At 36.4% G+C, this 70,219-nt stretch overlaps 1 protein-coding gene across 2 annotated transcripts; it reads right to left on the bottom strand.

Moving 5' to 3' along the window:
- Positions 1-12,513: 12,513 nt before the first annotated feature.
- On the bottom strand, positions 12,514-57,736 carry EIF3E (eukaryotic translation initiation factor 3, subunit E). Of its 2 annotated transcripts, none has more exons than XM_011976553.1 (13): positions 57,553-57,736; positions 52,543-52,657; positions 50,616-50,733; positions 46,842-46,884; positions 45,684-45,788; positions 39,761-39,886; positions 38,972-39,096; positions 28,139-28,265; positions 27,230-27,331; positions 25,424-25,533; positions 14,203-14,305; positions 13,784-13,918; positions 12,514-12,698 (listed from the first exon to the last, which is right to left on the bottom strand). In XM_011976553.1, exons 1-13 carry the CDS (start codon positions 57,724-57,726, stop codon positions 12,660-12,662), a joined length of 1,422 nt encoding a protein of 473 aa, XP_011831943.1. In that variant the 5' UTR covers positions 57,727-57,736; the 3' UTR covers positions 12,514-12,659. The 2 variants fall into 2 exon arrangements, with proteins under 2 accessions (XP_011831943.1, XP_011831944.1); XM_011976554.1 differs by lacking the exon at positions 57,553-57,736 and adding an exon at positions 52,856-53,593.
- Positions 57,737-70,219: the final 12,483 nt, after the last annotated feature.

The raw sequence follows: 70,219 nt of genomic DNA, 5'->3' as shown, positions 1-70,219 counted from the left end.
ATAAGTGTTCTATATTAGTTTTTTAATCATAAGAAATAGATGCTATTAATATACCAAATATTTGTCACTGGATTAGAGGCAGGTTTCTGGTTTTATGGAATCCCAATTTTTTTTTTATTTATTAAGTTTATAATCTTACTTTTTATAAAAATTGTACTTTTCACATTATATCCTCATCTCAGACAAAGTGAATACACTTAAAAATCTCCAACATTCTCACAAAAAAAATGAGCTAGCTACCTTTCCTTTCCCTGAAAATGTGAGATCTCTGAGCTGGAAGATCAGTAGAAATAGTTTCAACCCTGATGAGTAAGGTCTTGCCATTATTTATCAGAACAGGATCTTCCATGGTGTTATAGTCCCAATTGTTAGAAAGTTCTCATCTAATTGCCTCTAACAAATGGTTCTAATGCTGTCCTTTTGGGCCACATAGAGCATACTTAATCCTTCTTTCACATCTAAATGCTTTAACTATTTGGAAAGTTTTTATTTCCCCGAAGGTGTCTCAAGGCTACATATCTCCCGATTTTTCAACTATTTCTCATAGGTCATGATTTTGAGTCTCAACTCAGATGCCATCTTTCAGATACACTCTGTTTTCAGAGAATCAGTGAATGACAAAACCTTATTGATTATCCAAAAAAAAGAAGAAAAGCCAATGATAACATTTATTCTCAGACTCAGTACTATTTGTTAGAAAAGAGTTGGGTGTGGTTTTTTTTCATATTGAAAGGTGAATTAAAAAAATAATTTTTAGTTTTTGTGGGTACATAGTACGTGTATATATTTATGGGATACATGAGATGTTTTGTTACAGGCATACAATGAGTAATAATCACATCATGGAGAATGGGGTATGCATCCTCTCAAGCATTTATCCTTTCTGTTATAAACAATCCAATTACACTCTTTCAGTTATTTTAAATTGTACAATTAAGTTATTATTGACTATAGTCATCCTGTTGTGCTATCAAATAGTAGGTCTTACTCATTCTGAAAAGTGAAGCTCTAAGAACTGTTCTTCCAATATCCAGAAAATTCTAGTTTAGGGATAAACTTTACTAAATTATTTTATTCCTCGAAGTGTGGGGACAATATAGATTAGTATTAAAGGGCATGGGCTCTGGAATGAGACTATTTGGATTCAGATCCTTTTCTACTGTTCACTAGCTTTATGACGTTGAGCTGATTCACTGTGCCTGCTTCCTTCTCAATAAACTGGGTAGTGATAACAGTAACTATCTCAGACATTATTGAGAATTAAATAGGATAATGTATGGAAAGCATTTAAGTCACAGTGCCTGACACATAGTAAAGTCTTGATACTCTTAAGTGAAAACATTTATATACATTCTCAAAGTTATTTACAAATCTCTTTCAAAATACATCTGTTTATGACTGCACCTAGATATAGCAGATGATAGCAACTACATCTGCAAGTAAAAGGATAATAGTTACTAACAGTAGTTTTTTGCAATATTTCGTTTCCCAATCCTAAATGCATGAGTTGATATACAAACTGTACTTTTACTAATTCAAGTCAGTGGATACAGATCTTTACTGTGAAGGACATAGGGCATGTGACACAATTAGCTAACTTGAATATTCTAGGGGAGAAATTACAAGGACTTGATTAGTGGAGAGAAGGTGGTAGTTTTATAACAACAATAAAAATTACCACTTTATTGAGTGCTTACCCTGTGTCAAGCATTCACTCTAAAAGGAGGAGGAAGGCAGGCACTGTGTTAATGCTTTACGTGAATTTTTTCGTTTAATCCCACAGCCCTGCAAAGTAGGTACTGGAAACATTCTTTAAGAAGGTTAAGTAACTTCTCCAAAGCCAATTTCTAAGTGGCAAAGAAGGATACGAGCCTAGTCCTTAATCACCAAGTTACTGCTGGGTGGAAAAAATCCCAAGACAGTGCTTATGACTGTTTAGATAGGGGGAGCAAAAGAACAGGGAAGAAAAGATCAAGGCCAGGCATCTTTATAGAGGACAGAATCAGCAGTGATAAGAAATAGGGATCGAATTGGGGTGGGAGGTGGAGTAAAAAGAGTAAAGGAATAATTCTTTGATGTTTGTACTTCTTAAGACGATATCTGGGGTTAAAAAAAAAAAGACAATATTCAGAACATTCAATGTAAAATAAAATTGGAACATTTAGGTTACACTAAACCAATTTCTCATTACAAAGGAATTGAATGCCACAGGTCAATAACAACCATTTAACAGACTAGGTAACATTCTCAAACCTTGCTTTCACCTAATTCTGATTTCTGGGAAAGTGAAGTGAAAAACAAAAGATAACAAAAATACATGCCTTTTTTTTTTTCTTCTTTTTTTCACCATGGAGATATTTTATATTTAGTAACTTTAGAAAGGTCCACGTTTGTCTCAATTTGATAAAATAAAATTTAGAAGTGGGAAATTAAGCATCATTTCCTTAAATTCATCCACCAGAGGAGACCTTTCAGGACCCAGCAGCATGTTTCAGTCATGCCATGTTCACTTTCAGAGGGACTCCAAGTCTGGCTGGCGATACCGCCATGCCAATGCTTTTTCAGATACACACCTGATGAAAGGCTACAGGATCAAAGAGCAAACCACTTATGGCAAAGTGCTGCAGAGTCCAAAGCTCATCTGTGGATGGAATCACTTAAAACTATTTTAAAGGGTCATCACTAAGAGGGTGCTTATTTTTAGAAATGAGTTTTCTTTTGATACAAAGAAAAATGTTGGCCATTTCCTTTATGTTTATAACAACATTCCAATTTAATCTTCAGTTTAAAAATTCCTTAATTATTGCACAACAGTGCTTTGTTGATTGCACAACACCCACATCTCTGTTTGATACTAAAATCTAGACTTTTTAACAAATGTTGGGGGGGGGGGTACGTACTCATGAACACCCATTCCTATCCTTTATAGTAGTGATATATTTGAAAACCATGTTTTATCATTTTAATTCTGCTCTCAGGAGAGAGCTATAAACATGAATGATGGGGAAAAAAGTCTGCTATAAAGAAGTTATACTTTTAATCAGTATATAATTACTTACCCAAATCTTTTTCAAGCAACAGCAGCAGGGCTAGAAAGCACAGTATCGTGCAGGTATTATTTGATTGTGTTCCAAAAGTTTATTCTTCTGAATTTCACATCCCTATTCTCCACCACTAAAAGTCATCAACATTTTACACATAAAGTCTTCAAGCAAAAGTAGCCAACAGGTGCTGAAATTTTTCTTAGAGCAATGATTAGAATCTGGTATAGAAAAAGGCCTTATAATCTAAATTTCCCTTGTTGGTTATCATGAGCATCACTGAAAAATCTGGAAGAACACATGCCAAAACACACAACCACATGTTTTTTTGTCCAGTCATACTTAAGAACCCAGCATAATTATTCTTGAATTAAAATCAAAAGCAAGTTTATAAGAAGAAATCTGTTCTTTAAAATACTGAGATCTTATCTGCTATTCAGCTAATAACAATCATTGTATTTACTTGACTTTTATAAGAAAATTAAAAGTTGAAAGATAAAAATAGTCTTACCAATTTAAATCAGTTATGTAGGACACAAAGGCACTGCATACCACTTTGTACCTTTATATGTCTTTGGTATTTCTATTTTGAACAAATACATATAATAAAAAAAATTGTAAGTTTTAATAAAGTGTAACTTTAAAATTTTCTTGTTTTATAAAATTTAAGAGTGAACATTTAACAACAAGCAAACAAAAAAAAAAAACAACAAAAGGAGTTTGTTCACTCCTATAAGACAGAACCAAAAAAACATTGGGTAAATTTTAAAACAACAACACACACATTAGTTTTGCTTCTCTACAATTTAGTCTAATTATAGTAGAATATAAGTTTCAAACACACAAAACCTCGAGTCTCCTGGTGTATCTTGTGTTACCATCTCTTGTTCCATGGCATTCCTATGTTGGAGCAGAGTGTTCTTAGGATAATTTAGCTGAAAAAAAAAAAAAAAAAAAAAAAGACTACAGTTCTTCCTTGTCTATTCAACTGTCTAGAGATCCCAAAGAGAGTTCTTTTACTTTTTTTCCTCAGATACTCTAAAAGGGGAAAAAAAGTTTTATAACTTAAAAAAAAAAACCAAAAAAAAACCTGTGATGAACAATGTCTAACCTTTCACATTGTTTTCTAGTAAGAGAATGTAGTGTCTTAGAATTAATTTTGTTAGTATAGGTCTATGCTTTTTTTTTTTCCACTTTATTGTCAATTATTCTTCTCAGAGTTGTTTAAGTCACTAATGGTCAGATAAAAAAAGGCTGCCAAATGACCAACCAGGTAAACTTCAAGAGTAATACCTGATTTACATTACAAGGTTGTTCTCAAACTCACTTAAAATCACTTAAACTCACTTAAAATGATTATAGATGGATGTTTACTAAAAGTGAAAATATAAAGAAAATAAAAAAGGATTATTGATTGTTAAGAGAAATCTGAGTCCTACAAATGCTCAAAGAACTAGGCACAAATCCCAGGGCAAGGGAGCTAGACAACTAAGAACATTCTCTAATTATGTCTTCTATTAAAACAGGAGGCATACTGGTTTTGTAGAGCTCTTGACAATTTCTGAATCAATGAGATCATCCTCATTCCAACAACTGTTTTCTAGGACTGGCTACACTAACTTGCCACCAAAAATTTAATTTTTTTAGATAAAAATGATAACAAAAGTTTCAATATTCAAGTTGGTCACAGCTTCTTTTGTTCCTATCATATAGCATTTACTGTGACAGCAGCACATGTGGTACAAATGTTTTGACCTTTGAATACACAAAGATAAAACTTCTGATCTGCCATTAAGGGCTTCAAGCTTTATGCTTTGTTTTGTTTGAAAATGTTGTGATGATTTTAAGCTGATCTATCTGCACTCATTTCAGGTCTCCCTCACATCCAATGGCATGCACTTGGGAAACAGCTGGCAAAGGTTCAAGTGCAAATCTGTGGTTAGGAGTAGAGAAACACTAACCGGCTTATGCAGAGATGGACCCACAGCTCTGGCCTCGTTAGCCAAATGAACAAAGACATAGCTACCCATGTGCTTCCTTCCTGTGCAGACCATTTGTCTCTAAAATAAAATGAAAAGCTGCATACTCCCTCAGTAGAGGAAAGCAGAGGGAATCAGTCATGTTCTTTCTGCAAGACTGCAGCTGTAATACCTCACAAACATTATCTGTCTACCTGCATGCATGAATGGACAGTGAACAAGTGGGTGTCTACCAAGTATCTATGATTATGCCTTTTGTTTAGGGAGTTACAGTGCCTAAGGGGCAATGTAGAGGCAAGATAAAAAAATGTCCACAAATAAAAGCAATCCAGTAGTATTTTATTCTCCTAGGAGAGCTGCCAGATTTCAAACTCTGATTAAATAACACTGTCTTTCTGTGATCCAATTATTTTTTTCCATATCATTTTGCATATAAGCCATGCCTCTGGTCCTCAAACAGCTGCCTTCTAGCATCAATCAATTTGGAATCTTAGAGGTATACCTTTAAGCAATTAGACTTACATATACATACACACATAAGTATTCGTAGCTTATTTACCTGGAATTGTGCCTACATTTCCAAGCTGTTTCCCAGTTCAAAATGTCAAATTCAAACAACATTCTCCTCCCCTCTCAATGGTCTTTACAACAATTAAAAACAAAATGAATCAATCTGGCATTGTTCTCCCAATCTCATCAGACTAAATGGAAGTCAGCACAAGAGTCACAGTTTTAGAACCAAAATAGGAGATGCCTTAGATTACTGTTATTTCTTGCAGATTCTAACAGTCAAACTGTTTATTAAATACATGAGATGAAAAATTAACAAAACATAACAGTGTTTGTGCTACCTCTCCAGGAAGTTAGCGCTTTTCCAGAGGATGTTTGATCACCGAGAATTAAAATGCATGGAAGTAAATTATGCACGGGAAACACAAAACAGTTTAACAGTGGGATGTTTTTTTGAGTCTAATTAAAGCCTCGTTGGAAGCTTTAAACATTTCACTCCAGCAGATAGTTTGCCCCTGACCTTGACTACTTTTCTTACTGCGGGTTTTTATGGCTGAGTTTTTACTACTGGCCTCTATTGCTGAGGCAAACCCAGTTTAGGCTCTCAATTGACTCCTGTGTTAGTGGCACGGGAACCAAAAAGGTTTACTACCCAAGTGACCTCTTCAAGGTACGTGAGGGTATTTGAGGATATCTGTACCGCTATGCTTTGTTCACAAAGCCACCAGCTAGAAAGCAAAACAGTGGTCATATGTGGTGATCAATCATAGACTGGCAAACAACACGAGGTCAGAGTATTGTGAGTTTATAAGTCCAATAGTTTTGTATGCTGTCCAGCTTTTTGTTTGACAACTGGGGAAGTTGAGAGGAAGAAAAACATCTGAGATAGTGTATCTGCCTCTCTCCATTTTTACTTCCACCATTACCAAGACGGAGTCAAGACCAAGAAAAAGATAGCTTTTATAAAACTTTTCATACATTGCCAATATCTTGATGATTTTAACAGGTCTTCAACTGACTTTAACCATTTTAAAAAATGTATCTTACAGAAGCACTTCATAAGTCTAAGTGTTTTCACACACAGTAGTACTTCTCATTTTATCTTATGTTCATGTGTCTGTCCCAGACGTAAACTGTGAACTCATAGAGAGAAGGGCTCTGACGTTTTTGGGTTTTGTGGTTTTTAAAATTTATTTATTGGTACTTAATCCCAAATAGCCAGGCACATAAAGCAGTCAATATTACCATTTGACAGATTATGAAATTGGAGAATAAGAAATACATGATTTTGGTCATGATCACCTGATAATAAAGGAAAATTAAAGTTTTCTGAAAGATACATTTTTTAACCTTTTACCTTCAAGTTCAATTTTTTTTCCATTATGCCATTCTGAACATTCATTGATGCATTCATTCAATAATTTATTGAGGGCCTAATAAGAGCCAGACATTAGGGATTCAGTAGTGAACCAGATAGATATCATACATAAATAAATGAACATGATAGTCTAGGACAGGCATTGACTAACTACAATTGACCCATGAACACATCAATTTGAAAAAACTCACAGACAACAATATAGTTGAGAAATACTGACAAAATTAAGAAAAAGTTGTCATGAATGTATAAAAATATGTAGCTACTAGTCGATTTTATCACTTACTACCATAAAATACACACAAATCTATTATAAAAAGTTAAAAATTTTCAAAACTTACACAAACACTTACAGACATGGTCCCATTCCCAGTCAAGAGAAATGTAAACAAATGTAAAGATGCAGTATTAAACCACTCAGGCATAAAATTAACTGTAGTTCATACCGTATCACTGTAATAATTTCATAGCCATCTCTTAGTGCTATTGCAATGAGTTCTGGTGAGTATCCACTTAAAATGCCATGTGATGCTAACCATCTCTGTGTGAGCAGTTCATCTCTCCAGTAAATTGCATATTGCAGTAAAAAGTGATCTTTCATGGTTCTCATGTATTTTTCATTCAGTACAATACTGTAACACCATGGAGCCCATACAAAATGCCACTAGTGGTCCTGGAAGTGGTCCCAAGAAGCAGAGAGAAGTCATGACATTACAAGAAAAAGCTGAATTGCTTGATAGGTGCTGTAAATTGAGATGTTCATCTGGATTGCCTGCCATTTCAAGATAAATGAATCCAGCCTAGGAACTACTGTAAAAAAAAGAAAAGGAAATACGTAAAGCTGTTGCTGCAGCTATGTCAGCAGGTACAGAAACCTTGTACTTTTTGTGAAATGTTTTTATCTCATATTGAAAATGCAGTTTTTATGTGGGTGCAGGATTGTTATAAGGCAAAGCTACAGACTCTAATATGGTTCAAGACATAGTGGTCATTGTATGACAACTAAAAGCCAAAGAAAGGTGAAGGTCTAAAGCTGGAGAATTTAATGCCAGCAAAGGACGGTTTGATAATTTTAAAGAGGATGGGCTTAAAAAGTGTCAAGATAGGAGAAGCAGCTTCTGCTGCAAGAGGTAGCAGATGAGTTCCCAGACACTAAGAAAATCACTGAAGAGAACGGATATCTGCATGAACAAGTTTTTAATTGCAGACAAAACTGCCCTATTCTGGGAAAAAGTACACTGAAGAAAGAGAAGTGAGCACTAGGATTTAAGGCAGTAAGAAATAGGCTAACTCTACTGCCTTATGCACAAGCAGTCATGATCAGGACCGCCCTTTTCAATATACCTGCTAACCCCTGAGCTTGAAGGGAAAAGATAAACAACAGTTGCCAGTCTTTTGGTTGTACAAGAAAGACTGGACAACTTTAACCCTTTTTCTGGATTGGTTCCATTAGTGCTTTTTCCCTGAATTCAGGAAGTACCTTGCCAGTAAGAGACTGACTTTTAGGTTTTTTTGATATTGGACAATCCCCTGGCCAACCAGAAGTCTGTAAGTTCAACACTAAAGGTGTTCAAGTGGTCTACTTACCCCCAAACACATTATATCTATTTGAGCCTCTCAAACAGGGGGTAATAAGGACCTTTAAGCCTCAATGCACATGGTACTCTATGGAAAGAATTGTCAATGCTGTGGAAGCCAACCCAGATGGAGAGAACATGACGAAAGTCTGGAAGGATTACACCACTGAAGATACATTGTTCTAACAACAACAACAACAACAACAACAACAACAAAAGCCGTGAAAGCCATCATGCCCAAAACAATAACAACAACAACAACAACAACAAAAGCCGTGAAAGCCATCATGCCCAAAACAATAACAACAACAACAACAAAAGCCGTGAAAGCCATCATGCCCAAAACAATAAATCAATGAATTCCTGCTGCAGAAAACTGTGTCCAGATGTAGGGCAAAACTTCACAGGATTTACAACAGAACCAATAAAGGAAATCATGAAAGAGGTTATGCATATGGCAAAAAAAGTGGGGGATGGAGGGTTTCAAGATACAGATCTTGGAGAAATTCAAGAGCTAACAGACACCATACTACAGGAATTAACAAAACACGACTCGATGGAGATGTGTTTCTGAACCAGTGCCAGATAAGACAACGCAGAAGCAACAGTGCCAGAACACAAATCGACGTTAGAAATCTGACAGAAGGGTTCTGATTATTCAAGATTGCTTTTGATTTCTTTCATGGCATAGACCCTTCTGATACAGGCACTAAAAACTACACAAATGGTGAAAAAAGGATGAGTATCATATACAAATATTTTGAGAAAAATGAAAAAGCAAAAACGTTGAATTAGTGTTTCCTTAAATTTGCAGGTGTGCCTGCCTCATGCCTCCACTTCCACCTCCTCCACTTCCTGCTCTGCTACCCATGAGACTGCAAGACCAACCCCCTCCTCAGCCTACTCAATGTGAAGACAAGGATGAAGACCTTTATAATGATGACCCATTTTTACCTAATCAATGTTGAGTATATTTTCTCTTCCTTATATCCTCATAACACTCTTTTCTACAGATTACTTTATTGTAAAAATACAGTATATAATATACTAAATATTTGTTAATCAATCAACTGTTTATCACTAAGCTATTAGTTTTGGGGAAGTTGTAAGTTATACATGGACTTTTGACTCTATGTGTCTCCATGTAATAATTTTTGACTTTTGGGTTATTGGTGAATAGGTGTCCTCAACCCATGTTGTTCAAGGGTCAACTGTGTGTATATATGGTCTGTATGTGTGTATGCTATGTAATAAAACAATAAAAACAAGGAAATTAACACAAAAGTTATGGTAGTGTTCACTTTTTAGGGACAAAGAAAAAAATACAATTATTGAGGGGCCCACAGGACCAATTACTAGGACCATTCTATTTCTTAAGCTCAGTAGCAGGTACGAAGCATTGGTACTGGATAAATGCATGGTTTTTTTTTTTTTTTTTTTTTTTTCCTGTAAACTGGACATTTACAAATACTCCTGTATAGTTCATATTAAAGCACAAATACGTATGTTTATGAATGCATAGAAAAAATTTTAAAGGACTCAAAGCAACATTTTAACATAGGTTTCATGAATGGTGTTCTTTGATGTGTTTATAAAAGCTGCTAACACATAGGAGGATGTACTATCTACTGAATGGCAAGAAAAGGAAAAAAAAAGAGCACAAGAAAATGAGTACTTACTTGGTGCTCAATACTTTACTGGAATAGCCTGTTATCAAAACTTAAGGTTAAGCCCCAAATCAAGTAACTTTTATTATGCAAACTTCAAAAATGGGTTTTCAAGATGAGCAAGTATTGGTAATGTGCAAAAATGGCCATTAGTTGTATATAGTTTTTTTCTAATTGATAATAGTAATCCATAGTGGCATCATCTTTCAAGTTGATGGCAACATGTGAAAAGAAAACAAGTGGTAGAAGTGAGCATTAATTATTCATATAATAATCTTGAGGGAGCAGAGTATAAATAGAAAAAAGAAAAATCAAAGAGATGTTCTTCAGAGCTATGTTCCAATAGGTTTTGCGTGTAAGGGGCCACTAGTATCCAATGATTATACCTGTAGAAAAAGAGTACCCTTTGCTCTTATTGGAAGATAATGGTGCTGAGACAGCTAGAGTTTGGTGGATCAAGACCTGTTCACACAACCTACTAAATATGTATCCTTTAACTCTTTGCAATTTCTAATTACAAAGCAACAACGAATCATGTAAGGAAGGTTAGTGTGACATAACTGGAGAGTCTTTTCCTTACTTTAACTGGCACTAGGTATTACCTTAAGCCAAGAGTCCCCAACCATTTTGGCACCAGGCAACGGTTTCGTGGAAGACAATTTTTCCACAAATCGGGGGTAGGCCACATTAGTATCTCATAAGGAATGCGCAACCTAGATCCCTCTCATGTTCTCAGTTCACACTAGGGTTCATGCTCCTGAGAATCGAATGCTGCCACAGACTGGTAGCAGTCCACAGCCCAGGGGCTGGGGACTCCAGCTTTAGGCAGCCATCTGAGTATGCTTCCTCATCAATAACATATAAATAATACCACCTAAATTTTAGTATTTCCAGGCTTAAGCAAGGCATTCAGATGTTAAGATTCCTTTCCTTCTCCTTAGGTTAGTTTATTTAGAGAAACAGAGGACATGAAAATGCCTGACACATGGTAAATACTTACTACTGGCTTCCTATGACACACGGTAAATACTTATTATTGGCTTCCTATTTTTCCTACCTGGGGCTTTTACTAGTCCACGGGCATATTTAATAATTGTTTTTAGCTGCTGAACTATGTAAGCATCCAGAAATCTTTGTTAGCTATTAATGTGGCTTGGTTGAGCTACAGTCTTAAACAGTGATTAATGATGTCTCCATGTAGGAACTTTTGGCCCTTTGGTTACTGGTGAAGGAGGAAACATGGAAGTCTTGTTTCCTTCCTTCTCAACTGAGAACATTTTTCTCAATTCTACATAGCCTGAGTAATATATGCCATTTCATATAGTTCTGTATAATAACTATGGATCTATTTGATAAAGAACTTTTAATTCATGGAATTAGCTGCTACATATATAAAGGGTCTATCTTGTTACTGTTCTACCTTGTCACTGATGCAACACTTTGGTATTTTCTCCATGATCCTTGACCATTTTGTACTACCAAGAATTCTTTATATTTCTATATGTATTTTTTCCTGCCCTATACTTGGCATCTTCACAATACTGGTTACAGATGAATAAAAAAAATAGCACTTGGTTTATTCTAACCAATAATCTTCCTAGTTTCAGCACCCTTAGACTAAAGCTTAGAAGTACCAATACCCCAAGCCAAGGGTTGGAAACCACAGCAGGTGAAACAAATCTGGCCCTTGGCCTGTTTTTGTAAATAGTTTTACTGGAACACAGCCATAAGCATTCATTTACATACAAAGGCTGCTTTTGTGCTACATGACAGAGTTGAATAGCTAAAACAGAGAACATATGGTCTGCAAAGCCTAAGATTTAATATCTGGCCTTTCACAAAAAAAGTTTGTAGACCCCCATGCTAAGTTCAGTATTGGGAGGTCTCCATGCTCTTTGAATGGCTCTCAAGAGCATTGTGATGAATGAAAAAAAGCTTATCTCAAAGGTTGTGTATTATGTAATTCCATTTATATAACATTCTCATAATGACAAAATACAGTGATGAGGAACAGATTAGTGGTTCCTAGGGTTAGAGCTGGTTGGGAATAGGTATGGCTTACAAAAACGTAGCATGAGGGAGATTATGATGATAGTTCTCTATCTTGGTTGCAGTGATGGTTACACAAATCTACACATGATAAAATGATAGGGAGCTATTCACGCACATACTGTACCAATGTCAACATCCTGGTTTTGATACTGTACCACAGTAACATAAAGTGAAAAAATTGATGGAAATAGGGTTCAGCCTACATGGACTTCTCTGTACTAATTTTGCAACTTCCTCCGAATGTAATTATTCCAAAAAAGAAAGTTAAAAAAACACAAACTTGCACATGCAAGAAAACTGACAGCAAGATAAAATGAATCAGTCAATTTTATTCCAATTCTTCAAAATGTACACTCAATATGTTGTTTCCAAAATGTAAGTCACCCTTTATATAATAGTTTTATTATTTCATCTTTCTTTTCTCTTTTTTTTTTTCATCTTTTCTTTATGGTTCTTCAGTAGAAGCCAGAATCTTGAGTTGCCCAATTAGGAGCCTAAAATATGCAAAAAGAAATCAACAGAGTGAAAAGAAAATACTTTCGGAAAAAAACTAACATACAAGAAAGTGACACAGCATTTACTTTAGCACTACTCTTGCCAAACCATTCTAAGATCTTAACTCCTGCAATTACTAGATGTCAGATGTCCCACTTAGGACAAAACAAACATCAAAATTATTATCTGGTATAGTATATGGCCAATTAAAATGTATAGCAATAACGGTATCATTAATACTGGAACAATAAACAACACAAATTAATCCTGAAGCATACAGAAAAAAACATCATATGAAAGTTATTTTCTAGGCTCAGTTATTCTAAACTTGGTTAAAATATGCAATTCAAATTCTAATGCATCCTTCCCTTTTGAACTAAAGGACTATTCCACGGACACAAATTTGTTCCTAAAACTTCAATCAAATAGGGTTTCTGCATATCCCACAACTGTTTCCTAATGACTTCCGACCCTCCAGTTACACATAATCATAATGTGTAAACAACATAGTTTAGGATTCCAAAATTATAAGGCCATTCAAGTTTCTTCAATTGCTAACATGCAGAATTAATCTCCCAAAATGGGAGATTAATTTTTGATGTGAATATCAGATGAAAGATAATGACATTTGTATAAGATCAGCACTAATACATATAATAAGATCAACATTTTTACAGAACTATTTCTTTAGATTTAGAAGGAATACATATTTCGAACACTTGAAAGAGGGCTACACATGTAAGTTATCATCTGCCAGTATCAAAATGATGTGTTGAAAACCCTGAGGAAATGAGTTAATGAAGTCACACAGGAAGAGTCAAAGCAAAAGAAAAATAGTTATAATAAACTAGGAACACAATTTCTTTTTGAAGAGTCAAAGCAAAAGAAAAATACTTATAATAAACTAGGAACACAATAATGCATCTAAGAAAAAATTCATTTGTTTAGTAATTTCTTAAAATGTTCATATCTTTAAAGAGAAAAACAAAATCAGCTACAACTCATATCAATACACTTCCAAACTTCATGTAACAATTACACGGTTGCTAAATCCCAGACAGAATAGAAAATGTGTGGTTCTTACCTCTGACCTGCTATTCTGATTAAGTTTCTTCTCAATATTCATGGCCAACATCTGGCTTCTAAAAGAAAGGCTTTTGGTCTTTTCAATCACTTGCTGATAGGGTGAGACTGCATTGTTACCCATAACCACATGACCCTAAAAGGAAACACAGGGAAATTGATCCTATAATGTAAATGACAGCGTTTCTCAGGTGAGTAATAAGCATGACATAACCTTTGCATATATTTTAATGCACTATACAGAGATGACAATATTTACCAAGTAAGAAAAAAAATAGGAGGCTTTTGTTGCCTTCAAAGAAATGTTTTACATTAAAACAAAATAAATTATTAAAGGAGGTAATAAAATGTCCTAGTTAAGAATTCCCAAAAGTATAATCAAGAACTGATAGTATGTAGCATAGCTAACATAATACTCACTAATTTAGAATCAATCTTGGCATCCAGTCTTGCATTTCTAATCAAATTTACAATCCACCTTTCAGCTTCTTCTGGAGTCATGTTCAATTTATCTGCCAACATGCTAATGAAAAAGTAAAAACAGCAATGTTAATTAACTGGGCCTAAAAACTTAGTTTTATGTACACAGTGTTGACTCATACTCTGCACAGAGACTTTTCGGTATTTCTGGATCACCTTTCTCTTATATACCATGACCCCTACTGTCTGATTTGTTCATGTGTTTGTGCCTATTGACTTGTACTATGCACGACCTATTCCATTCACCAACTGGACTGTAAAATCCTTGAGGGTAGGGTAACATTCTGCATTTATGGAAATCCTTCAGCTTCTAGAACAGTACTTTATATCTACCAGCTGCTCAACAAGTAATGATCTAAGCGAGAAAGAGGTTTTATGATGTTCCCTCTGTATCAGGGTATATTAAAAGTCAGCCCTCCATATCCACAGGTCCCACATCCTCAGATTCAGCAAACCATGGATAGAAAATATTTGGGAAAAAACAAACAATAAAAAAGAATACAAAAATAATACAAATGAAAAACCAACACAGTATAACACCTATTTACATAGCATTTACATTTTTAACAGTAACCCAGAGATGACTGAAAGTATATGGGATAATACGCGTAGGTTATATGAAAATATCACCCCATTTCATTTAAGACACTTGAGAATCTGAATTTTGGCATCCAGGAAGGTCCTAAAACCAGTCTCCCAATGATACCAAGGGACAACTATATAATGGTTATACAAAGGAAACCTTTGTATAAAGCTTTCTTTGTATAAAGAAGACATATGAAAAAGACACTTGCACAGATATATTTATAGCAGCACAATTCACAATTCACTTAGGAACCAACCTAAGTGCCCGTCAACTAATGAGTGGATAAAGTAAATCTGGTATATATAAACCATGGAATACTACTCAGCCACTAAAAGGAAGAAAATGTCTTTTGCAGCAACTTGGATGAAACTGGAGGCCATTATTCTAAGTGAAATAATGCAGGAGTCGAAAACCAAAAATCTTATGTTCTCATTTATAAGTCGGAGCTAAGCTATGAGCTAAAATCTCAGAATTCACCACTATATTATTCATCCATGCAACAAAAAAAACCCACATGTACCCCAAAAGCTATTGAAATAAAATTTTTAAAAAAGTAAACCTACTATAAGGAGCATCAGTAATAAGTATAATCTCAGGAAAAACATAAATAAAACTGAGGGGCATTGTGTATGTTTGTGCTATAAACTGTGGGGGCACTCTCTGGAGCTATATACTATATATAGTGTGTGTGTGTATATGTCTATATATATAGACACTGAATTTCAGATAAAAGAGATGGAGGGAGTGCACCAGACCATGAAGATCTTGATCTAAAATACTATTTGATATCAATCAATCTGCATTTTGTATTTTTCCAATTTTATGATCAGGTTGAAGAGGGCCATTGCAGTGCTTAATTTATCAGAATTAAAAACACACCAGTCTTAGTAAGTAGGTTAAGTCAGTTCAGCTGATGGAAGAGTACCTACATATGCATGTAAAATATTTGAGTACCTACATATGCATGTAAAATATTTAAGAGTATGTAGTATACATGCATGTATATACGTGTGTTTATACACTGTCTTTTATCCTCATGGAAGCTATCAGGTCTCAGCTAAAATAAGATCCTCATAAGCCTTCTAAGACACCTCTCCCAACTGTGATACATCAGTTGGGTGCTTTCATAAGCACCTATTTTTGCTACAGTTGTTTTACCGAATATCTGTCTCCAAGGTAGACTGTGTACATGTAACCAAAGTGCAAGCACCGTATCCTCCTCGTTCATTGCCGTTATGTCTACCAATTAGCAGCACAATGCCTCATATACAGGACACAATAAATATCTACTGTCTGATTGATTCCCATTCTAGTCACTACCCTAGTTCAGGCTCCATTACTATTTCTTAGTTTTCTAACTACTTTACCTCTTGAGTCTCTTCCATCTATCTTACATAGCTGGCAGGTTAGTTCTACAACCCAACTACAGTAGTTCCCACTTATCTGTAGTTCCACTTTCCGTGTTTTCTGTTATCAGCAGTCAATTCCAGTCTGAAAATATTAAATAGAAAACTCCAGAAACAAGCAATTGATAAGCTTTAAATTGTACACTGTTCGGGCTAGCATGATGATATCCTGTATTGTCCTAATGCCTCACCCAGGACTTGAATCATCCCTTTGTCCTGCATATCAACACTGTATACGCTACCCGCCCATCAGTTACATAGTAGCTATCCCAGCTATCAGATCAAGCACCCTGATATCACAGTGCTTATGTTCAAGGAACCATTATTTTACCTAGTAATGGCCCCAAAGTACAAGAGTAGTGATGCTAGCATATTGTTACAAATTCATTATTATTGTTGTTAATCTTTTACTGTGCTCAACTTATAAATTAAACTTTATCATAGTTACATGTGCACAGGGAAAAACCTAGTATGTATTGGGTTTGGTACTACCTGCAGTTTCAAGCATCCTCTGGGGGTCTTGGAACATATCCCCTTGGATAAAGGGAGACTACTATACCCAGTTTATTTCCATATTCCTTTCAACACTTTTAACTTTCCAAGTTCCCATTATTCTCCTTCATAAATATAACATTCCAGCCAAACCAAACCAATCCTTTTCCTTCACTGACATTCACTCAACAAAATATAAACCGTGTTAGATGCTGTTGGCAAAACATCCTCTGTTGCCAGCCTTTACAGAGTTTAAGTCAAGGGGGTCTTGACTTGAACATCGCTTGATCTTGGGAGGCAGAGGTTACAGTGAGCTGAGATGGCATCACTGCACTCCAGCATGGGCAACAAAGTGAGACCTCCGTGTCAAAAAAAAAAAAAAAAGAAAAAAGAAAAAGTGGAAGGAGCTATGTATGTGAAATCCAAAAAGGTCTACCAGTTCTAATCTGGAGATTTGGGGAACAGCTTACCTAAGGAAATGCTATTTAATCTTAGATTTTTAAGACCATAGAACGAAAATTTCACTGTAGGCTGGATGTGGTGGCTCATACCTATAATCCCAACACTTTGGGAGGCTGAGGCCAGAAGTTTGAGATCAGTCTGAAAATCGAAGCGAGATTCTGTGCACACGTGTGCACACACACACATAGTGGGACACACACACACGCATAGTGGGACACACACACACACACACAGGCACGGTAGCCTGCACCTATAGTCCCAGATACTTGAGAGGCTAAGGTCTGAGTAACATTTGAGCCCAGTAGTTTGAGACTGCAGTAAGCTACGATTACACCACTGTACTTCAGCTTTGGTGACAGAACAAGATTCTGTGCTTCTATAAAATAAAATTCCATCTTATGTAATAACTAACTAGAATTCTCTATCCCTCTCTCTTTCTTTACATCCATATTCTAAGTCTCATTCCAACATAGCTGGTGTTAATTTTGCATCAGGCATCAAGATCCATAAATGCCTGCATGCTCTAAGCCATATCTTACTTTGTGGACCTTTGTTTGCACTGTGCTTGTTGATCTTTTATTTGTTGATCTTTACTTTTCGAAGTGAATCAAGTCAAAGAAAAACCTAAAATAAGGCCCAAGGAATACTAGTAAATTATTGATGGCATCTCAGTTTATCTAAGCTACCGATGACCACTGTGACTGAATTAAAGAATGTGGAAATAATCTAGTTTGTTTTAAGTAACATGAAAATGCACACAGTAAAAGAAACCAAATGATTAACAAGACTGTAATCCCAGCACTTTGGGAGGCCGAGGAAGGAGGACTGCTTGAGCCCAGGAATTTGAGACCAGCTTGGGCAACATAGCAAGACCCTGTCTCTACAAAAAGCAAAGAAAAAAAAAAAAGGAAAAAAAGGACTAATAGAAATCATCAAGGTCTACAATTCTTTTCCAATCTAGCAATTTTATGCAGAATAGTACAGATTTTAAAATAAAAGTGTAATATCCTATCAAAGCTCAGAAGACAAAAAGCTGTCCCTGGTGGTCTAGTGGCTACGGAGAAATAAAACCATTTTTAAAAAGACAAAAAGTTGGCTTAACCTATCCCAGAATATGCTACCTCATGTTATTGAAAATAATTCAATTTGTCAATAAACTAAAAGACAAAATCCATCAAAATGCAGAATTTCTGAGAAAAATATCTAGTCCAATCCAGATTTTAAACACTCACATTTCTAGATTATTTAGATTACACTAAAAATCTCAATCTTGTCTGCAGGCAGCTTAAGGTAGATATTTAAATATGTTCTGTAAATCCCTTATAAATATCTTTAACCTAACTAGCTCTGCTGTTCCACCGACACACACACAAAACACAATATCGAATATGTTAAATAAGATATGCACAGAATTCTTAAGTGCTATTTCAAAAGACAAAGCAAAAAAAAATCTTTCATTCTCAGTTCAATTTAATTAAACATGTTCATGCTTCTAGCACAAAATGAAATATCTTGTTTCCAGGAAGTAAAAAAATACCAGGGATCCCACTTAAGGACACAAGATATATAAGTCTTAATTTAGGGAACCGATTAGGGTTGTATCAACTCTAGATTTTCTGTCAGGTTTTCAGTGCCTAATCATTTAAATGGTCTTCCTTTTCTGAACCCTCCCACAGTCACCATTTTCCGCCACCCTCTCATCTTAACAAAGACTTGGAAAAGTAAGGACCTGGAGGTCCTATATTTCACCTGTCTTATTAATTACCTCTTTGAATAACCTGGCTTTCCAAATTTTATCTGATAGGCACAATTTATTTCAAAATACTGTTGATTTAACCATTCGAATATAGAAACCTCTGGTCTAGTTTTCACTGAAGTCTGTTGGCCAACTAGTCAGCATATCCAAAGAAAAGTACTCCAAGTCTTCTCTAATTAGTTTAAGACAACTAATTAAAGAATCAGTGTTAAGTGTAAACTATGTTTAACTGTATGATTGGGAGGAAATAGGACAAAGAAAACAGGAGAAAACTGAGAAATGCTAAATCCTTACGTGAAAACTGAAAATCCTCACTGAACTTTCCAATATCTCTTTATAATCTTATAAATAACTGAACCTTATTGATAATGCAGAAATGCAATGATAATGGCCTTTGAAACTATCTCCATACATTTACATTCTAAATGTAAATTATTATGTGGTTATAAGAACTTTAAGAAAAATATTAAGACCTAAAATATAACTTAATAAAATAAGCAAAGTAGAATAACTTCAAAACTTAAAGTAACCCCCAATGGGAAATTATATTAATGTATGCTCCAACATGTTTATCATACATATTCAAAATATTACTTCCATACTTTGTTTTTATCTACAATTGAAAACTGGTCCAAGAATTATTTTACAACAGCTTTTAAATTTCAGACACATACCGTAGCTGATAAAACAATTCAGCTATACTAAATTAAACCCCAACACAGTAATGTTTTTTGACAGATGTTGCATACTTTATGGTAAACAGATTTGTAGCTTATCCTACAGATCAATAAGGTTGTATAGAAACATATAAAACATTTTTAATATACATTTTTATAAAGCTATCACATGTGCTTACAGGCATTTAGTCAGGAAATCTATTAACGAGAATGTTCCAAATTACAAATGGAAAGAGTTATTTAATAAACAATTATGGGTTTTACACTACTATTTTCAGCATTTGAAATGTGTCCTTTGGTGGAAGAAAAAGAAGATATCCTTTCCCCTCCCTCAAAAGACAGAACATCAAATAACTTTAAACTAATTAGAGGCAAAAACAAGCCAGCATAAACTAGTGAATGGAATAATTTGCCATAGTTAGTATTCAGTGGAAAAAAGTCTAGTTTGGGCCTTAAAGAAATTCCATGTAGAGACTTATCAGGATTCACTGACCCTATCTAATTTTCTTCCCATTGTTCTCCAATGCAGAGTGACTAGAGAGACTGATATGGACATATTTTTAATAATGTGTAATTTCACGTATGAAATTTTGAAATTTCCCAAAATTACAAATATTTTCAATAATTCGTAATTTTATATTTGTCCACTTATTTAATATCTGCTTCTTCCTCTGGTTTTAAGCTCTTTGAAAGAGTACTCACTACTTTCTACCCTGTGTTTGGCCAAGAGGCACTCATTAACATCTGTAATGTTTTCTTTGGAGACTTGTACTACTAGGTAGGTCGCTATTAATTAATTATACCTTAATCATGATACATAGCATATTTGCTGTTTAGGAAGCTGAACACTAACGTTTAGAAAAGTTTTGCTTATTCTTGAAGTAATAAAAATACAGGAATGGAGAACAAATGAGTAGTTGCCAGAAATTAAGGAGAGGGTGGCAGGGAAGGGGGTACCACTATAAAAGAGCGGCTTGAAGGATCCTTGTGATAGAAATATTCTATATTTTGAATGTATCAACATCAATATCTTGGCTGCTATATTTTACTGTGGTTTTGCAAGATGTTACTAATGGGAGAAACTGAGTAAAGGACACACGGGGTCTTTTTATCATTTCATACAACTGATACATAATCATCTCGAAATAAACAGTTTAATCTTTTTTTTTTAAGCCAGATCTTGCATCAAAGTCACTTAGAGGACCTTTTCCAAAACACAGTCTCTGGGGTCTGCCTCCAGAAAATGATTTTAATGGTTAGGCTCAGTCATCTAGTATTTCTGTTTATTACTTTTTACAGTTTCCCATTTGATTCTAATATGCTGTCAGTACTATTAAATCACTCATTTACAGCAATGATTCCCCCAAGGCTGACTGCAAAATAATCACCTGAAAAGTTTTAATCCCAGATTCTCAATGCCTACATCGCAGAGATTTCGATTCAGAAGGTCTGGGATAAAAGCAGGAAATCTATTATTTTTAAGCTTAAATTATTGTTGTTTTACTTCTCCAGATGATTTCAATGTACAACTAGGTTTAAAACCTCTAGATTAAAAGTATTTTTTTTCCTGTATATTGTTTAAAGGTAGTTTTTAGCTCTGTTGGTCATTATCATGGATTACAAATCCTTGAAGTCCAAATTAAAATGTTTGCTGTATTTATAAAATCCCAACATAAATACTTATTATTTCCAGCCACTGTCTTTCTTCTCTTTTTTTTTTTTTAATTATACTTTAAGTTCTAAGGTACATGTGTACAACGTGCAGGTCTGTTATATATGTATACATGTGCCATGTTGGTGTGCTGCACCTGTTAACTTGTCGTTTACATTAGGTGTATCTCCTAATGCTATCCCTCCCTCCTCCCCCAACCTCACGACAGGCCCCGGTGTGTGATGTTCCTCACCCTGTGTCCAAGTGTTCTCATTGTTCAATTCCCACCTGTGAGTGAGAACATGTGGTGTTTCGTTTTCTGTCCTTGTGACAGTTTGCTCAGAACGATGGTTTCTAGATTAATCCACGTCCCTACAAAGGACATGAAATCATCCTTTTTTTATGGCTGCATAGTATTCCACGGTGTATATGTGCCATATTTTCTTAATCCAGTCTATCATTGATGGACATTTGGGTTGATTCCAAGTCTTTGCTATTGTAAACAGTGCCACAATAAGCATACGTGTGCATGTGTCTTTATAGCAGCACGATTTATAATCCTTGGGGATATGCCCAGTAATGGGATGGCTGGGTCAAATGGTATTTCTGGTATCACCACACTGTCCTCCATAATGGTTGAACTAGTTTACAGTTCCACCAACAGTGTAAAAGTGTTCCTATTTCTCCACATCCTCTCTAGCACCTGTTGTTTCCTGACTTTTTAATGATCACCATTCTAACTGGTATGACATGATATCTCATTGTGGTTTTGATTTGCATTTCTCTGATGGCCAGTGATGATGAGCATTTTTTCATGTGTCTGTTGGCTGCATAAATGTCTTCTTTTGAGAAGTGTCTGTTCATATCCTTTTCCCACTTTTTGATGGGGTTGTTTGATTTTTTCTTGTAAATCTGTTTAAGTTCTTTGCAGATTCTGGATATTAGCCCTTCATCAGATGGGTAGATTGTACAAATTTTCTCCCATTCTGTAGGCTGCCTGTTCACTCTGACGGTATTTTCTTTTGTCCAGCCACTGTCTTTCTAACCCATTAAAGCATCCTTAAAAACACGAAGAAGCTTATCTTCTTAATTCATTATACAAAAAAGGTATTGAATTATTGATGTTTTTACTCCATTACTTTAGCAGGCTGTAATCACATGCCTAAAAAATTGGTGACCTAATGCAGTGGTTTTGGATTCTGGCTGTGCTTCGGAATAACCACCCTCAAGATACAGCACAGCAGCCCTGCTGCAAATCATAGCACAGCCTACTCAATAAATCTGATTCAAAGGTTTAGGGTGGCTACAAGGAGTTTATAAAACAAACTCTACAAAGATTCTGAAACACAGAGTTAAACTGACTTAGGGTTTTCAACTTTATCCTCTGGCTCAACTGATACACTAAATGACAAATTAATCTAAACCTGACATTTCTAAAAATATAAGTTGTTCACAATATAAAAGAATTTACAGAGGTACAGTACAATGAATGTCAGACACCTTTAGTGTAGGCTCTATCAAGACCTAGTTTAATGTCCTTGAGCCTTAAATTTCCTGGCTACAAAACAATGCAGTTGTTCTGAGTCAGTGTTTTGTAAAATTGTGTTCCAAAGAGGTGTCTTAGTAGTCAGGAGAGAAGCTGAACAGAGCTGTAAGATAGGCAAGGTGAATGGGTTCTGCTTTAATCTGCTTATATACATATATAAATATATATATTCCAGAGCGACACTCCATCTCAAAAATAAAATAAAATAAATACATAAATACATATATTCATATATATGATACTGCATTTGAAAATAAGTCCCACTGTCACACACATAGAGATTTGAAAGCCATGCTTCAAGATCTTGAAATGTGAGCCACCTTTGAAGTATACCATACTGAACACATACAAAGACATTTTCAGATATAAAACATTTCCATCACCACAGAAAATTCTACTGAAAAGTCCTTCACCTGAAAAGTAACTGTTGTGGATTATAAGATCCCTAAGATTGCTTTCAGACTGAAAATTCTACCATAGTATTTGAAAAACCACTGGGTGCAAGTGGCTCACGCCTGTAATCCCAGCACTCTGGGAGGCCAAGGCAGGCAGATCACTTGAGGCCAGGAGTTCAACACAAGCCTGGCCAACAAGGTGAAACCCCATCTCTACTAAAAGTACAAAAATTAGCTGGGCATGGTGGCACATGCCTGTAATCTCAGCTACTTGGGAGGCTGAGGCACGAGAATCTCTTGAACCCAGGAGGCAGGTGTTGCAGTGAGCAGAAATCGTACCACTGTACTCAACAGTGCAGGACTGTGTCTCCAAAAAAAAAAAAAAAGAAAAGAAAAACACACATTATTGATCCATGTGCTCTTAATCATCTTAGTAAAACATTGAAAAAAAAAAACCTGAAGAACTGAAGTGAAAGAAAATGCTACTACTAGAAAAAAAAAATATTTTTGGACTCTGGAAAACCACTAGGATTTTAGTTTGAAAATGCTTTGTAGATTTTTGTCTAGCATAAAACTACAGAGATTAAGAAAATAATAAAAATCTATATGAAGAAAAGTTTGAAAAATTCTTAGGTAATGTCACATAAAGGTATATAGAAACATGCCCACTCTATTAACTTCTTTGAGCTGCACATCTCTCTTCAGTAAGGAGGACACATACTTAATCTATGTTCCTGTTAAAATATAACAAACCAAATCCCAAGAAAGAAAATAATGAATCTATGGTTGCAGAGTTAAAGGAAAAGAGCTAGAACAAATCTTATTGATAGTACCTTGGAAGCAAACATCAAAGCAGACAAGCATTATCACTGACAAAAATGACAAGTTCACTAATACAAAGAACAGAAGAAATTTACTTAACAAATACTTATATTGTATACTCACACTATACTGTACAAAGCATATTAGGTGCTACAAAGTTAGTATGCTAGGTGCTAAAGATGCAAAAAAAAGGGTCAGCTTTCAAAAGGCCCACAACAGGGGTAGTAGTTACATCAGTCCTGGACCAAAAAACACCCAAATGACCATATTCTAACAAGAAATGGAGAAAATTCTATAAAAGAAACCAAAATACTAACATCCCTCTTTCACAAGCCCTACTTACAAACCTTAAAAACAAAGAACAATGCAAGAATTCGGTTACTACTGTCTACCGGAGCCCCACATATGATATACCTACCTCTTTATTTCACAACCAATTACATTATTAGGAATTTTCATGTAATTTGTAAGAGAATCAGGTTTAAAAAATCCTGTCTGCAAGCTATAGTAAAGTGCTAATAAAACTGTGAAGGCAAGGATTCAATTCCCATAGGAAAAAATTCCATGACTGTACTATACTTCTAACTCTGGACAACCACTTCAATGGACAGCCCACTAAAATTAAGCAAAAAAAGTTCGGCTAAGCAAAAACAAATGGCATTAAAGAAAAAGAATTTGTTTTATGGACAATTCCTCAGAAGCAAACACTAAAGTAGTAGGTTTTTAAACATTTATGTTTGACTTCCTCTGTGCCCAAAGGGTACTAGTCATTTTTCAAACTCTCATGTGTACAACTTATTTCTAATAGGTTATGTACATTTCACAATTTTTACCCAAAAATTTTCTCACAAAAGAGGAAATTACAACTAAAATTCACCATAACTTTTTCCATCTTTCAACATTTTAAGATGTCATAGGAGTTTACTATAGGAGAAGTCAAATATGTAATTAAATCATACAAACTAAACAGAAAGGATTACCAAATGTAGTGGTCTTTCAACAGAATTTCCAATTCAGTGGGTATCTCCTTCTTTGTACTGCTGCTGAAAACCATTTTAGAAATGTTTACTTCACTTTTCTCCTTATGTAAAGGGACAACAGTATTTACTCTTCAATAAGGTAACTGACAATCATATATTGTCTTCAACTTAGTATTTTGAAAAATTACGCCACTCAAGCTAAAACTATTTGAGCCTGTAGCAAAAGTTAGGCTTTTAAGTAATTTCATCAAATTGTTTCATTGTTCTTCCGGAAGCAAAGGGAAACAAAAATCCAATTAACTGGAATTCTATTAAGTGTAAATTCACAGTAAATGGAAATTTTCAGGAATTTTAAAGTAGAAAATCCAAATCAAATCAGTGTTCTTACTTAATGCTGATACACTGGTGAATGCGACAGAAAGTCTCAAATATGAAGAGACGGGCATTTTCAATGAAATCCTCAAGACAAGCCACCAAGAAGAAGTCATTCACAAGCACCTATATGTACAAATACAACAAAAATTAATGATGAAATGTGAATCAAATACTTTGTCTGCTTTATTTTTCCATTCTAATATCATGAGTTTTATACCACAGCACTTTCTAGAATACTGTGTTCAAATCTTTAATGATTTAAATAAGTAGTAAAAGACTACTACAAGATAAAGACCTAAAAACTGCAATGTTTCTAATAACTTTAAGTAATAAAGTAGCCTTCAGACAACAAAGTTTGGTACTATCCATTATTCTACATAAATGCTCTGCAGATAATATATCTCTTCCAACTATTTAAAATAGTTATAAATGGACTAAAGCCCTGAGTATTTCTGTAATATTAAGTAGACTTAGAAATTAGAAAGGAAAAGAATGCAAAAGGTGGCTACTATTCCACAGATGGTGTAATTAAAAATATTTTAATTTCAAAAACAGCAACCAAGTGCCCTCTAGGTCTCTTAACAGCAAAACCTAAACACTTAGCATAATAAATATACGCCAATATTTACCTTAATAATGCAACATATGACTACAAAAAAACACTAATTAACATATATGGATAATAACATATTAACATATTGGATTCTAATTTTCTATTCCATCTAATGTTTGAAAATCATCAGGGAGGCCGGGCATGGTGGCTGACGCCTGTAATCCCAGCACTTTGGGAGGCCCAGGCGGGAGAATCACGAGATCAGGAGATCGAGACGATCCTGGCTAACATGGTGAAACCCCGTCTCTATTAAAAATGCAAAAAATTAGCCAGGCGAGGTGGCGGGCGCCTGTAGTCCCAGCTACTTGGGAGGCTGAGGCAGGAGAATGTCGTGAACCTGGGAGGCGGAGCTTGCAGTGAGCCGAGATCGCGCCACTGCACTCCAGCCTGGGTGACAGAGCGAGACTCCATCTCAAAAAAAATAAAAAAGAAAGAAAATCATCAGTGAATGGATATTTGCATGATCATTTTTTTCCTTAGAGAAATAAGATCTTTGTCAACAAATTGCCCATTTTGTGCCAAAATTCTAGTTCCAAGGATGAAACTGATGACTAGTAACTTGTGAATCTGGTAAATGCGACTACATTTAGCAGTTAGAATTCTTAGTTTGGTTTCTTAAAACTTGTAACTAATTATCAAAACAACTATAATCTAACTCTTCCACAGTTGTTCTAAAGGTACTTTAATTTCTACTAAACAACAAGAGGCACTGCCGTTATAAAATTCATAAGTACAATGAATTGCCTGGTTTATCACAAATGTTAAATACAACCATAGGAAATATTCTAAAGATAAGCCCACCTATGAATCAAAATTAAAAACACAGTTGTTACCTGCAATTCAAAGTGACCTTGCCTGTACATATGAAATATTAAAAATATTTATTCATTCGAGATAAGACATGAAATTATGGATATATCTGTGAATTTACCCCCAATGTTTTAACAAACACCCCTCACAAAAGAGATAAACACATGGCAACAACATTTAAAAAGTCATCACTTTAGCACATTCCCATTTTAAGATTAATAAACATAAGCCATTTAAGTCATTTTAAGGTTAATAAACATGAGCCATTTAGGCCTTTTTAAGATTAATAAACATATTTGTTATAATTACTTCATTATTTTAAGGAAGACAGTGCAAGATTACAATATCCAAAAATTTAAGAACAGTGTTAGTTTATAAGTAAAAATTCATACTTACTGATTCACATTCCCTCAGCTTTTTCTGAGCCCCATCGAAGTCAAAGTTAACATATAAACATTCAACAAATTCTGTAATTGGGTCTTTATATGTGTAAGACTCCTGTAAAAATAAGTCAATGGTCAAGGTAAGTCTGATTCAACAGCGTTTAGCAGATTGCCCCAAAATATCCCAATCTTCTTGTTTTCTCCTTCCTTACCATTAATTTCTAGCCAAATTACCTAGCATCTTCTCGAAGCAATTGTTCCTATCTTGATTCCAGACCACACCTTAAGCTTATAATGTCTTTCAAATCAAGTTCTCTAAAGTCTCATCCTAGAAACATTCTGAAAGCTTTCAAATTCCCCTACTACCAAGTCTCCCTTAGTCAATAAACAGTAATAAACTTCCCAAGCATAAGGATATTCATTCCCTACTGAATGACAATAACTTCTTTGTATTTAATTCACTCTTAAATAAATATTTAAGTTATTTTTCTAATCTATGGGTTTTGCTGACAAGCTCACTAAATATCAATCAGCATGGCTGCCTGAACCTTTTCCCCAATTTGGGGTCTACTGAAACTGTATTGTATATAAAGTTCACCCATCTAGAATTATACAGGTAATGACCCTCCAATTCCAGGTTCCAGATTTTCTTCACTCTTTGCAATAAGAGAAACACATATACATAATGTATATTAAGTGTTCATCTAGCAGACAGTAATAATCATTCCTACCACATCCAACTTGTGTATCTTGGACTTAAGGAAAACAAAAGCGCGTTTGAGGCTCTTCTCTTTTCTAAACTTCATGTATTCCTTACCTATTTTTAAAAGCATTTTTACCTTAAGAACTAAGTCTTTAGAAAAAGAGGTTAAACCTAAAGCTTAAGTACTTTAAAAAAAAACAACATATATTTCAGTTTTACCTGCTGAATAACTTTAACTAGGTCTTTTAGAACCTGCCGACGTTTCCGAACATCCTTGTTTGTTATGACTGCTGTAGTCAAATAGCGAAGAATGTGTGGACACATTGTCTGAATTGCATTAAGATATCTAAGAAAAAAACATAAAAGTTATTTAATAACTTACCCAGGATGAGTTAAAACTCTCAAAGCAGGTCATTAGATTGTACTATTACACTAGCCTAAGACTGCAAACACATAATGAGTATTATAAGAAAATCTCCTCCAAGGAAATTTAAAAACAGAATCCAGTTTCAGGAATCCAAATGAGGAGAATGCCAGCCACTATTTCTTTAATATGGGGTGCGATGGAAGACTCAATCAAGAGGCTAATTATCCTATTACTATTTTTGAGTAACAGGATTTTGGAAGGCTCATTGACATGCTATCAGTCTGTTGCAAAAGGCACTAAGTGACGACTTTCATTCACCTATTAGAAAAAAATGTGTGAAAACCTATGTGCAAAGCACTCACACTAATCAGAAAATCAGGCATTTCAATAATTCAGAGGATGAAAGACTGGAAGTAATAGGGAGAAGGAATATTACAATATTACAAGGCACTGGTTGAAGTGGTAGCAGTAGGAATTAGGAAGGAATAGATGTCAGGTAAACATTAATAGGGTCTTGGCTAATATTTAGCAAATCTTGCTGTTGTGATGATCAACATGGGACAATGCCCTGTAATTAGGTGTTTACCCTTGTTTCTTCTGCTTAATTTCCTCAAAAAGCTCCCTATTTATTTACCCAATAAATATTAGTTTAGCACCTCTGAGTGTCAGACACTATACCTATCTCAGAATTATCTGTCAATAAAGTCCATTTCTCTTAGGTGAATATTCAAGCCCCAAATCACCCATCCAGCTCCATCTCCCATCACACTACCATTGACAGCTTCCTCTTTCTTCAAGTTCACTCCACACAGATTGGTCTCCCAAACGCATACCCCGAAAACCTAAATCTTAGCCATCCTTCAAGGTCCAGCTTCAATACCTTATCTTCTAAGTTCCCCCAGGCAATGATGAATACATCTGCATTTTATTTTATTACAAATTCCCACAAAATGTTGTTTAAACTCTTTAGAGGACCCTAGAATCGAACACTTAATACTATCTAGTCCCACTCAGCCACCCTGAATGCCCTCTAAATGAGGCAAAGTATAAAAAGAATATCCACTCAAGAATAAATAACTTCTAGGGAAAGACACCAAAAACAAACTGGTTGAATGACATCATCTGAAAAATTAAGCTCCAGTTTCAAATGAAAATTTTTTAATTGCAATGCTCATTTATAACAAGTACTTCCCTTGCCAGAGAGCTCATGTACAAACACAGGAAAGCATGATTGTTTTTTCTTACTATCAGTTTTAAAGTAAGTAATTTTATTTTTTTATTTTATTTATTTATTTTTTTGAGACGAAGTCTCACTCTGTCTCCCAGGCTGGAGTGCAGTGGCACCATCTCAGTTCACTGAAACCTCCGCTTCCCAGATTCAAGAGATTCTCCTGCCTCAGCCTCCCGAGCAGCTGGAAATACAGACGCACACCACCACACCTGGCTAACTTTTCGCCATGTTGGCCAGGCTGGTCTCGAACTGCTGAGTCATAAGTGCTGGGATTACAGGTGTGAGCCATTGCGCCAAGACGAAGTAGGTCATTTTAGTGTGCATTTAGACTAATCATAAATTTATCTAAAATCAATTTATACACAAATCGTTCTATAAGTCTGTTGTATAGCGTGTTATTTTTACTTATCCTAAGTTTATACTATTGCACCATATACATCTTAATTATTTTTACTGGAGGATTCCTTATTTGGGAAATCTATTCTTTATGTGAGTGTATTTCAGAAGCCAGCAAAATTTTTGTAAAGAACTAGATAGTAAACACTTTTGGCTTTGTGGGCAAGAGGCAAAATTCAGAATAGTATGCTAGATACTTCTATAAAAAGAGAGGAAACAAATTTCCAAAATATACGTCTACTAATGAGACCAATGGAATTCTTTCACTGGGAATAATTTTGCTCAATTAATTTCAAATTTAGAGGTTCATATCATTAAAAAGTATTGCAAATGTTTTTCTGATAATGTAATCTGTAATGAGATTTTCCATATTTAGTCCTTGAAAATGTAAAAACAGCCAGGTGCCATGACTCATGCCTATAATCCCAACACTTTGGGAGGCCAAGGTGAGAGGATTGCTTGAGCCCAGGAGTTCAAGACCAGCCTGGGCAACATAGTGAAACCCTGTCTCTACAAAAAAAAAAAAAAATTGAGGTGGAGGATCACCTGAGCTCAGGAGGTCGAGATTGCAGTAAGCTATTAACTGCACCACTGCACTTCCAACCTGGGTGACACAGCAAGTCCCCGCCTCAAAAAAAAAAAAAAAAAAAAGAAAGAAAGAAAGAGAGAAAAGAAAAAAGAAAATGTAGGCGGGGCCTGTAATCCCAGTGCTTTGGGAAGCCAAGGTGGGTGGATCACTTGAGGTCAGTCACTTGAGGTCAGGAGTTTGACTTCAGCCTGGCCAACAAGGTGAAACCCCGTCACTACTAAAAATACAAAAATTACCCACGTGCGGAGGCAGGCACCTGAATGTAATCCCTGCTACTTGGGAGGCTGAGGCAAGATAATTACTTGAACCTGGGAAGCAGAGGTTGCAATGAGCTGAGATGGCGCCACTGCACTCCAGCCTGGATGACAGAGCAATACTCCATCTCCAAAAAAAAAAAGAAAATGTAAAAACATGCACAGGCACTAGTAAATGCTGACATCAAACACTAACTGACAAGTATATTATTTCAATTGAGCACATTTAGAAAGACATGTGCAATTCCATTATATTGGTGTTATCTTTTAGTGTGTCATTACATTGCAAATTAATCACTTTCAGTTCAAATTTTGAAATACAGAAATTTCCTTTGTGCTTGCAATGAGGTCTAAAACTTTCTGCAACTCTAATTTGAGCTTGGAAATGTATCTGCTACAATCCTATTTAGGAATGAAGGTCTCCCTTTGTGTTTTAATTTCTGACAGAACACAAAATGTGTAAAGCAGTTGGCTTTTTATTACTTATAATTCATACGATGTTGTCACTGAAATGACTTTACTGCAATATAAATTCTACATATAAACATTTTTGTAATTTTAGGTGGAACAGACTAAGAAACATTGTCAAGTCTGCTGCAAAAGTTAACCTCCAGAGTCATTCAGTGTGTGTTAGCAGGTTGGGGGCAGTTTCAATCTCTCCCTGGAGCAACATACTCTCAATATCCTCAACTCAGAGCAACTGTTCTCGCTGAAAGGTTAATAGTTTTAAACAAGTTTATTTCACTGGACAGATTTCTCTGGCTGCTAAAATCAAAACATGTTTTAACTGGATCACCACTGGTAAATGACTTTCCTTACTTGGTTAATAAAAGTACTACTCATGCCTGGGCATAGTGGTGTGAGCCTATAGTCCCAGCTACTCAGGAGGCTGAGTTGGGAGGAAGGATCATCTGAGCCCAGGGAGTGAGTGAGCTGAGGCTGCAGTAAACCAAGATTCCACCACTGTACTCCAGACTGGGCGACAGAGCAAGACATGGACAGACAGGACAGGACAGGACAGGACAGGATGAAAAGAAAAAGAAAAAGAATAGGAAAAGAAAAGGGAAAGGAAAAGAAAGGAAAGGAAAGAAAGAAAAGAACCCCTCAGAAACTTAACTTTAAAAAAAAATTATTAGCGCAGGGTCTCATTCTGTCACCCAGCCTGACGCGCAGTGACATGATCATCACTCAGTCTCCCAGGCTGAAGTGATCCTCCTGCCTTAGCCTAAGTGATGGGGCTATGGGCATGAAGCACTGCTCTGGGCTAGAAACTTACCTTTGAAGCCTCACTTTCACTCAGTTTTTTGAAAAAATTCTGCTAGGATCTAATATTCCATTTTTAAAACTTATAATTTTTCTGACAGTTGCTTTCCTGTCAGTTTGAGAACATGTGACAGTTGTGATAAGCGATTATAGTCCAGTGAGGTGGATGTATATTATTAGCTTACCTACAATGTTTAGTACTTTGCTTTGTAATTCCTACAATAAAAATCTCCACTCCACTGTGCTTTATAATCACATTTGAAGTTCACTTCTCTGTTTTGACAGGGTAAATATACACTGGTAATAAGATAACATATAAATAAAATGTTGCAGTGTGACAATATGGGGCATGAGAAACACTGTCCAGGTATAACTGGCATCACTTGGATTTGTAGTAAACTGAGAAGAGTATGAAGTGGCAAAAGTGCAACATATCATCTCTGTCTCAACTACTCAAGTCTACCATTAGAGTTCAAAAGCAGCCAGACTATACACACACACACACACACACACACACACACACACACACAGAAAGAGCGAGAAAGTGGCTGTTTTCCAATAAAAAGTTATAAACACTAAAATTGAAATTTCATGTCATTTTCACATAACAAGATATTATTATTCTTTTCACATTTTTTTAGCCAATTAAAATATAAAAGCCATTCTAGACTGCCAGACATATAAAAACAGGTTACGGGCCAGATTTTAGCCCATGGTCTATAGTTTGCAGATCCTTGGTATACAGTATCAGGCTCCAGGTGTTTTTACTTTTTAGAGATGGAATCTGACTCTGTCTCCTAGGCTACCGTGCAGTGTTACAGTCATAGTTCACTACAGCCTTTAACTCCTGGACTCAAACCATCCTCCTGCCCCAACCTCCCAAGTAGCTGGGACCGCAGGAGTGAACCACAATGCCCAATTAATTTCTAAAAAAATGTTCTAGAGATAGGTCTCACTATGTTACCCAGGCAGGCTTCAAACTCCTGGCTTCAAGTGACCTTCCTGTCCCAGCTTTCCAAGTAGCTGGGATTATAGGGAGGAGCTACCATGACCAGCCAGACTTTGAAACATGGCAGACTCCCTACCTTACAGGGCAAAAGTGATCCATCCTGTGTATATACATCTAGGTGTGTATGCATCTATATATAGATAAGGAGAGGAAGGAATAGGAGTGGAGATTAGAGATGATCATTTTGTTATCTCAATTCACATTCTTGAAGGATCAGCAATTATAAATTTGTTTCAAACATGAGCAAAACCACAGGTATATATGTTAACAGTTAGTCTACCAATGACCAACGTGCTCTTTTGTTTTACTTCCCTGGCTTATCTCTCCTCTCTGTCCAACCAAATTTAAGACAGATCAATTTTTATCTTCAAGGACTGGATGCTTCTAACTTCTCCAGTATTTGGCATGTACAATACCACTGTATGTACTTATTAGACACGCTCTTGTACTGCTTATTATGTTACTAGTTTGAATTCTAAGCTGTGTAACAGCAGGCTATACTTCTCATAGTTTTGAAATCAAATTTTATTAGATTTTTTTTTTCTTTTAAATAACAGACTCAGTATTTGTGTTGTGAAGTGGTATTTCAAGCTAAGTAAGTAAGATGTTTTAGTTTATTTTTTCATTCTAGCACAATTCTTCCCCAACTGTACAGCTTTATGGGAGTTTTCCTACAGTGTTTCATAATTGGAAGTCAGAAAATTTAATAATCAAAACATAAAATATACCGCCAAATTTTAATACTTAAGTATCTACTGTATGTTACAAGAATATGAAAAATGACAACTCTGTAAGTATGCTTACAAGTTGGGGAGATGAAGTTATTACAAGTTTTGTTTATTTTAACAGCTTTAAGTAATTAAACATCAAGTACAAGCTAAACAAAAAACAATGAAATGACTTCACGAAGGAAGTAAATCTGAGCTGGACCTCAAAAACAGATAGGCTTTGGACAAGAAAGAACAAAAAGGGAAGTGCATTTCATGAAGGCGAGGCTTTAAAAAGAGAAAAACAAAAACACAGGTAGGACACTAAGTAGACCTTCAGAAGATTTCCAGATGAGGACCTTGGAGGTCATCTTGAGTGAGCTAAAGCAGGTAAAATATCTGCATGAAAAAGAGTTTTCTTACCAGGAACTAATTAGAAAATATAAGGAAAATAACAGCAGGAAAAGTCTGACAGTACAAATTCTACACATCATATAGTGGATTGGTTAATAGTAAAAATTGAAATTTCTTAGAAAATTTGTATTATTTTTATTTAGAAAACAAAATACTGCATCTTTCTTTCTACAAGTGGAGAGTAACAGGGCATTGTATTACAAATGGATTCTTTTTCCTAACAGCATCTACATTTAGTTGCAAAGCCTCATCTCCGATAGCCTGTGAACACTGCTCTATCTTACACCTGCTACTTTATCTTATATATTATGTTACATTTAAAAGTTCAACATTTTTCAAATGTGTAAATCATCTCCATTTTAGATTCAGAATAAATTATGGCAGAAATGGTAATACACGTGACGTAAGAGACTTTAACCTGCACTGGTATCTAAACTTTAATTTTAAGGACAAACATATACATGATCTCTAAAGTACTTTTATATTAAAAATAAAAAGTATGGCTGAGTGCTGTGGCTCACACCTGCAATCCCAGCACTTTGGGAGGCCGAGGCGGGTGGATCATGAGGTCAGGAGATTGAGACCATCCTGGCTAACACAGTGAAACTCTGTCTCTACTAAAAATACGAAAATTAGCCGGTCGTGGTGGCGGGCGCCTGTAGTCCCAGCAACTCGGGAGGCTGAGGCAGGAGTATGGCGTGAACCTGGGAGGAAGAGCTTACAGTGAGTAGAGATCGTACCACTGCACTTCAGCCTGGGCGACAGTGAGACTCTGTCTCAAAAATAAAATTAAATTAAATTTTAAAAAAAGGTATGCAATTTACAATCTATGTATAATATCCATCGAACATGCAATCAACCAACCACCTACTGTGCTGTAAAAAATTAAAACTACATTTTTCATAAATCTTTAACAGAGACAACTGAAAAACACATACTGATTATAGACATACAAATGCAAATTACACACAATCTCAACAGTAAGTAGCTCTCCCATTTCAAGAATATGAAGTCCAGGAAATGGATGACACAATGATTTGTCAAGTCAACTGGGTATACTTCCATTATGGAAAAAGTCAGAATCAAGCAAAAATCAAAATCAGACAAGACGACTTAACAAGACAGAAAGTAAGACAGCAATCTGACCCTATAGCAAGTGAAACAGTAAACACAGTACTTTTGTAAACAACTAAAAGTCATCATACTACTGAGTAGTTTTCTTTTCCACAGGCTGTTTCTGTTCAAAGAAAATAGTTCCACAGGCATGATGGTTCTTACTGGGGCAATAAAAATGTTCTAAAACTGGCTTGTGATGGTTGTATCACTCAGTTAAGTTACTAAAAATTACTAAAGTATAAACAAACTCTTCTTGGACTTTAGAGTAAATCAAAGCAGTGGCATCCAACTATACTAGTAATCCCTATATTTTTCACCACCACATTTTTGCAGTTTTAAAAAACACACAATAAGTTTCAACTACGTCCTTGAATCAGGTAGCACAAATTAATTTTTAAAAATTTCAACCCTTAAGTACTAATCTTTCCAGTCTTCTATATGACTAAATGGCAAGTATTCATAAAGTGCTTCTGCTGTGTATGCACTTCACTGTCTTGGTTGTCCTTAAGGAAAAGCACTTGTGCAACTGAGAAACAAGATAAACCAGCTGCTTTTCTAATAGAACGCTATTTTTACTTGAAAGAATGGCAGACAAACCAAAGTTATTCAGACATTCAGACTTGGGAATTTGGCAGACATTTTCTAGAAAATGAAGTGAGCCTGTCCTTCAAGAAAAACAAATGATAAAAATTAGAGCTTTCAAGAAAAACTAGAATTTTGGAAAATCTGTATCAGCCACTGGGAGCTTGAAAGTTTTCCAATACTTAACCATTTCTATGGGTTTGATAGTGATGTTAATAAATGTGGTTTTTCTGGTGTTGTATAATGTCAACACACTGGAATACCTGCATAACTCACTGGACCAGTAAGTATTTTCCAAACCACCAATGAATGATACTATAAAATCATGCATGGGTGAAAGATCCATTCCAAGGGCAAGATAGCTCAATACAGTCTAGAATACCAGTATAGCTTAGGATCCCAAAAAGTTTAATGACATGGTTTCAGATTCTACATTACAAACAACCTTTTAAAAACTACTTTTTGTTGAGTTTTATTGTATCTGCACTTCTTATTGAGTTTTACTGTATCTTCAAAAAAGAATATTCACAATTATCGGAAAAGGATATTATTAATAAAACACACCTTTCTTTTCCAATTACATGTGTGAAGCTAGGTTTTTCATCTTACAGTTAAAACACATCACAACAGACTGCAAGAAAGCAGGCATGAAAACTCAGTTTTCAATTAACCCAGCAACTGAAGGTCTGCAAAAATGTAAAGCAATGTCACTCTTCTCAATAATTCTGTTTTTAAAGTTACTTTCGTTAAAATTCTATTATGTGTTAAATCTAATCAATTTACCATTCATTAATGAGAAAATTTTTTATTTGTTTTGATTTTTAATACAGTTAAGTCCTTACTTAACATAATCGGTATGTTCTTGGAAGCTGTAACTTTAAAACCAAATAACACTCTTTGATTATGAAGCTGATGAGAAAAAAAAATGGTTTCATTATTCATTGTTTTGCTTACAGTTGCATTTTCCAAGAACTTAGAGACAATATTGAGGACTTACTGTATATACCAAGAGATAAAACCAATGCAAAGAAAATTACATTCAATAATTCTTTTTTTTTTGAGACAGAGCTTTGCTCTTGTTGCCCAGGCTGGGGTGCAATGGCGTGATCTAGGCTCACTGCAACATTTGCCTCCCAGGCTCAAGCAATTCTGTTTCGGCCTCCTGAGTAGTTGGAATTACAGGTGCCCGCCACCACGTGGGGCTAATTTTTGTATTTTCAGTAGAGATGGGATTTCACCATGTTGACCATGACTAGTCTCGAACTCCTGACTTCAGGTGATCCACCTGCCTCGGCTTTCCAAAGTGCTGAAATTACAGGCATGAGCCACTGCGCCTGGACTACATTCAATAATTCTTAATAGTGTAAATGAGTTCCAAGGGCAAAATGTTTAAGAACCATTGGCTGGTAAAAATACTCCAAATATAATTTTAATGTCATTTTTCTCTTTTTTCCAAATATCCAGTGGTTTTTCAGTGTATATCTAATCAGAATGTTTAAGGAGGAGGGCTTTACTGGATGTTCAAATAGGGGTTTTTTTGCCCCACAGAGTGAGGATATATTCCCCTATGCACACACTTTTTAAATACTGACCAATACATTCATCAGGACCCAGAATCCTTTTAATGGAATCATTTAAAAACAAAGCAAAACCCCTTAGGATGCCTCCCTCAGTTAACCGATCTGATAATGCCACATACGGTATTTCAGATTTTGGAAGATATCAGCCAAGTGTATAGCATTTCGTTATGATTTAGAATTTTTATTATTTCATTTGTTATATGAAGCCATTTTCATTTCTACAAGATAAAACGTAATGAAACTATAAAATCCTCATTTAGATGAACAAATAACAACAATATGAACTAAGAGTGTTAATGTAGGGCTGGGCCCAGTGGCTTATGCCTATAATCTCAGCACTTTGGGAGGCTGAGGCAGGTGAACTGCTTGAGCTCAGGAGTTTGAGATCAGCCTGGGCAACACAGCGAAACCCTGTCTTTACAAAATATAGAAAGATTAGCCAGGCATGGTGGCATGTGCCTGTAGTCCCAGCTATTTGGGAGGCTGACGCAGGAGAATGGCTTGAGCCCAGGAGGCAGAGGTTGCAGTCAGCAGCTGAGATAGCGGCACTACACTCCAGTCTGGGCAACAGAGCCAGACATTATCTCAGAGAAAAAAAAAAAGTATTGCAAAATTTGCCCAATACAGTCAATACAATATAACTCATACCATGAAGCGATTGCTAAAATTGCTATTATAATCTTAGGCTATATTAGTAAAAGCATATGTACAAGTAATAGGAGCTAATATTGCCACTGTAATCTATAAAGTTTAGATGACAATCCTGGAATAAAATTTCAATTATGAAGATCTAGATTGTAAGAATATGAATAGAAATTATCTAAAAGGGCAATCAAATACTAAAGGGTCTGAAAAACTATGTTACTTAATAAAACTAGAGATATTTAGCCTGAAGGAAGCAGAGAGGAGTAAAAAATTATCTTAAAACATCTAAAGAGTTTCCATGAAGCAGTCTTGTTTTCTGTCATTCCAAACAAACAAGAAATAATGGGCAGAAGTTTCAGCGGTATTTGAGTTCCACTGGAAGAGTAAAGTTTACAAACAATTTCTAGCTAACAAAAGAATGGCCTAGTTCATAAGCAGTGAATTTCTCATCACCAAAAGATTAAACAAAAGCTGGTTGACAGAGCAAAGATGATATAAAAAGATTTGCAGGATGCACATATTCCTTTCAAGTAGTATGGCCTAGAGCCTTATTTCTAAAACTTGGATGTTTACATGAGTTACCTGGGATCTTATTAAAATGCAAATTCTAATTTAGTTCTAGGGTGAGTCTTGAGATTCTACATGATGCCTATGCTGCTGGCCCAGTGACCACACTTTAAATAGCACTTTAAAAGGCTTAGGGTGCACTTTGTCAAACAATTTACTTAAGAGTCGCATGCTTTTCAATAACAAGCACATCTAGTACATGAAGGAAAAAAAACAAAAAACAAAACAACAGGTGACAAATTCAAATGACAGAGAAACATATATTTTAATTTTAAACAATTCCATATAATTTTATCTAAACAGAGCCAAAATTACACAGTGAAATAACTTACTGTGGCTGATAAAGGAAGAGATCAATAATATTATCGCGACCTTTGGGGTGATTGAAGAAAACAAACAGAGACCAGTGAATGAGCCATGTTCTCTGTTGAAGAGACTGAAGTGGAGAACTCACAGACTAAAGGATTTAAAAATGTACACACAAAAAATATTAATATATAAGAAAGAGGCAGGACAAACATCACTAACTTCAAAACTGTAATTAAAAATGAGCCCTTCTAAGGCATGCACGAGGGTCATTATGATCAATGTCTGATCCCCTATGCCTTCTCTCTGCATGATCCTCGACATTCCAAATTATTACCCTGTTTGTAGAGACAGATTCAGTAACGTCCAGTGAAGACGTTCTAATTTATAAACTCTAACAGAAGTTATAAATTATAATCATTTCAGAAAACATTTTAAAAGCAAGAATTAAGCTGAACATTTCATAGTAAGTGGTTTAATTAGATAATTGTAGATGAAAACTGTCTTCTGCATAGGACTTTCAATAATAGCTGGCACTAACAGCATAGTGTTATTTTGACTGGCATAGAAAAAAAGGACACAGTAACTGTGTAACAGAAATGAAGGCTACGTTTTTTTCTCTAAGAGCCAAAAGAAGTTTGACAATTTCGTTCAAGGAGAGTCAAACTAGTTAAGCCACTATGATTTTTGTAAGGTCAACAAAAGCTAATTTGAAATTTTTTTTTATTCCCAAAATGCATAGTGTTTTTCCTCATCAGAAAGGGTGAAGGATACACAGATATCTCAGACAATAACTGTGAAAAAGTCAAACTCACATTATTATCTATGGTCTCTTTTAACCGTGTAAGGTCTTCCATGGCTGCATCCCAATTCTGCATTAAGATTTCAGAGGCCAGCTTTCCCCAGAGTGAACTTAAAGCATTTCTATCTGTTGCTGGAACCTGTTTAAGAAACCATAATTAATTATATTGTGAATATTCTTGAAGAATAAACTCAATGTATGTTCTATACCCATGTATCCCTCTAGCCTACTAAAAGACCTATAGCTCTCTACACAAAACTGTAGTTATCCAAGTGTTTATTGGATCACAATGGTTTGTTTCAAAAAACCTTTGCTAAAAATACTCAGGTCTTCAATATTCAGTCTAGATAAGAAAATAAAAAATAACTTTTATAACTAGGAAACCGCAGCATCATCTTACTATAACCCACTTTAGATAATTTATACACAACTAATCAAATTTCAGGCACCTAAAACTTTAGAAACCAAGTTAGATTCATATGTAATTTGTCGCTAGAATGAAGATGTGGAAAATCAAGACTCGTGAGTCTCATTTACAATGTAATGAGAAATTATGTACAGAACCAAAAAATATTTCCAAATTATGACACAAATGAAGTCAGTATGGAGACAGGGAGACAGGGGAAAAAAAAAACAGGCCCACTGATTAACAATTAATAGTTACTGAAGGATTATGTACTGAGCAATACAAGTTGGTGTTCCCCTGTAATCCTAACAAAAACCCTCTATTTTTTATTCCCATTTTCAAGAGGTGAACGAATACATAGAGTGTAACTTGCCCCAAATTACACTTCTAATCATGAAACCTATAAATTTTACACCACAGTCTTAACCCAAAAAAAGAGAGGACTAAGGGCCATCCCTACCTCTTCTATCCACTGGTAAAACAGTCACAAACTCAAAGCATTCACGATGACCAGGCTAATAACAATGAGCAAAGCTGCACTCCCTCAAAACAAAGCAGTAGAAGTAGGTAAACTGACTCTGAACCACTCAGATGTGCTAAAGCAGTAGAAACAGTAAGGGTAGTAGAGGGGGAACATCTCTACACCTCCAGATGAAATTTCAATTTTAATTTTTTACAGAAGTACTTTTACATAATAGTATAAATATCAAGTAGATATCATAATCACAAGTTAAATTCTATGTGCAGGATCAGAAATCCGATCAAGAATTCTGTCTCTACCACTTAACAGCTAGTTTGTATTTTAGCTTCCTCACTGCAACATGGGGATAAAACCCACCTCAGTTGCATAGTTTAAGTGACATGAGACATACAGAGATTACAATTACCACCTGATACAGCGTAAGAACTTGGTAAATATGAGTTATTAAAATGATGATGAAAATCATCGCAGAGATATGCATATAGATTTACATATATCTACATATATATTTACATATGTAAAATTACATTTATCTATATACATATTTACAGATATATAATCTAAACACTGGGGACCACAATACAAACTCAGTCTATATTGAGAGTCTTCCTTTCAAATGTACTAAATAACATTTGGCACACTCTAAGAGCAGGCAAATAACATAGGGACTAGATTTATAAATTACATTTTGAAATGTATCCATGACACTCCTGGTTCTGGTTATTATCACAAAGTATATCCACAATACAACTTGTACATGTATATTCATAACACTTTTATTTTTAATAGGCAAAAACTAAAAGTAATCCAAATGTTCATCAATAGATGAATACATTGAAGAGACCATGGTAAATTCACAGAATGAAATACTACTGAGCAATAAATAAAATCTAACTTCTGATACACATGATAACATGAATAAATCTCAAAAACTTGCTGGTAAAAATAAGCCTAACACATACATAGTACATCATTCCACTTACATACATAAAATTCTAGAACAGGCAAAACTAATCTACAGGGACAGAAAGCAGGTCAATGGATGCCCAGGACCATGGGTGGAGTATCACCGAAAAAGGGTCTTTCTGAGGTGACAGAAATATTCTTTATCTTGATTTAATGGTAGCCACACAAGTACACAAATGTTTCAAAATTCACTGAAAATTTAAAAACCGGTTTATCAAAATCCATAAAATAATTGTTCTAATTACAAAGGATAAAATGTTTAATTCTTATAAAGGACATCTGAATATTAAAATATATCACCAAGTCAAAGATGCCATCAATCTTAACATACATTTTTATTTTATGTTTCCAAAACGAAAAACCCAGTAAAGACACTTTCTGATTTCAGATGCTAAAATACGAAAAACTATGCTTGAAAATCAGTATTAAATGCACAATTCTTACAGTGACATCACAACAGAGTACATCAGAGGGAAATTTTCAGTCAAGATCCTAATGCCTCCAAAAATTATCATTACTCATACTGTCTTAAGCCTCAAGGAAAAATATTTTTAATTGAAGTGGTATATACAAACAGGAAATACATTTCACATCCTGAGGGAGGGAAAGATATAGCTCCAAAAATATAACAAATAGTCCTAGGAACTAAAATCACTTTTGTTTCAAAGAGCTGCTGAGTAAGGGAATGGGATATATTATGGAGCCAGAGCAAAGGCCACAATGAAGGAAAATTTTAATAGAATAATCAATAGTGCTAATAACTTTTAAAGCAAAAGTTTTCAAAAATTCCCACCAAACCAGTTTCATCATTTTCACAACCAAACAGAAGTTTCACAAAGAACAGAGTGTACCTGAACAATCCTCAATGTATTCTAAAATCCACAAGTCTTTTTCACAACCAAAAAAGTTTCACAACCAAACAGAGTGTACCTGAACAATCCTCAGTGTATTCTAAAATCCACAAGTCTTTTTCTTTTTTTTTTTTAAAGGGCAGATTCTAGGGTCACACAGCTTTAATTTATACAACACTGACCTACAATAGGTCATTTGGAGAGTCAAATTCTAATCTCAGATCATAGTTACAATGGCTCTTTCATAGCTTATGTTTCCCTAACTATAGATTTAAAATAACCACCAGAAAAGTATTTGGAAATAAAAAAAGGCCACTGCAAAAAATAAAATTAATTAACTAAAGTAAAACACTGACATTTTTCATCCCAAATCCAAACAAGATTTTTAGATTTGCTATTAACAAAACCTCAAACAAATACACAGATCTTATGGTAGTGGCTATCTAAATCAAAAGAAAAAGATATCTATTCTTTTAAGCTTGGCACTGTTAGCCTGCCAATATGCCAATAGGAAGCAACAAACTCTCACCTAACACAAATGTTTTGTGGCACAAGACAGGACAAAAATTAAAAAATGAATTGAACGTAACTTCTCAGAATTTCCAGTAACTCTATGTTGACTGTTTTGATGTAAAACATATTAATTTAGTGTTTATATCACAGTATTCAATCACTTAATCAAAGTATCATTTGAGTTCCAGCACAAGATTTGTTAGGGGCAATGCAAAAGTTTAAAACTAACCCCCCAATTTTTTAAAGACAGGAAATTAACTTGTATCTTCATATTTTTAAAAAGTAAACATAAAAATTCACCAAATCTACAAGTACAAACCTGTCACTTGTAGAAATTTTCAGACTAATATAAAACCATACTACATAAATATAATGATACTATTAACACTAGAATGTGTTATATGTGTTAGAATAAAAGCTTTTTGTAGCAGTGTAGCAAGTTTTTTAATCCTCAAAAGGTTCATGTGTACTACTCTGGCTAAACTCCATGTCATTACAGTTGGCTCTTCATACCAACCCGCTTTCAAGGGTTGATATGCTAGAAGAGTTTCAATATCTGGATTTCCAGCAGTTACCTTAAATTTCCATGTCTTAGCAAAATGGCACATTCACTCACTGACCAACAACAATAAATTTACTGTGCTGGAACTCTAACATGACACTAAATCTTCATTCTCAAAATTCACTCCCAGCATTAACAAATGATATAAATAACCAACTCTTTTCATGTACCTGTAATCATACCAGGCTTCTGATTTTACAATCCTGGTTTAAGCTGTTTACATTTCCAAAGTAATCAACTTTTGCTCTCCTAAATGCCTCGTAATATTCAAAGTAAAACTGATGGAATTTTTTGATAAGTTACTACAAGTTTAGCATCACTGATTACCTTCAATGCACTTGCAAGTGAACCACAGCTAATCTGTAAATTAAGAATTCATCTACAAATGGGAGCAAAAAAAAAGTTGTTTTTCTTAAGCAAAGTTGGAAATAAACAGAAAATCTTTTTATTTAAAGGATGGTGGAGTTTCAAAAAGTGAAGTTGTCTATGCAATTTAAGTGTCGAAATTACCTGAATCAGTAATACTAATCTCTCCCTCCCTACAAAATGAAAATTTAATTTCCTAGAAAATAACCACAGACAGCAGCCAAGAGACTTTATTTTGCGACATGTGGAGCTACAAGTGAAGAAAAAAGTACCAGAAAATAAAGGCAAAAAGAAACTGTTCCAAGGTTGGAAGACAAAAAGTCTCTGTTTTAAGGTCTTTTCCCAACTTCTAGGATTAACTAGAAAATCTTAGACAGGCAGGGTGCAGTGACTCATGTCTGTAAATCCCAAAGCATTGAAAGGCTGAGGAGGGAGGATCACTTCAGGCCAGGAGTTTGAGATCAGCCTGGGCAACATAGCAAAACTCCATTTTGGAAAAAAAAAAAATTAAAAATTAGCCATGAGTGGTGATGCACACTTGTAGTCCTAGCTACTCAGGCGGCAAGAGAATCTCTTGAGCACAAGAGTTTAAGGTTGCAGTGAGCTATGATGGCACCACTGCACTCTAACTTGGGTGAGAGCAAGATCCTGTCTCAAAAAAAAAAGAAAAAAAGAAATCTTAGACTTTAAGTACCTACTTACAAGTCCAAGGTGAGTAACAAATTATAATTTCTCAAATGAGAGGCTAGCTAAAACAAGGATGTTTTGATAACTGTAGAAGGCACTTAATACACTTTCCTAAACAGAAGACAGAGTGAGAACGAAGTACATCAATTTGAAGGCCTGATTTTTATTTACTTCGTTTATGTTTTTTTGAGATGGAGTCCTGTTGTCACCCAGGCTGAAGTGCAGTGGCACCATCTCGGCTCACTGCAACCTCCATCTCCCGGTTCGAGTGATTCTCCTGCCTCAGTCTTCCAAGCAGCTGGGATTACAGGCATGTGCCATCACGCCCAGCTAATTTTTGTATTTTAATACAGACAGAGTTTCAACATGTTGGCCAGGCTGGTCTCGAACTCCAGACCTCAGGTCATCAGCCTGCCTCAGCCTCCCAAAGTGCTGGGATTACAGGCGTGAGCCACCGCACCTGGCCAAGGTCTGATTTTTAATTTGGCTTCACACAACTCTCCTTCTCTAACAAAAGCACTAAATCTAGAAGCCTGTCAAATACAAGGTAACAGGATACTTCATGGTTAATAGTACCATTTAAACTCATCTACACCCCACGTAATGAAGAAACCATTGATCTTTATATTTTAATAGCAGAAGGCAGAGGTAAGTGGAAAAAGGTTACTACTAAGGCATAAAATATTTCACATACCCTTATGATTCCACAGTTGTTTAGAACAAGTTCAAGGAATATACATACCATAAAGTATTAAATCAGGAATAATGGATTTACTCAACAATATTAAGCACCTACAACGTGCCACTCACTGTGCTGTATTTTATAATAATAAATCCATTACATGATATGATTCTGTTAATGCTAAAAATCACAAAATTGTTCCTACTTTTGGATTTCAAGAACAAGTTAAATCACCCTCCAAATTTTGAGGCCCTGAAACAAGGTTTCTGTTTTTCAGTGGTTTTCTTTACTTTTTTCTCTTTGGCTAATGACTGTTGAAAACTTAATGAACAAACGCAAATCTATATACACATTTTGAAGAACCAAGAGAATCTTACAAAAGCCAAAAAAAAATAAAAAAAAAATCAGGTACTTATACTTACCAACACTCTAAAAAAATAAAGATACTCTGCAGCTCCTGAGTAATTCCCACATTCGTACTGGAATTTTGCATATCTGTAGAGTGTATCTAAATATTCCTGCCTAAACTAAAAAGAAAAAAAAAAGATTAGGTTCTCTTTAATTCAGAGTTTTAAAACCCCATTGTAATTCGTAAGTCTTTGAGGTCAAAACTATGAATGTTTAATTCACCAACTTCTAATGTATATTTTAAAATCTATCTCTGATTATGGTATTTATTTTTGGTGGCAGCTTTTGGGAGACTTTTAAAGAACTGACCTCTGGAGTTATTTAAAGAAGTAAACTAATGGGGGTTGTGCTGGGGGAGGTGGTTTCAGGATGAAACTGTTCCACCTCAGATTATCAGGGCATTAGTTGAATTCTCATATGGAGCGTGCAACCTAGATCCCTTGCTTGCGCAGTTCACAATAGGGTTCGTGCTCCTATGAAAATCTAATGCCTCCACTGATCTGACAGGACGCAGAGCTCAGATGGTAATGCTTGCTCACCTTCTAATCACCTGCTCTGTGGCCCCCTGGTACTGGTCCATGACCTGGGGGTTGGGGACCCCTTAAATAATGAATTATATGCAAAGCCTCATGCTTTGAGTTAACACAAGGGAAATGAGATTGAGTGATGGTTAGGAAAGCTTATAACATTTCTTTATTTGTGAATCTGGGGACTTATAAAGACTTTGATAATTTCAAAGGCCATTGTGTTCCACAAGGCGGCCAAAGTATTACCTAATTCTATTGCTCAAAACATTTCTAATTCAAATTTCATTCTGTTTGCCTTACTTGTTAATCCATAAGAAAAGGCATCCTATGCCCTATAATATATAATACTTAGCTTGCTGTTGGCACTAATATAAAATGCCAACAACTAATGCCAGCTATTACAACTCTGGAATAAATAAAAGCTTTGAGAATTTCTGTTACCTAAAGGTGAGCTATAAGCACCTATTTTCCTATCAGCAACAATTTATAAAAACTGAGGTTTTAAAAATAGAACCAGATTTTATAATTAATAAATTAATCTGGAAATTATATTCTTAGGCCAAGCCATGAGCCTATCTGTACAAACCAGTCTTTAGTCAGCATCATTAAAACATGACACCTTTAAAATATTTTTAAAACACTTACACCATGCTTGTCCGCCAGGTAGTCAAAGAGCATCCTACCATCCCTAAATAATAATTAAAAAAAATTACAGTATTTTAAAGGCCACAGAAAACAAAATAAGCATATCCAACTTCTAAATTATTACCTATGCAAAGTCACCTTAAATAAATATGTAAATGTTTTAAGATTTCCAGAATAAAATAAGCAGGACATTACATGTTTTGAATGTAAAGAGTAAGTATACAAGGAGAGCTACAAACTTTAAAATTCACTTTCAGATGTCTTTAGTTCTAACTGAAAATTAGTGTTGTTTCACCACAACTAACGTAAGGCCTTTAGAAGTCTGTCAGGTAATAAAACCAGAAGATTCTGACTATTTCTAGTAAGGTCAGAAGTCTACTTAGCGGTAATCTATTGAGAATGGTTTTTGCGCTCTGTGGTCACATTTCTAATAGATAATACAGTCTAATTATAGAGACTGATATAAATGTACCATGTACAAACTACAAGAAACTAATCTTATATACAAATTTTGTCCCCTCTTCCAATCTGTTAATATTTTTCAAAAGGATGATTCTGACAAATTTACAAGATTAATAAATCATGCCTGGCTGGCCACAGTGGCTGATGCCTGTAGTCCCAGCACTTTGGAAGGCTTTGGGAGGCTGAGGCAGGTGGATCACCTAAGGTCAGGAGTTTAAGACCAGCCTGGCCAACATGGTGAGACCCAATCTCTACTAAAAATACAAAAATTAGCCAGGCGGGTGCCTGTAATCCCAGCTACTTGGGAGGCTGAGGCAGGAGAATCGCTTGAACCTGCGAGCTGGAGGTTGCAGTGAACACAGATGGCGCCACCGCACTCCAGCCTGGGCGATAGAGTGAGACTCTGTCTCAAAAAAATTAATAAAAATAAAAAAATCATGTCTCATGTACATGACAGCTACGCTACATACCCTACATAATCACTAGGTATAACCAAGTGCCATATTTAATTTTTCTTAAATTAGCTTTGCGTTATCTTGAGATGCTGACAGACTGGTAAAAGACAAACTGATAATAAAGACATCACGGGACAGGGGATATAAGAGTAGTTGCCCACCTTATGAGCATTTTCGTTGTTACTGTTTTTTGAGACGGAGTCTCACTCTGTCGCCCAGGGTGGAGTTCACTGGCATGATCTCGGCTCACTGCCACCTCCACCTCCCAGGTTCATGCAATCCTCCTGCCTCAGCCTCCCAAGTAACTGGGATTACAAGCATGCACCACCATGCCCAGCTAATTTTTGTATTTTTAGTAGAGATGAAGTTTCACCATGCTGGCCAGGCTGGTCTCAAACTCCTGACCTCAAGTGATCTGCCCACCTTGGCCTCCCAAAGTGCTGGGATTACAGATGTGAGCCACTGCACCTGACTGCATTTTCCAAAATGAAAACATTTTCTTATCCTTCTCACGAGAAGAAATATGCTATAATGTATCTTAGGGAGCACAATTTTGCTTAAAGATTTAATGGGGTGAGATATGTCCCCATAAAAATATAGGTGTATTATAATACTGAGTATGAAATGTACATGAAATTCCAACACAGAAGAACTTCCACAAAAACTGAACACTTGCAGTGGATCACAGTGAATAACTTTGTATTGCACTACTTACACTACTCACGTATATAATCACTGTCCTCTGGCTGATTATTTCCGGGAAAGTGTTAAGTATGATACTGTACATTCAATGAAATTTAAAAAGGGGGAATTGCAAGAAAAAGGTTTTCACACTGAAAATAGGTAGTTTGTAAGTATAATAAGATTACAAGTTTTTAACACATGCTCCTTTCATTTATCTCAAATTCAGTACCTATTAAGCTACAAGGATCCTCTTTTTCTAACTGGTGAACATATCTACATTCATCTTATTCATACTTTGATCCCATAACTTCCCAGTCTTTGAGTGACTGAACTACAACATCCTAAATTTTCTGTTGTAGTCTAACAACTGGATTATTTCAGGTGTCCCTTTGTAATCACCTACATGTGACCTGAAGATCTAAAACTACTTATTCTAAAAGCATACAAGTAGTTTAGTATAATATATAGTTCTGCCTATGCATGTAATGTGTGTATATATATATCTCTGTGTGCGTGTTTTCCTGCATACAGTCATCCCTTGGTATCCCCTGAGCATTAGTTCCAAGACCTCGCCTACCCCCTACTCACCAGCCCCCTCAAATACCAACATCTGCAGGTGCTTAAGTCCCTTATGTAAAATAGCACAGTACTTGCATGTAAACTATACACATCCTCCCATATACTTTAAATCATTTCTAGATTACTTATACCTAATGCAACGTAAATATCATATAGTTGTTGTTATATTGTAGTTTTATTTGTATTTTTTATTGCAGTATTGTTATTTTTTAGATTTTCTCCTGAATATTTTCAATCTGCAGTTAGTTGAATCCACAGATGCAGAACAGAGAGTTGACTGTATTTATATGTAGTATATGTCATAGTATAGTATAGTATGCTATAGTATGGCACAGTAATTGTGTATTTGTTGCTTTTCTAAAAATATCTGGTAACATCTTCACAAATCACAAAAGAAAACTTAAGAGCCAATCTCTAAAAATTTGGTTTAAACACATAGAAATTAAAGGTATAGCATGGCAAAATATCCAGCAATTCCTCAAGTGAATTCAATGGTAGCTAGGATTTATCTCAAATGATAATATTCAATTTTAGTAAGAGATTTTATTTTTAAATGTTTCTAATAACCCAAAGGACTTCTACCCGTGACATGTACTAAGTCAGAGTAAGGCAACATGCTTACGAAACAGTAAATCTATTTCCAGGTAAAGGGAAGTTAGGAATAAAATAATCTTATCAGCTCAAAACTACCCTCCTTGGGCGAGGCATGGAGCTTAGAAGGGTATGAAAGAATGTAGCCAGGAATAAAGTGAACTCAGGTTTCTCTTATAACGAGTTGTGCTCTAAGGCGCTAGGTATTGCACAGGCACAGGGTTTCTTTTTTATTTTTTCCTGAGATGGTGTCTCACTACGTCACCTACTTTGGAATGCAGTGATATGACACTGACTCATTGCAACCTCCACCTCCTGGGCTCAAGCCATCCTCTGACCTCAGCCTCCCAAGTAGCAAGTAGCTGAGACTACAAGCGTACACCATCACGTCTGGCTAACTTTTTGTTGCTTTTATTTTTTTGGTAGATAGAGGGTTTCGCCATGTTGCCCAGGCTGGTCTCGAACTCCTAGGCTCAAGCGATTCGCTTGCCTCCGCCACCCCAAGTGCTGAGATTACAGGCGTGAGCCACCACACAGTGGCACAGCGTTTCTTAATGGACATTTTGAGTTAGGTAATTCTTTGTTGGGGAGTAGCGCGAGGGGTGCTGTCCTGTGCACTGTAGGATGCTTAACAGCATAACTGGTCTCTACTCACTAGGTGCCAATAGTACCCCTCTAGTTATGACAGCCAAAAGTATCTCCAGACATTGCCAAATGTCCCCAGGAAGAGGGAAATAGGAGATGGAAATTCTGTAGCATAATCAGTACAGATAAGTACTAAAGAAGTTTAAAAAACAAAAAAAAAACAAAAAAAAGTATTAATATTAATATTTATTAATTATATGGCCCCTACAAAATAAGGATAAATGAACATTTAAAAATGAATAAAGCACTCATTTAAACCTATGAACTTTTATTATGGGATACTGGATAAAGTTTGAATTAACATTTGTATTAATCCAGAAACGAGAATTTTTCGAATTCAAAATTAAGAAGAGTTTACCTGGTTGACTGCATTTGCCTCGTAGTTTCTGGATCTTCAAACATTTTCACAATTGGTTCTGTTTCTGCCTGAAGCTGTTTCAGTTGTGCAACCACTGTGGTTCTTTTCTCTCTCAAAGCTAATTAAAAATGCAAAAGAGTACTACAATGGGCATGTTAAAGTGTGCTACTCATCATGAGAATATCTGGAAATTGTTCAGAGTATTTAAACCATACATACATTTATTTATCCCCAATATATTCATATGCCAGGGGCTACTCACTCAGAAATGTCCCCCATCCCTAATTTCTTTTTTCTAGTAATACAAAGCCACAAAAAGGAAAAGGGAATCCTCTTCCTACTCTTAAGGGAAACTGGAGAATATACAGCCTTGGGGTGACAGAGGTGAAAGAAAAAAAGGGTAGGACCCAATTATCTATCATTTAATTCTCCATTGCAGAAACTTCATTCTAAGTGTTTTTATATTTGTTCCCATTTAATTTTCTTAGGTGAATATTATCCAGGAGTTTTTGAACAAAAACTCAGAGGGGCTTACATATTACTATTACAGGCTATCCACTAGGTTGAATGGAATTTAAATCCATTAAATAATCTCTTTTAACTATAAATCCAGCTCTACAACCTCTCAAACCAAATTCTATTGTTCCTTTTACTATACGATGAAAAGGTGGAGAAAACTTGCACATAACCAACTCTGGTAACACCTTAATGTTTCATTAAGAAACTAAGAAATAGGCCGGGGGTGGTGGCGCCACGCCTGTAATCCCAGGAACTTGGGAGGCCAAGGCAGGCTGATCACGAGGTCAGGAGTTCCAGACCAGCCTGGCCAATATGCTGAAACCCCATCTCTACTGAAAATATAAAAATTAGCCAGGCATGGTGGCGCGTGCCTGTTGTCCCAGCTACACAGGAGGCTGAGGCAGAAGAATCACTTGAACCTGAGAAGTGGAGGCTGCAGTGAGCCAAGATCACGCCACTGCACTCCACCCTGCCTGAGGGTGAGAGACTCTGTCTCAAAAAAAAAAAAAAAAAAAAGAAAAAGGAAAAAAGAAACTAAGAAACAGTTTCCTTTTTGTTTATATATGACAAACTAAAGAAGAGCTACTGTTGTTGCAGGGAACTACAAGTCAAACAGGTGGATTATGTTTAATGTAATAATTTCTGCATTACATATTAGAAAGTATATTCTAGAGCAGTCTTTCTCAAACACAGGAGAAGATCTATGATCAAATTTTGAGAAATGCCAATTTAAACAGAGTATACTGTATTTCTCTACTGCCAGAATTCTTGGAATCTTTAAAAATGTAATGTGCATTGAAGAAATGACACACAAGTATTTCCCAAACTTAGATAACCACTTTTTTTTCTTTTTAAGTAACGTTACCACAGAAAGCAAGGGTTTGGAAAACACTGTATCACAGTAGTTCTCCAACTTGAGTGCTAGGCCTCACTTAACAGTTTTGATTAAGTAGGTCTGGTGTGTGGCCAAAAACCTGCATTTCTAACAAGCTCTCCCAGGTGAACTGATGACGGTGGAGAACAATGTCTACACTAGATGCCTCAAAATTAAAATTAAAAAAAAATCTCTAAGGCACACAATGCAGTAACTAAAAAAAGTAGCAACCCAAGAACTGTAACATTCTCAGATAATTCTAAGGAATGTGAATCATAAGCACAACTTTGATGATACATACTATGAACTGAAGGTATCTGATGACCATATTTTAAAGTAGTTCCACATCTTTCACAGGGAAAAAACAATACACTTCAGAAGACATGAAACCTTTATATAACCTCTCACCCAAAGAACATTAACATTCAAATAATAATTAAGTCTTTTGGCTAAAGCTCTCTTATAAATCATAAAACTTTAATACACATATCCTCAAGTCACAAGACAAGCTTCAATTCTAATGACAAAACTTACCATGAGGAATATCATCAGAATAAAGGTTTTTGTATACATCCATAGCAAAGTCTACCATGTTGGTATCACTAAGAAGGTCCAATTTACCTTGTAATAATTCCTTTTCATTATATATCTGAAAAAGAAGATAACTTTCTAATGAATATATTTAAGTCCCCCAAATAAACTGATAAATACTAAGACTAATTTACCTGGAAATATATTTCAAGAAGTACTTTATAAAATACGATAAACTATTTACTTCCCCCTCTTGTAATAATGGCAAGCAATATGGCAAGCAAACAACCTACAGACATAAAAGTATTTTACTTACCTAAAATTTTTAAAATGAAGAGAATTACTATAGACATTCCAACCTCCTTCTGATTTACATGATCTTATTTTTTATATGTCCCTACAAACCATCTCTTATCTTTTCTAGGCAAGGCTGTGGATAAACAAAATCCACACCATCTTTTCTGTAAAGCAGAAATAGCTGTCACCTCTCCATATCTAGGTAATCAGTAATAAACTCTAACATGCTTCTCCATCCACACTGCTGAAACAAAAACTGCACCGATTTTTTAAGTCAACCATGTCAGACCAGGCTTTTGCTTTGCAAAGGGTCCAAAAAACATAATTTAACCTATAGTACAGGCAGCAAATAGATACATATACAAACTCACATCAACATGAAGTGTGCTGAGTAATATATACAGATTCTACAATATATACAGATTCTACAAAATATTCAGGGACATAAATGCTTCAGCAAAAGAAGAGATTTCTGTACTGAACTTAATTTTGCAAGAAAAAAAAATCCAGGCAAATGCCACAATATTTCACTGCCCGCAAGAAGTAAAGATGAAGGTGGTCAAATGGTATTTAGCCATAAGAGCGAAACTGAACCTTCCAAATTACATGCAGAACTCCTATAAATGAGTAAGACAAGACAGACCATGCAATTGAAATGGCTAAAAGATAGGCACTTTGCAAAAGAAGACAACGAAATGTCCAAAAAACACATGAAAAGGTTCTCAACTTCATTAATCATAAGTAAACGCATATTAAAAATTACAATAAAAATTTTAAAAATCCTGACAGTACCAGTGTTGCTGTGGATATAGACTAACTGGAACACACACTCTTCTGGCAGGAATAAAATCACTTTGTAAGATTTTTATCTCCCAAAGCCAAACATACTTTTTGATCCAGCAATTCTGTTTCGAGGCATCCAAAACAAACGGATGCATATAGTCAAAGTGCACTTCCAAAAACGTATACAGGAGCACTATTTGTAATAGCCAAGTCTATCAATGTTAAAATGAGAAAACAAACCACAGCATACTCATAAGAGACTAACATTCGGCACTGAAAAATCAATGAACTACTTCTGCTATCCTAAAAACATGATGACTCACAAACAACGCTGAGTGAAAGCAGTCATACAAAGCAGTACATGGTGGTAAATGCTTAACTCCACCTATGTAAAAATCAAAAACAGGCAAAATGAATCATCAGACTACAGCTTACCTTTAGGGGGTGTGAGTAGTGACTAACAGGGGTCAAGAGGAAGGTTTAAAGATGTCTGTAATGTTTTATTTATTAATCTGAGTGGTGGTCACATAAATGTATTCACTATTCATTTTGAAAAAAAATGTATCATTGACCAGTACATTTATATTTGCGTACTTCTATGAATGAACGTTGTATCTGATAAAATTTACCAGAAAAACCTTAACTTCTCATCACTTTGCGCTATAGAAACCGTAATCTTAAATAAAAACATTCTTTTCCAAGCATGCAACCTCTCCTCACCACTCTATTAATAACTTTTAATTTGCCATGTCTCTCTCCACGATAGATTCAACAGCCCTGCTCGTCTACCATCAGGTGTTACTGACCTGTTCTGAAATCTACATCTGCCTTTCAATTCTGCCTCATAAGCAGAAAGCAAATACTTCAGACTTCATATCAAGAAGCAACAATTGAAAATACTATATAAGTACTCACATGAAAAAGGAGAATCAAATTTCCACAATTTTTTCATGAAAAAAGGTTAAGAGGGTAAAAGAATCTGTTGAGAGGTATTAAATGACAAAGTCATGAAGGTTCCAATTCAGAGCCCAGGGTCCTAAATATTTCACTATCTGGCCTGCTTCACATGAAAATAAAGAGTGAGAAACAAATATGTATTCATTCAATCATTTATTAAACAATCATAAAAAGCCTTTATGCCAGACTCCATATTATGTGCTGAGAGCACAAGGAAGCTTCTGCTCTCATAAGGCTTATATTCTCCAATGTAACAAATATATGAAATTGTTTTTCTCTTGGTGCAATACAATAGTCAGTCTCCCCTTATCCACGAGCTAAATGTTCCAAGACCCCCCCAGTGGATGCTTGAAATCGCAGATAGCCCCAATCCTATATTTACTGTTTTTTTCCTATACACGCATACCTACGATAAAGTCTAATTTATAAACTGCGCACAAGAGATTAACAATAACAAAATATAACAATTAAGTTAGCATATACAGTGTGGATACATTGGACAAAAGGATGATTCATGTCCCAGTCTAAAGCAAGGGAGCGAGACAGATTTCATCCTACTACTCAGAAGGGCGCACAACTTAAAACTTACGAATTGTTAATTTCTGGAATTTTCCATTTAGTATTTTTGGACTGGAACTGGAACTGCAGAAACTGAAACTGCTAAAGGGGTGTGGGGGGCTGCTGTATCCTCACATAGCAGGATCACTGACTCTATCCTAACCATCTAGCCTTCAAAACTCAAAGTCTCACCTCCTCAGAGTACTCTTTGCTCACCGAAGATAACAGAATCTCAATTTTGATAGCACCCTACCAGTACCTCTTCGACATTTATTACTTTTTACCTTATATCAAAAATATTCAACTCTAAAGGATAGGTAAGTTTTTAGTGGTGAGATGTCTGGATTTTATCTTGGATTTCTCACAGTTACATGGCCCTATACAATTAACCCTTGAACAACAAGGGTTTGAACCACACAGGTCCACGTATACACTTTTTTCCAATAAAAGTTACACCAAGTGTGCTTGCCTTTCCTGACTTCCCTTCCACTTCCTCTACTTCTTCCACCTCTGCTACCCCTGAAACAGCAAGACCAACCCCTCCTTTTCCTCCTCCTCAGCCTACTCAATATGAAGACAATGAAGACCTTTATGATGATGTACTTCCACTTACTAAAAAGTAAGTGTATTTCCTTATAATTTAAAACCACTTTCTCTAGCTTACTTTATTGTAAGAATACAGTATATAACACATACAACACAAGACTGTTCATGATCTCGGTAAGCCTTCCAGTCAACATTGGGGTATTATTAAGTTTTGGGGGAGTCAAAAGTTCTAACGGATTTTTGACTGCAGGAGTTCAGCATTCCTAACCCCTGTATTGTCCAAGAATAAAATGTACTTAGTAAATGGTAATTAAATACTCCAGCATCTGTCTTCCTCTTGGTATATTACAGTCATCTTACCAACATTTTCTCCAAAGAGGTGGGTATTGGACAGTTTTTCCCACTGATTCTCAACTCCCTGCAGTTCATAGTTTTCGTCTAGCCCTATGAAAATCTAATTTACATTTACATATTCCTCCTTTCCTTCTGTCTGCCATCAAAAAAATGAAATTATAAAGAACACAAAAATATATAAAGTTCAGCTAGTTCAGAAGTACTTCTACAAGTAGCTGGTAAAAAGCCTTTCAAAATATGGCACTTTTACTAGATCTTCTGTCCTCACTTTTCCAGAAAAGAAAACAATGCAGATGGGAATGTTTTACTCAAGGTCTAAAATACAGGTGTAAAAAGAAGAATCAAAGCAAAAATATATCTTTTCAAGAGAAAGTTTTACATGACAAGACATTCTTGGACATTTACTGAAAATGATCTTAGCCGTTACCTAACATCAACAACTTCAGAGTTGTCTATGTTTAGAAAAGGTGCATAGGAATATGAGGATTATACCTGTCTAACGAGTCACAACCACCTGGTAGCTGGTTTTGTGGGACGATTTTGTTTTATTACTTTTTGTCTTTTGCTACACAAAATCCACTCCCCAAATCTAGAGTTCCCTAAGTAGACTTATATTGTAGTCTGCTTCCAGAAACAGAATTCACTTATTTTTCTGGCCAAAATTCCTTCATCATTGCAAATTACTTTGCATTATTAAAATACATCAATTTCCCAATAAACTCACGGTATAACTAATGTCAATTTTCTTTTAACCAAAACTTTCAAGTCCAATAAAACTTTTAGGACTGACATACGCTTTAAAATGAAGTTCCAGAATTACACATTTATGCACAATATCTTGAGTAGATAATTGAACATTAACGACCAATTCAAATCACTTGAAGTCAGTACAATGTACACACTGGAAAACACATTTAAAGATTGTGGGGATTTTTTTGGGGGGGGCAGGGGAGCGCCGTCCCCATCTGACGAAATATGCTGTTCTAGAAAGTCCTACTTATCAAAGACAAGAAAACGCAAAGAACTCACAACTTGATGGAAATTAAAACACTAGATACTTATTTTAAGTGTAAGAGAATCACTCTAAACGACTCGACATACAAAAACCCATAGCCAAGCCCAGGCTTCCCACCGTTTCCAAAAGAAAAATCAAAAGCTCTAACAACACTCCAGGTTGCTTTTAGAAGCCGGCCTGTGAAGCTCTAACGTTCTCTAGAGAAACCAGCGAATCACCAACTTCCGAGAACTGATGCGAACGTCCCTCTGGCACTGACACCACAGTTAGTGAAGGAGATGTCTTTTCTCTCTCCGTAACCTCCCTCCTTCTCACTGCCGAATACCGCGGTGCTTCTTAACTGAGAAGACGCTAAACTACCGCAAGATCCTTACTGTCCGTCCAGGAACCAAACTCGCGACCGCCTCGCACGTGTCAGGCCTAGGGCTACAGACACCGCCTTTCGGCCTTGCTCAGCAACTCACCCGCCCCCACGCCTTCCTCGCGCCCAAAGACCCCCTCACCTCCTTTACAGAGAGAAACTCAAGGAGCGGAAAGACTAGATGCCGATCCAAAAAGTGCGCGATGCGAGTAGTCAAGTCGTACTCCGCCATCTTGCCAAAGAAAAGGGAGTCTGTGCTCACTAAAACTTTATTGGTAGCGCCGACAAACGAACAGACAGATCCCGTACTGCGCATGTGCCATGGTAAAACTGGGCTAAGGAAAGGGGCGGGGTTTAGCCTGGCGAGCAGAGGACAACGACGCATGCGCGCGGGTTGTCCAACCCCTTTGCGTTAAGGCGCGAGTGACGGGAACAGTTCCCTCTATTTGTAGGTTTGTCAGTATTCTCTTTTTAATGCTGGCCTTCGATTACCAGTCAGTGGCTTGCAGTCTATTCCGTTAATAACTAGTGAAACCTCAGAATTGATTGCTGAAGCAATGTGACTGCATTGGGATGCGGCAAAGGAAAAGATGAGAAGGGCCCTGATCTCCAGGAAGTTGCATACTGGGAGGAGTATCTAGGCTTTTTCATTTGGCCTACGCTAATCGTTTTGTAAGCGATTGTTAAAGTGAGGGTGGGTTTTTAGACAAATAAGTGAAAAAAAATTTCAGATATAGTAAGAGCCATAATTTGGTGGAGATGGTTGGGTTGGACCTATTTAATTAGGATGATTAGAGAAAACTCAGATGGGAATTAAGAAAATTAGAGAAAAGTCTGATAGAGTAACAAGTTAGCTGAGAGTTGTAGTAAGAGAAGGAAGTGATTAAAACTAGAGCCAGGGTAAAAACATGCTGGTTGAAAAGTACAGCAAAGACAATGACCATGAGACAGGAAGGGACTTAGTGTGTGGCGTTTCAAAAACTGAGTGGCCTGTGTGTACTGGGGAGTAAGGTTAAAGAGTTTGACAAGGGTCAGGTCATGATTATGGTAAGGAATGTGGAATTTTTTTCTAAGTACTCTGCAGTGTCCTTTGCTAGTTACTTCTCATCTTTTAGGCCTTTTCATTTTGAAGAGCCCCAGGGATCTTGGACCTCTTCTCCATCTAGACCAATGCCCTATATTGATAACATCAAGCCTAATGGCTTTACATGCAGTCCGCACAACTCCCAAAATATGGCCGCAACACTGCCTATTAGTCCCAGACTCAAATGTACCCGGCATTTCAACATGAGCTTGTCCCAAACCAAGTTTCCCCATGTAGCTTACCAAACCTGCTCCAGCTGCACTCTTCACCTCAGTGGCCACTCCATCTGTATAGTTCCTCAAACTCAAAACCTTAGAATCATCATTGACTTTTTCTTTTACACTGTGCATGAAATCTACCGACAAACCGTTTAACTCTAATCTTTAAGGCACATTCACACCCAATCAGTTCACACCACCTCCAAAGTTACAACTCTAGTGCAAACCACCACTATCTCTTGCTTTGACTTTGGGAATCACTTCTTCACTAATCACCTTGCCTCCGCTCTTCCTCCTGTGCTTTATTCTTCATACAGCAGCCAGAGTGAATTTTTAAAAGTCAAATTATGCTTAAAGCTCTCCAAGGCTTGCTGTCTCTTTTAGAGTAAAAGATGTAGTAGGTATTTTAAACGACCTAAAAAGCCAGTAGATCATCTGGACCCATTACCTCTCTGACCTCATCTCCTAAATGTTCCCCTCTTGCTCACTTGTCTCCAGCCACACAGATTTCCCTTCAGTTCCTCAGATACTCCCACCCTGCTTTCATGTTGTCCTGTTATATTTGCTATTCCCTCTACCCGCAATGTTCTTCACCCAGTTATCTGCATAGCTCTTTTCCTATCTCCTTCATATTTTGCTCAAATGTCATCTGCTCAATGAGAACTTCCTTGACCAGTCTATTTAAAAATGTAACTAACTTGCCTACAAGAACCTCTCATTTTGCTTTCCTGCTTTATTTTTTTGTTTGTTTTACAATATTTTACTTATTTTGTTTACTTTTGTTCTTCCCTGACTATTGTATTAATTCCACAAGATCAGGGATTTTGTCATTATTTTAAATATAATAACCGCTTCTCCAAAGTCTAAACAATGCCCAGTATATAGTTGGCACTCAATAAGTATTTGAATGAGTATATGAGTGAAAGAAGGAGGTAGGCCTTTGGAGAGTGATGTAAAGTTTATTTATTTATTTATTCATTCATTCATTTTTTGAGACGGAATCTCACTCTGTCGCCAGGCTGGAGTGCAGTGGTGCAATCTCGGGTCATGGGTCACCGCAACTTCCGCCTGCCAGGTTCCAGCGATTCTCCTGCCTCAGACTCCTGAGAAGCTGGGACTACAGGCACGTGTCCAGCTAATTTTTGTATTTTTAGTACAGACAGGGTTTCACCATGTTGGCCAGGATATTCTCGATCTCCTGACCTCATGATCTGCCGGCATCAGCCTCCCAAAGTACTAGGATTACAGGCGTGAGCCACCGCGCCTGCCCTGATGTAAAGATTTTTAGTGGAAATGTATTCTAACTATTGTGTGGTAAATGAATTGCGAAGGGGCTCGAGTGAAGGCAGCAGGATCAGTTTGATGTTTGCAGACTGGGTGAGGGCTAATGGTGGTATAGACAAGTATATTCATACAAGTAGAGAGAAGAGATAAGAACCAAGATGAACTTTGGTGGTAGAACCAACAAGACTTGCTCCTGGATTGGATATGATGCATAAGGAAGAGTAAAAATCAAAATAATTTCTAGAAATACTACTCAGCAATAAAAGGAGGGGACTAGCTATACACACAACAACCTGAATGAATTTGCAGGGAATTATGCTGAGTGAATAAAAGTTAGTTCCCAGTCAGGCGCGGTGGCTCACGCTTGTAATCCCAGCACTTTAGGAGGCCAAGACGGGCGGATTGCCTGAGGTCAGGAGTTTGAGACCAGTCTGGCCAACATGGTGAAACCCTGTCTCTACTAAAAATACAAAAAAATTAGCCAGGCATGGTGGCGTGCATCTGTAATCCCAGCTACTCAGGAGGCTGAGGCAGGGGAATTGCTTGAGCCAGGGAGGTGGAGGTTGCAGTGAGCCGAGATCGCACCACTGCACTCCAGCTTGGGCAACAGAGCGAGACTCCATCTCAACAAAAAGAAAAAGTTAGTTCCTAAATGTTACATATTAAATTATTTTATTTACATAATATTTTTACATGACAAAATTATGGAAATGGAAACTAGATTAGTGATTGCCAAGGGTTAAGGAGGATGTGGGGGTGGGAGGGAAGTGAGGGTGGCTATAAAAGGCAATAGCAGGGATCTTTGTGGTAATAGAATGCTCAGCATCTTAACTATGTCATTATCCTGGTTGTGCTATTTTACTGCAGTTTATGTTTTGTTTTCAACAGCTTTATTGAGATAAAATTTATATACCATACAGTCCACCCATTTAAAGTATACAGTTCCATAGACATACACAGATAAGTGCAGTCATCACCACAGTCAATTTTAGAACATTTCCATCACTTCAAAAAGAAGCCTTGTACCCTTTAGTTAAGGGTAACTCCCCTATCCTTCCATTTCCCTCACTCCAGCCCTAAACAACCACTTTCTTTCGGTACAGGTTTCCCTATTCAAGATGCTTATATGAATGGAATCCCACTTTTTTCACTTTACATGATGATTTCAAGGTTCATCCAAATTGTAGCAGGTACTAGTACTTCATTCCTTTTTATGGTCATTGTATTTATATAATACTCCATTGTATTTACAGACTACATATTGTTTACCCATTCATCTGCAAATGGACATTTATATAGTTTGCATCTTTTGACTATTAAAGATAATGTTACTATAGTAATTCCAGCACTTTGGGAGGCTGAGGTGTGGGGATCACTTGAATTCAGGAGTTCCAGACTAGCCTGGCCAACATGGCAAAACCCCATCTCTACAAAAAACACAAAAATTAGCCAGGCGTGGTGGCATGCGCCTGTAATCCCAGCTACTCTGGAAGCTGAGGCAGGAGAATCGCTTGAACCCAGGAGGCAGAGGTTGCAGTGAGCTGAGCTCGCACCACTGCACTCCAGCCTGGGTGACACAGCAAGACTGTCTCAAAATAATAATAATAATAATAATAATAATAATAATGCTACTATAAACATTCATGTACAAATATTTTTGTGGACATGTGTTTTCAGTTTGCTCAGGTATATGTATAGGAGTGGAATTGCTGGGTTACATGGTTATCTCTGTTTCATAGTTTGAGGAAGTTCTAGACTGTATTATAGTTTTGCAAGATGTTACCATTAGGGTAAACTGGATAGAGAGCAAATGGGATCTCCCCTGTGCTTACAAGTTGATCTTACAACTGCATGTGAATCTTCTATCTCAAAATTAAGAAGTTTATTCCTGCACTTTGTGCTTAAGAAACTGAGTCCCCTCTGGTGACCAGTATATGGGGTAGAATGGCAAAGGAATATGCGTGGGTACTTAAACAAGGAGTTCTGTTTCAGGCAAAATGAGATCTCTATTAAATATCCGAGTGGTCATATCTAGTAAGCAAATGGAGATACTATTCTGGATCAGTTGATATAGTTATCGATTGCTTACAATGAATGTTACCTTGTATGTTTTCAATGATGTGGAAATATTATATGATCTCTACCATTATGTCATTTACAGTATTGTTGGGAAAGCAAGGCAGAATGCCCATGAAGCAGAGAATACATGCTAGTATAAGCTGCTAAATTTTGGGGCATAGTCTGTGTGGCCTCTAAGAGTTGAGAAATAACAGTTGTAATTTGAAGTTTCCCGAAATTCCAGGAAGTTGTAATAAAATATAAACAGGAAAACAGACAAAAGTGAGGTAGAGCAAAGGAAGGAAGGAAACAGGTAGCAGTATGAAAACTTGCCAAAAAGGAACAGAGAGCATCTTTGAGAAGCAGAGAGAAATAAGATGCAATTCTATTAGACAAATGTTCTGAACTTTTACCATAGGCAAGGTACTAAACTAGGTGTTACTGGGAATATATAATCACTAAGTGTTAGTCCGTGGCCACAGGAGCTTTCAGTCTTATAGATGATAATTATTAATGTATTCAATTTAAACTAAATGCTTACAACATGCTAGGCACTATTCTAGGTCTAGGGAATACAGAAGGAAAGAAAACAACATTCTCTAAAGAAAACTAACAACATTTAAGTGGAAGGATGTAGATAAAAACATATTAACAAATATATACTTTGTTAAGTGGTAATAAGTGATATGAAGAAAAATAACTCAAGGTAAAGGCTAGAGAATGATGGGGAAAGGTTGCTAATTTGTATAAAGTAGTTAGAGAAAGTCTCAATTATAAGGTAGAATTTTTTGTTTGGTTTTGTTTTTTGTTTCATTTTGTTTTGGGAGACAGGGTCTCTCTTTGTCACTCAGGCTGGAATGCAGCAGCATGGTATCAGCTTGACCTGCAGCCTCAACCACCAGGACTCAAGTGATCCTCCCACCTCAGCCTTCTGAGTAGCTGGGACTACAGGCGTGTGCCACCATGCCTGGCTAATTTTTTAAAAAACAATTTTGTAGAGACAGGGTCTCATTGTGTTGCCCAGGCTGATCTCAAATTCCTGGCCTCAAATAAACCTCCTGCCTTGGCCTCCGCAGAGTGCTGGGGTTACAGGTGTGAGCCACTATACCCAGACATATAAGGTAGAATTTGAAAGGTAACCTGATAGAAGTGAGAGAGCCTGTGACTGTCTAGAGGAAGAACATTCCTGGTGAAGGGATATCAAGTATAAAGATACTGAAGCAGAAGTGTGCTTGGAGTCCTGCAAGAATTAGCAAGGAGGCTAGAAATGCTAGAGCTGACTAAGAGTAACTGTGGTAGCAGATGGACTCAGAATCTATGGTGGGCCAGATGTCATAATGCTTTATAGGTCATGGTAATGATTTTGGTTATCTTCTAAATGAGATGGGAAGCTACTAACAGGGTTTTGAGCAGAGGAGTTTACATAATCAGCTCTAGAAAGACCACCTTGAGGGTTAGGGGTGCAGGGACAGAGAGATCAGTAAAGATACTACTGAAATAATTCAAAAAAGAGATGACTATGGCTTGGACCAAAGTGGTAACAGTGAAAGAGTTGTAGACATAGTGCAATTCTGAACATATTTTCAATGCAAAATTTGCTAATGGATTGTATGAGAAAGAGAGGAGTCAGAGTTGATTCTAAGATCTAGAAGAACTGAGGGCCATTTACTAAGATGAGGAAGGGTATGATAGATGCAAGTTTTAGGAAAGAGAGAAATAAAGTGTTTAGTTTTGGACATATTATGTTTGAGATACCTTTTTGACATCCCAGTGGAGATATTGATTAGGCAGTGGAACATATGAATCTGGAATCAGGGGAAAGGAGATAGAGCTGGAGATAGAAAATTAGATCTTTTTAACCTATTGATGAAATTGAAAACCATGGAACTGGATGAAATCTAAGTATGAGTGTGTTTAGAAAAGAGATGAGCAGGATTAAATCTTAGATACTTCAACTTGTAGAGGTCGGGACAACTGAGATCAAATAAAAAAGCTAAAGAAGGATCAGCCAGTTCATGGAAGACAGAAGAGGAGGAAGAAGAGAAAGTGGTGTCCTAGAAGTCAAAGGAGGAGAGTGGCCCAAGCAGCAAAGAGCAATTAACTATATCAGATGGTGCTGTTAGTTCAAGACTGACCCCAAACATGAATTGATTATCAGTGGAGGTAGAGCAGATGGAAAGGTTAGTGGATTGGAAGTATTTTGTATTAAGACTGCTAATTTATACTACAGATATGGAAGAGAACAGTACAGGTAGTTCAGGAACAACTTGAACACTGTAGAGACACAGAAACAGGAAAATATAAAAAATATCTGTGAAGGACAACTCGGGAAGTGAGCTGACAATTGGAGTCTATAGGGGAGAATGTCCTGGACAAGAAAGAACAGGACCAACTACAGTAAGTCCCCACTTAATGTTGTCGATAGTTCTTGGAAACTGCAACCTTAAGTGAAACAAAGTACAGCAGGTCTTCGAGTAATGTCATTTCATTCAAGGTTGCTTCCTTATAACATTGATGAGAAAAATAAAACCGATAACTTGGTGTCATTATACTTAATTTTGCTTAAAGTCACGGTTTCCAAGAACCTACTGACAACGTTAAATGAGGTCTTACTAGAGTAGAAAGCTAAAGTGAGGAATTTGAGAATTATCTTAGGTCATAAGGAGCCTTGAAGTATTTTTGAGTATGATAGTGAATCATCTGTGTTTCAGAGAGGTGATTCTGACAGTTGTGTAGACAGTGGATTGGATGGGTAAAATGGAGCCAGGCCATGGAAGGTCTTCAAAACCAGATGGGGAAACTTGGATTTGATCAGAAAGGCAAAGGGAGCCACTTGTTAAATTCTTAAATAGAAAAAGACATGAAGGCAGTGGTGTTTTGTCCTTTAAAATTAAACTGGAAGTGATTTACAAGATGGGTTAAAGTGGTGACAGATTGGAAACTCTGCTGATTCCCCTGGCTTTTCCCCTGGAATTTTCCTTGCTGGTTTGTAAAATATCTTGTTTCTTTTTATAAGAGAGATTTAGCTCCAAATTTGGAAAATCTGACTTTCTTTAATGTCTTCCTAGTGTTTTAGTTAAAAAGAGATATCACAGAGACAGCACGGGCAAGGCTTTACCTGGTAGTGTCTAGGTGGTAACAGGTATAGACTTTGATTCTCACACATTTATCAAATATTTGTTGAAGAGTTTTCCATTTGGTGATCACAGTGTTGAGCTCTGGGGAAACAAAGGAAGCCAGTCCCAGCCCACAAGGAGTTTACAATTTAGAGTAGCAAGTGTGTAAAATGTATACTAATCATAGCACCAAATGAGAGTGTCTAGGCAGAATGCCCCCAGGAGTCTCAGGGAGGAAGTTCCTCGCTGCCAGAGAACGTTCGAGTTTCATGAAGAAGGCAACATTTGACTACCTCTACTTGAGTAGATAGATGTTTGGCTGGCTAAGAAGAGGAGAAAGAATATTTCAGGCAGAGAGCAGAGCAGGCACTGGCTTGGCCTTGAGGAAAAGCCTAGTGTGATTGGAGACTGTGAGATTTTATGGCTAGAGGGCAGGGCGTGCACTGTGTGGAGTGGCAGGACAAGAGTCTGCTGCACTGAGGGATCAGAGGGAAATTGTCAGAAGCCTGTGGACTGTGCCAAGGAGTCTGAATTCTATCCTACAGGCCACTGATCCTTAACATGGTATTCCTGTTGACCCTTTTAACATCTTCCTTTGCCATGCTTCCCTCTGTGTCTCTTGTTCAAATTCAGATTATCAGCCATGATAGGGAGAAAACAACAACCAAACCAATCTTGGGATCATCACCCATACAAACTAAACACTGTAATAGTCTTCCAAAGGGTCTGCCTGCCCTGGTGTTGCATCTGTCCACACTGCTGTCTGGATGATCTAAATTAGATCTAACCCTGTTAATGGGCTGAATTATATTCTCTCCAAGTTCATATGTCGAAGTCACAACTTCCAGTACCTCAGAATATGGCTGTATTTGGAAGTAGAATCTTTAAAGTGGTGACTAAGTTAAAATGAGATTATTGGGGTGGGCCCTAATCCAATATAACTAATGTCCTAATAAGAAGAGGAGATTAAGACACAGATATGTACAGAGTAAAGACCATGTGAAGACACAGGGAGAAGATGGACATCTATAAGCCAAGGAGAGGCCTTGGAAGAAACAACCCTATCAACACCTTTATCTTGGACTTCCAGCCTCCAGAATTGTGATAAAATAAATTTCTGTTATTAAACCAAACCAGTCTGTGGTACTTGGTTATGGTGGCCCTAGCAATTTAATATACTCTGTCACTTCCAATTTTGTGTAATATGAAGTCAAAACTTCTTAGCCCATGAAATAAAGTTCCTTGGAACCTCATCTCTCCAGAACCCTACACTCCTTCCATAGTAAGCTCTGCTCAAGTAAGCCACCAAGTTTATTGTTTCTTCAATAAAGCTTCTTCAGTCTAAAATGCTCTTCTGTCCTCACCCTGTTGATTACCTTGTCATATTTTAAGATTTGGATGAAGCATCTTTTTATTCTCTATTTCCCTACCGCTCTCTGCTGGCAACGAACTTTTATCTCAGAGTCTATAACATTATTATTATTTTTTTTTTTTTTGAGATGGAGTTTCACTCTGTTGCCCAGGCTGGAGTGCAGTGGCACAATCACAGCTCATTGCAGCCTGGGCCCCCTTGGGCTCAGGTGACCCTCCCACTCCAGCGTCCCGAGTAGCTGGGACTATAGACGCGCACCACCATACCCAGCTAATTTTTATACTTTTTTTTGCAGAGAAGGAGTTTTGCCATATTGCCCAGGCTGGTCTCAAACTCCTGGGCTCAAGTGATCTGCCTGCCTCGGTGTCTAAAAGTGCTAGGACTACAGGCGCGAGCCATGGTATCTGGCCTCAGAGCCTATGACACTTTCGTTCACCTTTTTTGTTATTGTTGTTTCCTCCTACTAAACATCTTGATAACAAAGACTATGAATATCTGTTATTATAGTTCCAGTTCCCATCTCAGTACCTGGCACATAAAAGGTATTCAGTAGGCCAGGTACGGTGGCTCACGCCTGTAATCGCAGCACTTTGAGAGGCCAAGGCAGGCAGATCACTAGGTCAGGAGTTCGAGACTGGCCTGGCCAACATATTGAAACTCCGTCTCTACTAAAAATACAAAAATTAGCTGGGCGTGTTGGCGTGTGCCTGTAGTCCCAGCTACTCAGGAGGCTGAGGCAGGAGAATCACTTGAACCCGGGAGGCGGAGGTTGCAGTGACCCGAGATCATGCCACTGCGCTCCAACCTGGGTGACAGAACAAGACTCCATCTCAAAACAAAAAAAGAAAAGAAAAGAAAAGGTAATTAACAAATGTAAATGCTCTAGAAATGAATGTGCACAAAACCTAGATATCTAGAACTATGTGTTCTTGAAAGAAATTGGCTTATGTTTTGGAATAGTCTAGTGAATACCTACCACTACTGTGGTGCACACATTTTAGCAATCAGAATGTTCATATCTGCTGATTCCATATGTCTCAGATATTTCTAAATAGCGTTAACATTTTAATCAAATAACCTTTCCTGTATACTACATGCAGATGCCTATTACAATTCAATGTCTGCCTTCTTTCGTTATATTCCCAGCTCATTTAGTCAACACACATTTTCTTCATCCCTCTTCTGAGCCAGACAGAGTGCTAGATTCTGAGGGTAAAACAAAACAAAACAAAAATGACTAAAATACTGTCCCTATGTAAAGGAACTCACAGGTAGGTAGAAGGGACAGATAGGTAAAAACTTAGAATTCTGCTGCAGTGTGGTAAGTGTGACCATAGAGATGCATTATGAAGTATTAATGGAGTAGTTTAATTAGATTAAAATCTATACGTATCTTACATCTAAGTGTTTTCTGTGTCTTTTTGTAAAATAATTATTGTTTCTTGAAGTATGTATCTTCAGAAGATGACTTTTTCCTGACCTTATTCTCTTGCTCTTTAGGGACCCTATTGGAACTTCCTATGATTACACCTAATGCTTGTGTGAGAATTTCCAGAAGCCTCAATCCTGCTGTCATCCTTATTAAAGAATCACTTGGAGAGAAGATGCCTTTGGAGAACTTTAATCCCCTTCTTTCTTCACTTACCACCTCATATAAAGCTAGGATTGACAGTCAATTTTACTCTAGTTCTGAGGCCTCGTAATAAGTGAAGTGAAGGATATTGGGAAAGGGGAACCGTCACTGTTCTTTCTCATCTGTCCCTAACACTAGACCCTGGAATGTGGCTACCCCATTCTTTGTGGGAAGGTAGCAATTTCCAGTAATTGGGAGTATCTCAGAGGAATCTAAAAGAATTGTGGTAAAGCTAGAAGAGTTGACAAGCTAATATAAACCACTAGCCAGTTCAGAACATAATTTAAATACGTATGTATTTGTTTAAATACTTCTAATTTTGTGTGTCTCTTATAGAATATTCTGTCTGTGTTATCTGTCTTTAAAAATGCCTGCAGTACAGATAAACACTCCCTGCCTGATTACCAGACCAAGTGGTTCGTGATTGTGTTTAATGATAGAAATACAGTGATACTGAAATGCAGCATAGATTTCTAATAATGACAGTTACCCAGTGAATGCATTCTCTTGGCTAATAGCCAGTTTAAATTATCTGGCCAAAATCTTATTTAGCATTTATTTTAAATATTTGATGCAAAAAATACAGGCTCTTTAAGAAAGTAATTTTAAAATAAAATTGTCATGTTACATTAAGTCATGTATCTCAAGCCAATGCTGTAATCAACTGACTATGAGGGAATTAAGCTAGTATTGCATGCAAGTTACTGATCTAGCCAAAAAATAGAAACTAAATATTGAGATGATGTAGGGAGCCAGGCAGATATTCAGCCTGGAATTCAAACAGGAAAACAGGGTTTTCCAGGGACTTCAGAGGCCCAAGGCAGAAGAGTTAACAACGAGAACAGTAATAGTGTTCAAAGTTGTGGTATGCCCTTTGTCATGTTGTGTTTACTTACCTGTTTACCCATCTGTCCCTTCCACTAAACTATGAGTTCTACGAGGTCTGGAATTAGGTGTATTTGTAACTATACCCCCATGTACCTTTTGGACGAAATAAAGAAAAAGGAAAGGAGGCCTGTAGTTAGTTCACAGGGGAACAACTGGGATTCATGGGTGCTTGAATATTTTAACATTATTATCAAACTAACCTGATAATGTAAGACTATGAATACGGTTAGAGAAGTCTTCCCTGACTTTCCTATGTAGAATGGCTCCCCCAGTTTCTCATCACCTTCTTGTCATGTGACAAGAATTAAGTGAAGTCACAGAGATACAAAGATGCCTAAGAGGATGGTTTTAAGGCAGTGGCAGATACAAAGCAGAGCTCTGTCTGTAGCTGCTGGAAAAGGTTTATCTAGACTACTAGCTTCAAGAATAGTCTCTATCTCTTCATTTCTTTTTTATTTTAAAAAATATGACTTTTAAATTTCCTTTTTTATTTCCTTTCTTTTCTTTTCATTTCATTTCTTTTCTTTTCTTTTCTTTTCTTTTCTCTTCTTTAGATGGAGTCTTGCTGTGTCACCCAGTGCAGTGGGGGAATCTCAGCTCACTGCAACCTCCACCTCCTGGACTCAAGCAGTTCTCCTGCCTTAGCCTCCCGAGTAGCTGGGACTACGGATGTGTGCCAGGAAGCCCAGCTAATTTACATTTTTCCAGAAGAGACAAAGTTTCTCTATGTTGGCCAGGCTGGTTTTGAACTCCTGACCTCAAGTGATCTGCCCGTCTCAGCCTCCCAAAGTGCTGGGATTACAGGCGTGAGCCACCGTGCCTGGCCACTTCCTATTTCTTTTAAGGTATATTATCTCTTGTGTTTCTTTTCTCTGGTATTCCTTTTCATTTCATCTTTGTGTTGGAAATATTTTTCCTTTTATCTCTAATTCTTTGTCGTTTTGTCACCTCAATGCTGAGCTTTTCTGATTGCAACTTATGAGTTACCCAGTGAACACATTCTTCCACAAAACACCATTATTCAAAATCTTGAATAATTTTCTTAATGTTCTTAGACTTGTTTTAAAATGTGAAGTTACTATTTTGAACTGTTTTGTGGGCACATCTTCCTGGCCTACATTCCTTGTCTGTAGATGTTTATTTGCTCCTTTTTTTT

The sequence above is a fragment of the Mandrillus leucophaeus genome, unplaced genomic scaffold (assembly GCF_000951045.1).
Source record: "Mandrillus leucophaeus isolate KB7577 unplaced genomic scaffold, Mleu.le_1.0 Scaffold1686, whole genome shotgun sequence".
NCBI lineage: Eukaryota > Metazoa > Chordata > Mammalia > Primates > Cercopithecidae > Mandrillus > Mandrillus leucophaeus.
The sequence above is the reverse complement of the archived record's forward strand: the minus strand, read 5'-3'. Positions and strand labels throughout refer to the sequence as shown.

Excerpts from the sequence above, each read along its gene's own strand:
- EIF3E (XM_011976553.1), bottom strand. The coding sequence starts at position 57,726 with ATGCGCAGTACGGGATCTGTCTGTTCGTTTGTCGGCGCTACCAATAAA. Across the intron at positions 28,266-38,971 it reads CTCTTCCTTTATCAGCCACA|ATATCTTAATGCAATTCAGA; the intron begins GTAAGTTATTTC and ends TTTTTTTCTTAG. Across the intron at positions 13,919-14,202 it reads CCAAGATTGATTCTAAATTA|GGTCATGTGGTTATGGGTAA; the intron begins GTGAGTATTATG and ends GTTTCCTTTTAG.